Consider the following 72,089-nt stretch of genomic DNA (forward strand, 5'->3'; position numbering starts at 1 on the left):
TACACACCGCAAAGCCACTCTTTAAGCAAGGTTTTCTGCTACGTGTATCGAAGAAGTTAAAATACTATATAGTAACCATTTTTTTCTTCGCTAAAAAAGATATTTCAAATAATATAGTTTCTAAGTCGCTAGAATGATCAAATGTAAAAGGAGATGTGATGTGATGTGATTGACAATGAGACGACTATCCAACAGAGTCAAAATGAAGCGGATTAAAGCAGTTACAGGTCACAGTATATACGTCATTTACCAATGAGCAAAACCCATACCGTATAGTCACTTATAGATTTCACCGACATGACAAAATGTGAAACAATTCAAAAGACAGAAAACAACGGTCTGATTTAAAAAAAAACAATCAACGAAAAACGAAGAAACCAGACAGCAACCAAAGACAACCACTGAAATACTAGCAACTGACCTAGGACAGAAACACATAGAATGTGGCGGGGTTAAACATTTCTGTGAGCGCTCAACCATTCCACAAACGTTGAACAGTTGTACAGCAGCACAACATAAGAACAAACTGTAAAAATCAGTTGAAACTGATGAACTCATCAAATTGGCACGAAGTACAAAGCAACTAACATGATCTAACATATACAGACAGAAGACACAAATAACCAATCTAAGAGTACTCGTGGTTACTTAAAGCTCGTTCAAAGCCAATATAACAACTAATAGAGAAATCATGTTCTCCCTGACTAAAGTATCTATCGGTGCACATCCAACGGATTAAGTGTATAAGTTGCATGATATAAATAAATGGGGTAACAGCTGAAAAGAAGTCATCAGACTGTTCTTATATACTATTATTTGACGAAGTGGATCTTTAAAGATCACACAAGATATTCGGAATTGACAATATAGGCTGCGCCAGGATTGATATAAATGCGAGCAAGGAGTGGCTTAAATTCCCAATAACTTCGTTGTTTTTTGGAACATAACTTTGGATGCGTATACGTACACCAAAACCAAGCTGTGAATGAAAGTATGCGACTTTATTTCCATTAAGTAGCCCGCAAAAGAGACAATATATTATAATGATGTATGTGTAAATATCAATTTTCTAATATCTGTTATTGGAAACCCGTGTATCGATGTTAATATAATCGGGTCCTTAACGAAGTAATTATATGTAGTATTTAAAAATACTCGACCTGAACAAGCCTGAATGGAATTCTTGAATATTGAAGTTAAACATTTAAACAAACGTATGTAAAAATGTAATCTAAAATGTCTTGAGAATACGTATGACTCACAAAAGAATGAAATTAAGCCATTTAGTAAGATTTCATGCAGCTGTTGGGGCCGGACCGGTTGTTGGTGCTGATACTCGTAACAAATGGGTCGATCACATTAAGGGTTATAATGACCTATATGCTTAGAAATAACATGAATAATTAAATGAACTGACATAAAAAGTGCAGTAATATTATATAAGTTTATGATAATTTTATGTTATAAGTGTTTTAAATTGACAATATTGCGCATAATTTTGAGCTTAACCTTGGCTTATTCGTTGAAACATGATTGGGTGTCTGGACTAGGGGAGGGTACCTCAGTTTTGTGTTCTTTGACTGTTTAAGCCCTTATCAATTATTAATTCCTTATATTTTTTGTCCATTATTCTCTATTCTTCATGTTTCTTTTACCTTTATTCTATATTCTTTATATGAGCTGCGTCAAATAGAAATCGACCTTATGCAAGTGCACGTATATATATACATGTATAGACTTTGACTGATTTTGGAATAATCAAATACGAAATAAAAGATGAATTTTGGTCTGTTTTGTAGGGTTCTTATATCAAATCAATTTTCAAACAGTTAAAGATTTTGCATAGAGATGTTTTCAACCAAAAATAGCTTCAATAGATGTATTAATATTCATTTGCATAAGGTCGATTTCTATCCGACGCAGCTCATATTTTAACACCCTATTATTCTCTATTCATTATTGATTGGTCGGTTAATCTGTAGTATAGGTCCATTAATCTCTATTCTATAAACCCTATACAGACTACAGACCCTCATAATGTACAGTATACGTTTTGTAGCTCAAAAGAAAGTTTTTAAAAAGTAACACAAGGGCAACTACAAAAAAATAAGATGTACACAAAATGTATATAAAACAGCAAAATGTAGTATAATTATAGCGTCATGTCTATTAATGTATACAGGGGTGGATATAGGAATTTGTCAGGGGTTGTAATCAATACAAAATTTCAAAACTTATTTTCTAAAATTATGGTTAAGAGACTACAAATCAACTTGGTTAAACATGTTTTTCAAAATGCCAATTTCCGTATTTTTTAATTTGATGTCTTCGAGCGAAATTGTCTGCAAGATCTAAATATACACCATAGTGCACGTTCATAAGTGCCAATCCATTGAGTCGCAGTGGCGTAACTTGGTACTTATCTCTAATGAGGCAAAGGAAGTCAAGGACCCCGATGCTGCTTGGGGGGGGGGGATGTTTTATGGGCAAAGACAATGTCCAAAAAGAATTTTCAACATTATAGATGCAAAACGCTATACGATTTTTTTATATGTTTGCATTACGTTCGATGGCAAATATTTCATGCATATACGGTATTAGAACAAATCAACAATAAATCGGGCAGTAGGTAAGTCCTGAATAAAAAGGGCGAACTTGCTTGGATAAAGGGGTGTTCATTTGGACTGCTACTGAAAAGAGGATAATTATGTTTTTAAAGTGGCCGAAATACTGCCCTGCAACATACCACACAGGCACTACTCAATGAGCTTTTGCAAAGGTTCTTTGACGTGCAGATAGCGTAGCACACTCCCTACACGAGGCATTGGATTTAATGTCCCATTCTGATAAGAAATGTTTGCCAGGGGAGGTTCCAGCCATTTTTAAAAGGGGGTTCCCAACCCAGGATAAAGGGGGGGGGTCCAACCATATGTCCCCATTCAAAAGCATCGATCGTCAAAAAAAAGGCGGGGTTCAAACCCCCGGACCCCCGCCGGCTGGGTCCGCCACTGTTTGCATACGTAGAATAACATGCCAAATAGCCCTCGTCATGGTTTAGTGTCGGATGGGAGAATGTGAGGATTCAAGATTACCACATTCCTATACCCTATTTCATCCTTAGCGTGATTGTAATACTGGCTACAAAAAAAAAGTTAACATGTCATGTATGATGAAAGATTTCATTTTTTTCAGGGGTATCAAATTATCTATTTACAATACTTTAACACAAAGCATACATTTCACCTGTGTTAATACAGTTGGAATCGTGGTGTGCATCTTAAGAATTTGTGTGTCATGTTGTTTTCTCTCTATCTTTGTTTTAAATTGTTCTTTTGATTGGTCACACATTTGCAGTAAGTACTTCTTTTAACATTCTAGATTTAAGAATTTTTTATCATGAAATAATGTAATATTTTTCAATGCGAATTATGTTGCATTTATTAATGAATTGATTCTGACAAGTAGTTTCGGTAACGTTTCGATGTAGAAAATTTAATGCTATTAGTTTTGACAAAAGTTCAGTTATAATGAACGTATTTGTCGTTTTATTGAAGCTTCGCACATGTCTTTTAAAATAAGGATTTGAATTAGCTGTTTACTGAAGGTGAGTTATACAAGTCATGTAGACGTAGAGAGTTGTATTTTGTAAATATTGGTGGTACCAAGGAACAATAAAAACACTAATTGAAGAAAAACTGAGCCAACGCCAATGCCTAAAGATGCGGAACAGACACACAATTATCCAACAATTACTACAAAAAAATCAGCAACACGAAGTACACAAAAAAAAAAAAAAAACGGAACACAAGCCAATACATTGGTTGGGTATTCATGCAGTTCGTGTCCCGCTAGTGTAACCCATGTTCGATTAACATAGAAAGTAATGGAAATATATATGGGTACCCTTCATTAATCTTTCGTATTATTTTTATTTATCGTTTGAATTCTTATTTACTCATACGACCGTATTTTACATAGATTTACCTTTCTGTTGGTATAAAAAAAAACTCCAGTTTATTTGATTTCATTTTTAGGTCTCCGATTTTTTGAAAATTTCATTATCTGAATTCCCTTCCTCACATCATTAAATATCAATGAATTACCCCAAAAGAATTGAGACAGTAATAACTAAAAAAATTGAAGCACACTTCATATGCGGAGGAAATACTATTATTCATACTTTTGAATACTCCTGTTAATACGCATAGTAATATATTTTGATGTAAGAAATTTCAGTTTAAAATAAGAAATTCTTAGGTCTCGAATGTTTTGAAAAGTGGTCTTCGAAAAAAAATACCAACTCAATACGAAAACAGTAAGGCAGCAGCCGCGGTCATTGCCTCAATGGAAGCTCCGCTACTGATTCGTTTCAATGCATGTTTAAGAATAATCAATACAATTGGTAGGTCCTTCGATAGGATCGACTGGGACGAATGATAGGACATTTAAAATTTGGTTAATGGATAGGAACAGACATTTATACTATAATTCACATTTAAATGAGAATTTGGCATTTTCTTTAATGGTACGTTTGTATGTGCTTTATATAGAGTAGTCTAATGAATATTTGTTATACCAATAAAAAATGAATTCGAGTTACATCCCCTTAAATAACTCTTTCTACATGAATGGAATAAAATGAGCATAAATGTGCTTGGTGAAAGTTATTTACTAAATTTTGTGTAATATTATGCTATTATTCTTTATGTTCATCGACTTAATGCTCTTAAAATAATAAAACCATATGCAAACTGTCAATTTTCATCAAATCAAATCGCTTAGCAACAGCGCCATTTTCATGTTTACAATATGGCGGCGGATAAAGTTGAACAACATTTCTTGTAATATTTTGGAAATACGACAGATAAAGTTCCATACAATTATTCACGAAGACAAGTATGCTTTTGAATGTTACATTTCATCCAGTTTATAAATGAAAATGCACAAGACCGGTACACACCTTAGATATTCTAAGAAAACAGCCTTCTTTTACTTCTGACAGGGGTCCCTATAGTTTAGGGTTCATTTATGGTTAAGAACTAGTGTCAGGGTAAGGATTACAGTCAAAGATAGTTTAGCTAAACAGGTCATTGTCGTCCTTGGTGCCATTAGAAAATATGAATTGTGTCAATTTGTTCAAAATCATGTTTGCACCCTATGACAGGCTTTGTAAAGGTTTTGTGTTGAATAATTTTGTAATTGTGTTTAAGTTAATGTATTGCTGTTAAATTAAGATAAAACATTTATTTAATTGTTTCACATTCTAAAAGCATCAAACCAGTTTCCTATAGTGTTTGGTGAATTGAAATGAAATGAAGAATGAATAGACCTTATCGCTATTATAACAGCTAATCGCTATTTATTCCATTCCGGATAAGTTCTAAAATTACACAACTTTTTCATCCAGTTGAAGCTATCTGCGGCCCTGTTTAAACAATGCACCATGCATGATACTTTTTAATGAGATCTGTTTAAAACATCGTAAATACTTCAAACAAAATATTTTTTTACTATAATTTGAGTTTCGAAAAAGTGGATCATAATCTATCAAACTTTCGTATTGATTGCTTTCTTAATTTTTCCCACCCTCAGCTCGTTACTGATGACCTTTGTTGTTTACCTGTTCAAGGCCTGTTGACCCAAACAGGAAGTTGTCTAAATGACTGTTTTTTTCTGGATTGGACTAAATAGCGATAAGGTGTATTTGGAAATCTGTGCCACTTAACACAGGAATCTGCGCCGCTTGAACTATTGACGTCATACAACAATCACTTTTCCATTGTGGCGTCAGATATTTTCTACTGTGGCGTCAAAATTTTACGGGAACCTTTGTGATGTCCAGTAATGGTGGACAAATAGCGATAAGGTGTATATAGTCATGATATTCAAATTTAAAGCAGTATTTGCGCCCAACCACAGGCCCACCAGCCCAGACTAGTAAAAATGGTGTTGGGCCTGTAAAATTCATCTCTACAGGCCAAAACAAACTACCTAAATATTCATAAAATTCAGCTTTGGGCCTGTAGATTCTAAAGTTTATGGTGGAGACTGTTAAAGGCAAAGTTCATTTTTAAAATTACAGCAGACAGGTGGAAGGTACCAAAAGGCTATATCTAAATTGTCGCAATAACCTTGCCATGGAACAATGAATAGCACAAAGCATACGTTTATTGCCATAGAACAATGAATAGCACAAAGCACATGTTTATTAGGTGTTGTATTTCTGACAGCTATTTTTGAAAGTTCATACAGAGCATTTATTTCCATGAGTTTGTATTTATGAAAATATAAATATTTTGATATAGCTCTATAGTTTAGGACCCCTAAAGTAAAAGATGGGTTAGGGTCAGTTTTTGTGTTGATTTACATGTAGTATATATAGCCCTGTATGGGTTGGGTCCCCTCAAGTAAACGATGTCCATCCTATATATTTCATTAAAAACTACCTTTTTAACAAAATAATTTGTGAGGTTATTTCTGGTTGGATTTTAATGAACTAGGTACCAACAGAATCAGATTTGTCACAGGTTGATTTGTTTATTTTAGGTATTGTATGTTCAATCATTATGATGAAAAAAAAAGAAATGTGTGTCCTCTTCAAAGTATGGGCACGTGCACAATAAATGGGACCGTCTAGACATTTTGCCTACTCCAATTGTGGGAGGGTGGAAATGAGCAAATCCATATTAGCTGTAATTGGTTTGTTGATACTTGTTTTGGACAAATCCGTTTCTCTATATTAAGATATTTTTATGTATGTTAATGATTTATTTTGCAGGACAATAAGGCATCATGCCAGCAGTTTTAGAGATGACACAGGTGGCACCTATGCCAGGAGACCCTAGTAAACTTGAGCCATCAACAAGCCCACGACAAATTCAGATATTAAAGAATAATTACTATGGAATTGAGGTCATCAATAATGTGGTGTACCAAGGATGGGAACCTGGAAGAGAGTACACCAAAAATATTATACTGAAAAATGTCAACGTCAAAACACAAAAAATTAAATACAAGTATGTATACATCCACTTCGTTTGAGCTTTGTTGGATAGTTTTCTCATTGGCAATCATATCATAACTCCTTATTTTTATATGTAATTAAAAAAAATAATTAAAACAATACTTTATAAAGAGTCCAAAGCACTTTTCTGGATTTACCTTCATTAGGAACTCTCAAAGCCAAATATTTGAATGCAAAGGATGTAGAAGAAATGAAACAGTTGAAGAGTTATATGAAATATAAGGACCTACAAAAATGAATATGTTAAAGATTTGTAATTTCATAACTCATTATTATTTGAGTTTGTGAAAGAAACCAAAGTAATATAAACATATCATCAACTTCAGTGCACTTGTCAGAAAAGATTTGATATACTAATCTATAGAGAGAAAGATTTATAGCTTCACAAAAATTGTTTAATTAATTACAGTAAAAGGATAATCTGATATAGAATTCCATACACTTTTATCATAAAATTCTGTTATAAAAGAATCAAGTGCAAATATATTGATAAATGGAGATGCCAGGCACATATCAATAAGACAGCAACACAAGGACACTAAACAACCATGGCCAGGAGATGTCTATAAAGATACAACAGGTTCCCAAAATTGAGCTTCTAACAAAATCGAGCATTTATAACAGAAAAGAAAATATATAAAGCAGTGTGTATTGTATGTGCAATAGTGTTATACCAAAAGAATAATAAAAGAAATTTGAAAACAGAAACATGACAGGTTTAATTAATATTCCAAATTTCAGTTTCTTTTTATAGACATAATCAAAGTGTATTCAGTATTTCAAACAGAAACAGCTGCTTGTGTGTAATTTTAAGAATAGAAAAGAGCGATTCTCACAACAGATGATTATTCATTATAGAATTTCATTCAATCACCATAGCATATATATTATATGTTATTCAGGTGTCAGACAGGGTATATACTGTGACATTCCCGGCTTAGAGTTTATATCCCCTGAGCCGAAGGCGAAGGTGATATAAGGCCCTAAGCCGGGAATGTCACAGTATATACCCTGTCTGTGACCTCAATTACACATATATTACGGATTACCCCTGTCTTAATGTTTTTTCCAGTGCAGGTATTTGTTCGACATTCACCATGCAGCATGTATATATATTCCTTACATGTTTATTGTTTCTTAATATTTTGAGTTATCTTTTAAATGCACCTTTTTTTATCGTGTATGTAATAATTTATATAATACTTTAAACATTAAATTTTAGTATTTGAAGTGTAAATTGTGTGATTTTGTTTTAAAAATGCATTATTGACGGATGCACGTCATTATTTTCTCTCTGTGAGCCTCTGACATTCTTTAGTGTTCTGTATAGCTTTTGACTACGTCACATAGTAACAGGTGCTATGATGACGTTTTTGAGGTTCGAATTGCGGATAAAAACGTCGTATATACCCAAGCAGTTTCCTGAATATATACTGACATTTCTGTGTTGTTATCCAATCACAAAACTCGACACATTTGTAATCCGTAATATATAAATATATTGTTTTTTTTTTTATCAGGAATCCAAAGAGTAGATTTTACACAACACTGTTTCCAAAACCAGTTGTTTTAAGTGCAGGAACCAGTTTCTCATTGCCAATAACATTCCGTCCACTAGAGAAAGTTGTCTATGAAGACAGTATAGAATTCCATACTAAGGTTTGTCACATAGAAATGAAATTGTCTCTCTTTGTAGAAATTAGAACTTACAGATTTCATCAAGCAAATATTTTTGACATGTTTAATTAACAATACCATTTAAAGTTCAGTATTTACCAGGCCATGGAAAAATGAATGTCGGTTTCCCCTAACATGTGAAAATTATTAAGGCCCAGCAGGCAGGAAAAACTTTTTAATTTATTTTATTTTTTTGTGAAAAATCAGTTTCGCTATACAGAGAATGTTGTTGTTAACCTGACAGTAAATCTTGTTTTACATTCTATCTTGTTGTATAAGCTACAAATGTATGTAAACTAAAGGAATGATAATTGAGCAATATGTTGACACACTTTTAAGAGATAATTAGACAATTTTAAAAAGGAACATTGAAAATTGTCAAAAGAAATCAGTGCAACACTTTTTTTTTTAATGTGCAAAGCAAAAATGAAAAAAATAATTGACCTGGAGGGTAAAAACTGACCTGGCAGGGTTAGAGGAAACCAACAATCATTTTTGCAAGGTCTCATGTGTTTTATTAGTTATCTTGGTGTAATCAGGGGTGTACAGAATTTTACACCGTTGTTGAAAATTCTTACACCCTGAGGCGCAGTCGAATGGGTGTATGAATTTTCAACAACGGTGTAAAATTCCGTACACCCCTGATTACACCAAGATAACGAATTTATTTCTTATGAACAATTCCTTCACCCATTTTAAACAGGGATGTAAAATTGAAAAATGCTAATGAAAAATTTCCTGTGTAACATTTTTTCAACTTCGATGTTGCTGCGCATTGTTAAATACTTTTTTTCTTTATTTTGGGGAAATTCAGAATTTTTTTGTGTTCTTTCGAATTTTCGGGGAAAAAAATTTAATTTTTTTTTTTTTTTTTTTTTTTTTTAAGTTTTGTCCTCAAATTTTGTCATTATTTATTTTTTTATTTTTTTTTTTTACATTTAATTTTTTTCTTTATTTTGGCCTTCTTGGCAAAATTTTATTTATCCCGGGGTGAACAAGGGTGGGGTGTTATTTACACCAGGGTAATTAACCAATCAGATTGCAGTATTTATGATGCATAAGAAGTAATGCAACTTATTCCTTAAAAATAATCATGAACATGATTAAGATTTTAACACAATGTTGACTGCTGTATCCCTATTTTTGACATTTTTACCTATTATGTCTGTTCGTTTTGTTCACACATTGTTGTCAATATAATGTCATACAAGTGAGAGGTTTAGTTAGCTATAAAACCAGGTTTAATCCATTTTTTACATAAGGAAATGCCTGTACAAAGTCAGGAATATGACAGTTGTTTTCCATTCGTTTGAGATTTTGATTTTGCCATTTCATAAGGGAATTTCCGTTTTGAATTTTCCTTGGAGTTCGGTATGTTTGTTATTTTAACTTTTAGCTGTAATCATTTTACGGATAGGACAGTCAAAACTTAATCAATCATAACTTTAGAATGTGTAGCCAAGAATACATTATCATTATGAAGATTATCTTTAATGAGCAGATTAAGAACTTTCAATAATATTTTATTTTAGATGAATTATAGATGTTAAGTATGTGAAAAGTATAAATTATTGAAATGAAATGAAAATTGTATTCTGATAAGATATTGTTGGAAATCATGCACAGAAGAATATGTTACCGTAGAAAGGTACTATTGTATCTTATGTCATATACTTATGATGTTATCTTGGTCTTAAGTCATCAATACAATTAACGTCTTTATTTCTATACATGCAGTTTTAGTAAAACCACTTTATGCTAGATATGTTTTATATAAGTGGCCTGTAAGCTGATATATGGAACTATTGCAAATATAAGTGTTTCTTAAATTCCTTGAGTAATTCTCTTGATATATTATACAGGATGGATCATTTGAAGTACCAATTACAGCTGTTTTGCCTCAGGTGGACATCACTGTCCCAGAATTCCTAGATTTCAGTATGTGTGCTGCTAAAGATTCGGTGGAGACCATATTTGAAGTTAAAAACTCAGGGTAAGTCAAAGAAAAACCAATTGAGTTAAAATTAAATAAATTCATGTTTGCACTTAAGACTTAGTAATCGTGTTTGGTTCTGTGAACCACATGAAATGAATTTGTTGCTCTTCAGATTTTTTTTTGCTGATGAGAGTTATTTTGTTGGTTATAGTTATGGAATATACAAGCCTTAATTTATGCTGATGAATCAACATATTTGAATAATTTTTCTTAATATTTTGAATTGGTTTAGGCACTAAGAAGGTACGCTTCCAATAAAGAAAAAAACAAAGACTTTATAGAATAAATAAAAATTTAAGGTTTAAAGAGGAGATAAAGAAAATTAAGGAAAGAACCAAAACATGATTTCTTTGCCCCCAAATTATTGAGTATGAACAAGAATAAATCTAAAGCAAATCTTTCATTGTTTTGATCTTTTATATTTTTTCAGTGACCTTGAAACCAAAGTGGAATGGGAAGTTGGAGAACCTTTCACTATAGACCCACCAGCAGCAATATTAAAATCTCAGCAGATTAAAAAGTTTAAGGCAACATTCAAACCGGAGGTAAAAATTATCTGATTTTGTTAGACTCATCTTTCATACCATGTTTTAACATATTATTCAAAGTTTATTATCTGAATACAGATTATGTCCTTTGGTTATACTTTTCATCACATGTTCAAAAAACAAGTTTATTAAGCAAGTCTTAAGCGGGCTGTTTCTGTCCGCAGTGTAAGCAATTGTTTAAATTTGTGATAAGCCATCAGAAGGTCATACAGTCAAGTCATTTCTATGTCTTTAATGTTAATAGATTTAATATATTATAATACTGATTGGCAAAAGTCAGAAAAAAAATTCACCCTTTAAGATTGTAGTGAACTTAACTCTGAATTAAAATAAATTTATTTTTTATGATAATTGTTTGAAACATCACATGCAGTAAACTTTCATGTCTATTTTTTAGAATGCCAGTGTATTTGAAGCAGATGCTGTTTGCAAATATGGAAATGAATTGAATCTGGCGAAAGTTACAAAGTTAGAAGGCATAGGTGAGTTGAAAAAATAAATTATGAAAAAAGTTTTGAATAAAATTTCTGACAAGTAATTAATTTCTCAAGTAGTACTTATTAACTCTGAAATTTTAATAATTGGGTAAGGGCGGTTCCAGATTTAAAGGTATGATGGGGGGATTGGAAGGGTATTAATAAATTGTGGGTGATTGCAGAATTTTATGTACCGTAATCGGGCTTGTATAGTTTGCACTGGTACATAGTCCGCACCCCCTTCTCCCCACGAAATTTCAGGTAAAAAAACTTTTTGTAACTGTTAGAAAAGGTCTAATGAAACTCCGGTAATTTTAAATCGTGTGTGGTCGTTTGCGGTATTTTCTTGGAAAAACCTATTTTCCATCACCAAACAGAAGCTGAAACTGCTTGTAAATGGTTCTAAAACACTTCACGCTGGTTGAAATACGTCTAAACCACACAAAAAACAATTTAGAAACTTGTGTATGTTTAAACCGGAAGTTTGAAAAGCACGTGTAAAAGATGAAAAAACCCGGTGAGAGTCGAAATTCGTACACAATAGATATCACTATAATACGACTTTGAAAGTAAAACAGTTCCCTCCTTATCTAAAACAGTGTTTTAATTATATACTAGTATCTATCACATTAATGTTTGAAGGGTCTTAAGGTAATACAAAACAAATTTGTCAATAGGAAACACCAAAACGGAACGAATAATAACCGATTACGTTTTGTAGTTTACACATCGTAAGCTGGTTTACGGTTGTCTTTTTTTACTTTTTTTGTACGATTTCATTGAAGCAGATACCAGTTTATATTTAGAAATGCATTGAAAAGAAACGAGAATTTTGTAATGAAGCATTTAATTTTTAAATTTATCAGTATTAATTTGATATTGAATAAAAATAACTTATTAATATGGATTGGGTAAAATAATTGGTTTGAAAAATGATAAGAGCGCCCTCTACAATGTCAATAACAAACATGGCGGAACGTAAACAAACCACATCGCGAAATTGAAATTTTCTCTCTTATTTCTTGCTTATTGTACTCTATAGTCCGCACCCCTGCTGTCAGGGTCAATTTTGGAGAATAAAACCGCGGACTATACAAGCCTTTTAACGGTAACAATCATAAGTAAAATGAAAGTTGTATATTATGGGTGGTTTGAGTCTAAAAAAGTGCCTCCAATCCCCCATGCTTTTAAATCTGGAACAACTCAAATAAGAATCACACCAATGACAGCCCTTTGAAATATCAACATGTCAAATTATATTATTTTTAGAAATCATGATGATTGTGGAGTCTTTTAATTAAAGTATGTGGTCTTTCTTATATATATAACTGTCAATTCCAGATTATTGCATCAGAGGCTTATTTTGCCCAAAATGTAAATGTCCTTAAAAAAAATACCAATGCTCAAACATGTACCTTTGACTTTTGGCTGTAAATTTTGCTGTCTTTTTTTTGTATCTTTGTTTTGACAGATTGTGTTTGAGTTTTTTTTTATTTTGATTTAAGAATCAGAAAACAAACTACATCAATAACAGCAAAAAGACTCCAACATAATCATGAAGCTAAACTATTCTTTAAGTCCAACATGCACACTTTTCACTTTTTTATATATGCATTGACTGTGAAATTGCACTTTTGGTTCAAGAAAATGGCCTTGAATGAAAACTGTTCTTACAGTGATACAAATAAATTCGTACTAATTTTAACCATAGTTTGTTTAACATTTATTTATTTAATATTCTAGGTAAATATCCCCACATTTTGATATCATTGCCTGGAAGACCAGCTACAACACTGAACAAAGACAATTTGGAAGCCACAGTCCAATTTGGTGGTGCACCTGTTGGGACAACTTTACAGAAATACATAGAACTACACAATTTAGCTCCTGTAAGTAACTCATGATTCACAGTTTCAAATGAATTCTGGGTAATATTTTCAAAAGTGTATGTTAAAATTTTCCTATTTCTAAACATAGAAAATCCAGCGATAAAGTTATTTTGATATTTCTGAACTTTTGATGAAGTAATCAACCATCCCTGGTATTGGTTTACCCAATTTAATGAGTAGACTATTGATGATTTTGCAAATATAGCATGAACATATTATTTTTTGAAATTTCATGCATTGTGAGAAGTGCCTTCCAACATTTATTTCAAGAACAGTCCTTATAATAAAATTAGTTCACAGATATGACTGTCATAGTAATTTTTACAGATTTTAAATAAATTGATATACCAACTATGTTATGGATAGATAATATAACTTCTTAGATGAGATTTATTATTAAAGCTCTTTCTTGATAAAGGATTCCAAATTCTTTATTTTTCAGGTACGAGCTCCATTCAAAGTAGAACATCCAACGAGATTAAGCAGGATAGATACAGTATTTGACTGTCCACAGAAAGCAGGAATTGTTCCTCCAATGGGATCAATCAAATTACCTGTAAGTACTGTATAACTGTTAATTGTTTAACAAGAATTGTAAGAATATATCCAGTATTTGATTGTACACAAAATGTTCCGATTACATTGGATATATTTATCTTTATAATCTTGATTAGTATACATGAAATTTCTCCAACACTTAGAAGATCTGTACTGTATTTGATTAGTTCTGTCGAATTGAGAATGATTCATCAATAGAAATCATTAGAATTTATTGTAAATACTTTTTAATTGATATATACATGTTATGCACATCAAGAATAATTTTTAAAAATCTAATTGAGTATTTAATTTCCAAAATAATATTAATCGTCTCTATTGGTTTGAGTGAAATTGCTTGTTAATTTTTCCAAGATTGTCACATTTATCCAGAATCTACTCTGTTGTGGAAAACAACCTTGAGTACCTGACCTCATTAATATCTAAAGTTACTCAACGATTCAAACAGTCAAAATACTTTTCTTACATGAACATGATGAATCCAAAAATCATCATTTTTTAGCTCACCTGGCCCAAAGGGCCAAGTGAGCTTTTCTCATCACTTGGCGTCCGTCGTCCTGCGTCCGTTGTCCGTAAACTTTTACAAAAATCTTCTCCTCTGAAACTACTTGGCCAAATTTGACCAAACTTGGCCACAATCATCATTGGGGTATCTAGTTTAAAAAATGTGTCCGGTGACCCGGCCAACCAACCAAGATGGCCACCATGGCTAAAAATAGAACATAGGGGTAAAATGTAGATTTTGGCTTATATCTCTGAAACCAAAGCATTAAGAGCAAATCTGACATGGGGTAAAATTGTTTATCAGGTCAAGATCTATCTGCCCTGAAATTTTCAGATGAATCTGACCTGTTGTTGGGTTGCTGCCCCTGAATTGGTAATTTTAAAAAAAATTTGCAGCTTTTGGTTATTATCTTGAATATTATTATAGATAGAGATAAACTGTAAACAGCAATAATGTACAGCAAAGTAAGATCTACAAATAAGTCAATTTTTTACAATTTTCATAAATTTTGTAACTTTTTGTAAATTTTTACATAATATTTTCCACTGTAACTACTGGGCCAAGTTCATTATAGATAGAGATAATTGTAAGCAGCAAGAATGTTCAGTAAAGTAAGATCTACAAACACATCACCATCACCAAAACACAATTTTGTCATGAATCCATCTGTGTCCTTTGTTTAATATGCACATAGACCAAGGTGAGTGACACAGGCTCTTTAGAGCCTCTAGTTTATTTCCATATTCCCCAGCCCAACTAAAAACGTGAAAAAAAAGAGACTTTAATACAAAAATACAGTATATGCACACATGGGTAAAATATTCACACTTTCATGACTGACAAAAAGGAAAAGACAAGTGCTTGCTTACCTGACAGTACTTCCATTGAACTTTTTTTGAAATGTCACTAAGAGAAGTAGGAGCATCGTGGAGTGCAGTGCAAATTTGACTATTTTCACTCCCAAATATGTTGTATGATTATTTTCATTTGTCTTAGATTGAACTTGAAATAAATATCAAATTTTCATTTCAGTTGACCTATAACCCTCACACAGTTGACACAACAAGTATTGATTACTTTCATATTGTTGCTATTGGTAACATCAGTAAAAGTGTGGTCAAGTGCCAGGGAGTGTCAAAAGGTCAGTATGCAAATTAAAAAGGTTTCCAGATAATAAAGAATTTCGTGTTATGTTTCACAAAAAATATGACCAAAATGATTTGATTAAACATTAATTAGGCAGCAAGTCAACAGCAACAGAAACAAGAAATTCAGAGATGAACACAAAAAATGTCTTATTGAATACTGTAAACAGGGAAATTTTGCACCATCTGTTATTAATGATTTATAAACTGAATTTAAATTTCCAATGCTTTGAATTCACAATTTCCTAGTGATGTTAATTCATGTACAGTCTTGGTCCTATGAATCATTAGCATTGCTATGAAATATTTGTTTTTTTTATTTTCGCATAATGATATTAATTTTGACTGAAAAAAAAACTGCCTATAAAAAATTTATGGTTCTTGTTATATTAAGATTTGTGGTTCATTGTTGCTCTCGAAATCCATGAAAATTAATACCCACATGAATATATAATAATGAATTCACATTTGCATACAGATTAAAAAATTGTGATATACTCCATTCTTGTACAAATTATATATATTTATATGAAATGATCTACTTACCAAAATAGAAAACCAATGAAATTCTGAATTATGCCAGTAATGTAACCAGATGAATATTGCATTAACTGGAACTCACATTTTAATTTTTATTTATAGCATTCAACTACAACATTCACAGGGACTCACATTAATTAATATTACAATATTCAGTTGCTTGTTCATGATTTATTATAATGAATACTTGCGTTTAATTTCTTAAATTAACAATATTTTTTAGGCCCATTTGTTCAACTAAGTTCACAAACAATCAACTTTATGCAAATTGATTCAGGACGGATCGGAACAAAGACTATTGATATTGTTAACAACTCAGATGTAGATGCTCAGTTCCAGGTATAGTTAGATATAGATTAAGTTACAAATGCAGCCATTGGTCAAATATGCAGTGTTCTTTGTTACATAGGTTTTGATTGGATATTGGGAAAAAAAATTAGAAGGCGTAATCAATGATTTTATGTTGGAATTAATAAAAATGTCAAAAACTTTTCTAGTGTTGGATAAATTTAAGATTTAATTTGAAAAATATCTGATTTCAGAACTCAATTGCTCAGTCTTTAGTTTTCTATGTTTGCTTTGTCATGAGTTGGAATATTCCTTTGGAATCTTCCACCTCTCTTTTACTGCAGTATGATATCCATGTTTTAAGTCCTTAAATATACATTATAGTATCATTTTTATTGTTTGTTTGCTAACTCCACTGTTTATTATAGAATCCAGCCTTGTCGTTCAGAGAGTAAGATGCAAAAATGTATTCACCCTACTTTAATTGTATTTTTATTTTTTAGTTTATGCTTGATTGTGAAGAAAGTGTTTTCAAATTTGAGAAATTGACAGGATCAGTGCGTGCTAACAGCACTATAACAGTGATAATAAAATTCTTTCCAGTACATCCAATCAACTATTATAAACGTTTGGCATGTATAGTCCACAATCAGGCAAGTATTGGGTTTTATAAGTTGTAGAACTTGTCTGATCTATTTATAGAAGTTATTACATTGCGGTAATAAAATACATGTAGCATGATTTCCAAGTCAAATAAAAAATAATAATGCTCACACATAAAATAAAACAATATTTTCTTGCATTTTCTACTTTAATAATTTACTTTTAAAGTCAATGTAACTACAAAAATAACTAATCCAAGAATATTCAGCTTGTCTAGATCTTCAAAAAACATTGAAACGTACGGGTGACCTATACTTGCTAACTTATACGTCTGGTCTATGGTGGAAAGTTGTCTCATTGGCAATCAAAAACAATAAAAAGTAAAATAACAAAAATACCAAACTCCGAGGAAAATTAAAAAAAAAATCAAATGTCAAAATCAAAAGCTCAAACACATCAAACGAATGGATAACAACTGTCATATTCCTGACTTGGTACAGGCATTTTCTAATGTAGAAAATGGTGGATCAAACCACATCTTCTTGTTTTTATATAAGTCACTGATAGGCTATGTGCACTTATTAACTCATGTGTTGTTTGGTACATCCTTGGAACATTTTTTGATATTCTGATTCCTTTGTGAGTTACATACAGTAAATTTTGGTGTGTGCTTAACTTACGCTTTTTTTGTGTACCCTGAAATAGACCCTTTGCTATCATTTGACTGTTAATTAAAATGCATTGCACAAGGTAAAAAACACGAATAATGAATACAGTGAAAAATTAACTGTCCCATTTATTGCAAAAAACATTATGCCAAACTAATCCAAAATACATTATTATATAATTCAGGTACATTTCAAAATGCACTTTTACTTTTTACCTGTCATGACTCAATTATTTATTTGTTTCAGGGACCATTATTTTTAGACCTTTTAGGAACTTGTCATTCAGAAACAGTGAAACCAGCAGTATTGTTATCTAAACATTTAGACAGATATAGATGTCATGTGGAGAGAGGCCTGTCTACATATCCACCAGAGGTAAGAACAGTTCTCAAAATATTTGGAAAGAAACCTGTCTCTACATATTCACCGAAGGATAGATTTATTGAAAACTTAGTTTTTGTTTAAAAATCAATAATGTCTTCTTATGTTTGGATTGATAAAAATATTTATAAACATATTCTTGTATAAAATCACAAATTTTTAGTATCACCTTTTTGATATAGGTGTAATATGCTATTCCATATTGTTTCTCAATGTCAAGTATGGGGTAAAAACCTATATTTTTTAAATCACAAATTTTGAGAAACATCTTTTTGTGTTAGGATTTCAACAAAAAATAAAATATAGATAAAAAGTGTATTTCAAATTGTTTCCTTATGTCAAAATTGTGGTAGGTTTTGTTGAAAAATGATAAATTTTTAGAAACATCTGATATTACAAGGGTTTAAATAAAAATCTATACATCATGTACATGTAGGTATTTTTTAATTTTTTAAATGATTCTCCATGTAAAAAAATATTGGTTGCCCATCATTTACGAAAATGTCAATGACAAAAATTTAAAGTGCTTTGATTTTAGCAAAACTAATATTAATCAAAAACACATCCTGAATTAATTGCTGGTGTGAAAATTTATGAAAATTAGCAACCTATGAACATGAATTGCTTTGTATGCATCAATATCTTTGTATCACAAAGCATGTTTAAGCGGATCCTTTATTGAAATGTCAGTTTTTCTAGTTATGTTTTCTTTTTAACAGGAACTGAATGAGTTAATTAGGAACAACAAGCTGGAAATTGATGATGCAGGAGCAGTAATGATACCAGAGGTAAATTTTAATATTTGTTTATTATATAAGCCTCTTTCTTTGCATTTGTATAGTTTAGTTTAATTTTCAGAATCCAAAATGTCTCTCTCAAGTGATACAAAAAAGTAGAAATTGACAAACTGGAAACTTATATGGCAAGATTTTCAGCTAATTTTTCTAAGAATAGTCCCATATGACTGTAGAAAAGCAAGATAGCTCCACTAAAATCTATGGACAGGTTTTGAAGACTTTATCATTACTGTTGCTGACCAACAGACAAGAATGTCAGATTAATTATTGAAAATTCTGCATAATGCTGTTGAAATTTTAAATTTTAGTTTTTATTTTATGAAAACTATGATCAATATTCGTAATAATAGAAATATCGCAAAAATTCTGAATTTACAGTTTTTGTTTTACTTTTTTAGACTGAAGTAGAACATCCACACAATCCACAGTCAATACACTCTGTCCATCCAATGGATGAATATTTCAACGATGGATTCCATTGTGATGTTATTGTAAGTATATCAGAGAAAAAGAATGTGGGGTATACCTAAATGAGACGCAATTAAACCAGAAACATCATCTTTTTAAGAAATGACTGTAATATTTTTGCTGTCTATGAAGAAATAACATAAAAAATGTGGTGCACACTGAATAACATGCATAAAGGGTTATTTATAATTTGTGCACCACATTTTGAGGTTATTTCGAATAGACAGAAAAAATATAATGGTTAATCTCTACAATCTAATTCTAAATTCCATTTGTAAGGAGTAAATGATGAAATAATGTTGACGACGTCACAGTCAAATGACAAAATTATGTCTATTAGCTGATAGACAAAAAACTTTCAGCCAATCAAGCAAACGAGTTACATCCAAAATTAAATTATAGGTAAACACACAGTCTTCAATGATAAACAAGAATCCAACCCCAAAGGTCCCTAGAATTCATGAACAAACCTTATAATGCCATGCCAACTCTTCATCTGGATCATTGTAAAAATAAAGAGATGTTGAATGAATGCCAAGTTGACAACTTTCTATAATTGACCGAAGAATAATGATGTAAACAGGTCACTCTACAACTTTAACAATGAGCAAAACCCGTACCATATATTAAGCTGTAAAAGGGCCAGAGATGAAAGAAAATTGAAACAATTCTAAAGAAAAAACGAACAGCTTTATTTATGCTACAACAATGAATGAAAAAACAATTGGTGTAAAAACCAACCAACATAAACAAATGGGTTATATAGTTTCCTGGCTTGAGAAAGTCCTATAAAGAAGGTGGTAGGGTTAACAACACAAAAACAAAAACAAAGCTATCAAATTATACAAAAAACAAAAAAATATCAAAATGATAATTATAAATAAAAAAAAGCAAAAGAAAGAAAAAGCAAAACAGTCATACACAATTTCTTTTAAATATTTTTACTTTTAATATAGCATAAGTGTTCAAGAAAGAACCATTTTCTGTTTTTATCATTAAATTATTTTATAATTATATTTTTATATGTTTTTTGTATGTTTTTTTTCTAGCATTTAGATCGGTTATTTATTTTATAAAAAATATTTTTTTAAGAACTTTGTTCCTCATGTGAGTTTGGAGACCAACAACATTGATTTTGGTAACTGCCAGAATATTAGAACTATTGAAAATAAGGTAAGTTTGTTACCTAGGGTTAAAAACAGTTTATGCCAACATCTTTAATACTTACTACCGGGGTAAACCAAAAGCTTGTTTATGAATAAAAAATCTATATGTCTAACCAAAGAAGGAGACACGATAAGAGCCATTATTTGGCCCCCGAAATTGCAAAAATTGTAACGTTATTCAAACCATTGAAAATATATGTTAATTTTATTGATTAAAGAACATGTTATTACAGTCTGGTGCAGAAAGGTCACTTGTTGTTGTCATAAACATGTCTGCATCGACCTTAAATTGCCATTTTACACACAGTTTTTCAACAAAATAGATATGAGCCAAGGCATTTCCAAAAAATATTTATTGCACATATTAACTTATTTGTAAAACACACATTAATCCCTGCCAAATTTTCAATGGCTTATATTTCAAAAGCAAGGACACGGACCTATCATTTTTTTTGCTGTTTTAGTTCCGTTATTAATATTCTATCAATTTATAACAGTCTTTTGACTTGGATGGAGAGTTGTCTCGTTAGCACTCATACCACATCTTCTTATATCTATTTTGAAAAGATTGTTATTTTGGAACAGAGTAGCGAGCATCTTAACAGTTGGTTTCTGCTGTTGAAATACTAAAAACCTTGTCAATTTTTTTTTAATAATTATTATTAACAGGTGATCAACATAACCAATCACACCAAAGGAAAGATAACTGTGCAGTGGATGGGAGGTAACTCTTTTTATAATTTTTATTTTTTAGTTAACTCTTGTTATACTTTATTTTTAGTTTGAAAATGTATCTACAATCATTTGAGGATATTTATTCCTTTACCAATACCACCAACTCTTACACAAAATAAATGAAACTTACACATTTTATGTATTTTGTTTACCCTAAATCAGATGGTAAAAATCATACCCTTTCAAAAAACATTATAAAATCTTACACAGAAAAGGTACATCTTAGGTCTATTCCATTTATTTTTTAAATATAAAAAGATAACATATTTGTTTAGGGGCCAGCTGAAGGACGCCTCCGGGTGCGGGAGTTTCTCGCTGCATTGAAGACCCATTGGTGGCCTTCGGCTGTTGTCTGCTCTATGGTCGGGTTGTTGTCTCTTTGACACATTCCCCATTTCCATTCTCAATTTTAACTAAATAAAAAAGAACAGTGCTGTAATTCTGAATCTTTTAAGTCAAATTTATCTTATTTCAAAAAATACTAACCATGTTTGGCTCTTTGACATTTTGTAGGACATGAGAAAACTTTTTGTGTGATGCCATTGTCCATGGATATTCCACCACTAAAGTCATGTGCTTTCCAGGTCACATTTAAACCTGTAAGTATCGTTAAGTATTTTGTAAAGGTTAACATTTTCACTTACAACAATTCATTATGATAATTTTGAATGCAATAGACATGATAGAGGTATTATCAGTTTAACAGAAAAAGTCCCATAAAGAAGGTGGTAGGGTTAACAATACAAAAACAAAAACAAAGCAATATAATTATACAAAAAAACCAAAGAAATATCAAAACAATAATTATAAATAAAAAAGAAAGCAAAAGAAAGAAAAAGAAACGGCAAGGCAGTTGTACGCAATTTCAGGGCCTTTTACAGCTGACTATGCAGTATGGGTTTTACTCATTGTTGAAGGCTGTACAGTGACCTATAGAATTTAATTTCTGTGTCATTTGGTCTCTTGTGGAGAGTTGTCACATTGGCAATCATACCACATCTTTTTTTTTGTATTGTGGTTAAATACTTAACTTTGTAATCAAGAAAAAATTTACAATTAAAAATTTACAATTCAACTGAACAAATTTCACTTTTAAACTGTCACTAAAATCCTTAATACAAATCAAGTTGCTAAAACAGTAAATATCTGCTGTCAAGTTTAATCAGTATCAAAAAGTTGCTTAAACTTCACCATACTGTTAAAACGTTCTGTTAATTTAACAGGGACATCAATTATGCAGTTATGCCCCTCTAAATATTTTCTGTATTTCTTTCTATAGAATGCACCAAATCAATTTTATGGATCAGAATTGGAATGTTTTGCTTACTACAAGAGTTTGAGAGATTTCCGTCTGGTAGAGGATACAACACACTTTCCACCATGGTGTTTAAATCTAACTTGTTCAGGTTTGTTTGTTTTTGTCTGCTTTAAGGTGGTACCCAACACCTTGACTAAAATTAATTTGGCTCGTTTAATTTTCATAAAATTTTGACAAAATATCTACTTTGACCCTTTGAAAAAAATATAAAAATTTCAAAAAACTTGAACCAATCACTTTCTCGGAAAAATTTCATTGGATATATAGCAGTTTGACGAACACTAATTTTAATCATTGAGAGGCTTAATATTTCCTTAACAATACAACGTAATTAAAACGGTCAGCTGATTTTTACAGAGTTATCTCCCTGTAGTGTTATGTACCACCTTATAATAGAACAGGAAACGTAAGCACTATAAAAATCCTATAACAGCATCATTGTAAGGAAAACAAAGATTATTGACTTGGACTCTATTTGCTCTGTCAAGTTTGCTTTGTTATAACAGCTGTGTCATTGAATCCAACTTTTTTGCAACAAACTAGTTACTGTAAAAATTTGCATAGTAGGGACATTTATTATTCTGTGCTGTGATAGTCATGAGTGGTTGGTCTGAAGAGTGAAGCTGTAAATATAGAAATAAATATGATGGTTAGTGTGAAAAATGCAACTGAATGAATACTATGGATACATTAATTTTCGTGGGCACCAATTTAATTTGTACATTGTACTCACGAAAAATTATTTTTATGGGTATTTGCTTTTTCGTGGATTGAGAAAAGAATGTATTTTCATGATCATTTGAATTTTTGAATTTGCAAAGGTCTGAATGCAAGACTATAAAAAATTATACTTTGGTGAACATTTGAATTTATAGTTTATCTATACCTACTAATCCACTAAAGTTGGTAACCAACAAAAAAAATGAACCCACATTATCCTAAAAAGTAGATTTCACAATCTAACTTTCGCTAATAATATTCTACTATAACATGTAAAATAAATGCTTAAATGCAACACACGTTATTTCAATTATCAAGGACTTACATTAACAACTGCATGCATTTCATACTTAATTTACTGTAAACTAAAATCCCGATCATAATCCGTAACAATTATACTCTTTGTTGTTTCAGGTCAAACTTTCCTGCCAAACAATGAGACATTCTTACCCAGATTTACATTAGACACATCACGTTTGGTATTCCCAGCTGTAAACACCAAGGAATCAGCGTACAGAACGTTACAGATGAGAAACACAGGGACAACACCTATCTTCTTTGATGTACAGAAAGATCCCAACAAGTAAGTAAAAGCATGAAAGGTTTGTAAAAGATCAAAATATATTGAATGAAAATTTCTCAGAGATAATCTCATTTTAGGGGAAATAGCATGTTTTAAACAAGGCTTATCTGAAAATTAGTTTGAAAAGTTTTATGCAAAAATTAGATCATACAGCAGACGATTTCAGGGCCTATGGTCATAAAACTTTACTCCATACCCAAAGTACAAATTTTTTGTTTCGAACACCAAATCCAAGATTTTGATTGGTTGAATTCTGAGTCTTGAGTAGAATAATCTTACTCCAAATTTATTTGACGACTCCAAGCCAGGTTTCTTTTGATCATTGAAAATTTGATTTCTTATGAAATAAAATTCAGTAATTTCATTTACTTTTGAATTGAATTCATTCCCAACAAGTAAGTAAAAGCATTAACGGTTTGTAAAAGATCAAAATATATTGAATGAAAATTACTCAAAGATATCCTCATTTTAGGGGAAATAGCATGTTTTAAACAAGGCCTATCTGAAAATTAGTTTGAAAAGTTTTATGCAAAAATTAGATCATACAGCAGACGATTTCAGGGCCTGTGGTCATAAAACTTTACTCCATACAAAGTACAAATTTTTTGTTTCAAACACCAAATCCAAGATTTTGATTGGTTGAATTCTGAGTCTTGAGTAGAATAATTGTACTCCAAATTTTTTTGACGACTCCAATTCTCTATTTCTTTTTTTATTTGTAAAACACTTTTTACTTTAGAGTTCATCACATGAAGTCATTTTTTTCTGTAATTAAGTTATAATGTATTGTGTGTGTTCATTTTCAGTGTTTATTCTGTGAAGCCTGCCAAAGCTTTGATGAAAGGTGAAATGATGACCTTCATTGTGAAATGTACGCCAGCAGAAGTCAGAACATATAAACATAATTTGATGTTTCGGTTGAATGACAATGAAAAGTACAATAAGGTAAGAACCAATCAGAATACTAGAAATTAATGTTATGAGTGTAATACAGGTCAAAATGTACAACAAAGGAACCGATCAGAGATCTTTTCAAATAGAGTAATGAATAGTTTTAGAGTAAGGGTGCTGATTTTCAGTTTTCTAGTTAGTAGTATTAATTTGCACAGTTCATTCACTGTACATTAACAAAATGTAGACAGCTATAAAAGGTCCTGAAATGAACAAATTTCAAACAAGAAAACCAAAAGACCTGATTTATATACAAAACAATAAAAAAGAATATTATAGACATGGACCAAAAACAATGAATTACAGGCTCCTGATTGGGGACAGGTACAAACTGTGGAGTGGTTAACATTGAAGCCAATTATAAATTGGCATTCTAATTTTGTGAACCTTCAATGTTTGATCTTTTGCAGTTTATTATTTCCTAAGTAGAATTGTAACTTTTTTCTGAGTCATTTATATGTTTTTTTTCTTTGTCTTTCAGGAGCTTGAAGTATGGGGATCAGCTGAATCACCAGAAGTATTGTTAGATACATATGGATGTTTATATTTCAGAGAGACTTGTATTGGAACATTCTCAAAACAATGTTACACCATTAAAAATGTCTCTAGGATACCTTTAAGGTATGTTATATATGCTGTTTAATCATAAATTCTAGCCCAAAGCCTAAACTTTAACCCTTGACACATAACCTTATTCATAATCTCAAACCTTAACTTTCATCTACCTTTGAGTTCAAATGAATAAATAAGGATTGTATTTTAAGATTTTATTTACAAACTGTTTGATATATAGCCTGGCATCCTGACCCAATCTAATACTTCGTCGATAGGGCCAGGCGTAATACAATCCACGTGACCAACTATCAGCGCCGAACAGGACTGAAATACTGCGCATGTGCATGTGTTCTATAAACATGGAATATATCGATCAGATCGTTAATTAACAGTTGATTCACGATGTTAATCAATAACGTTTGAATTATATATGCTAAATTTTTCGAAACTTGCATTTCATATGAAATGAAAAAATAATTTTAAATAAATTTGTGACAATATAAATACTTCCTGCCATGTGTCAAGAAATGAAGCTATCCCACGATACATCATTCAAATATCCAATTGACGAAACCATGTCGTCGTATTCCGCCTGGCTCAACTGTTGAGTAGTGAGCCAGGATCCCAGGCTATTTGATATAAAGAAATCCTGATTTGTTTACGAATTTTCAAATGTTTAAACTGAAATCATTTATGCAAATATTTTCACAAAAAAATGAATCATAGATATTAAGACATTTCTTATATATTTCTATATATCATTTGTCTGTTAAAAATAATATTTCTCTTATCAATAAGATTGTAAAAAATGCAAACCCTGGAAAAGTATAATATACATAAAGATACTGATTGTAACAGAGAGATGAGTTTTGATTTATTTTGTTTTTAGATTTGAATGGAAGTTTAAATTTGCTGATAAGAAATTATTGTCTGTAACTCCAGACTGTGGCATCATTCAACCAAATGAAAATCAGGTATGTTTTAATTTTGGAGCACAATTACTTTATTTTATAACAGAATGTCAGAATTGAGATTTGTTGCTATAATTGCCCACATTTTTGGCAAGCATAAATAACCCTTTAAAATTGTTGTCCTAATATCAAACATTTTCTGATCCATTTGACAGTTGGAACAGGTCACATTACAGCCTTCAACAATGAGCAAAACCCATACCGCAGAGCAAGCTATATAAGGCCCTGAAATGATAAATGTAACAAGAAAACAAGTAGCCTGATTTATGTACAAACCAATAAACAAAAAATAAATGTGATCTACATAAAAAAAGACAACTACTGAATTACAGGCGCCTGACTTTGGACTGGAACATGCATAATGTGGCAGGGTTAGACATATTTGCTGGTGCAGAACCCTCCCTTAACCTTATGAGTCTGTTAAAAGTAATAAATTTGATAAACAATATTAGAAATGATTGATTGACACAGTGAATAATATTTGATTCAGCATTATTCATTGTTTTGTATTTTAGACACATGCCTGGTCATTTACACCAACGTCTAAGGAGAAATATGTAATGAAACCAAGCCTGATTGTTTGGGGACAAGGATTTAGCAGTACATCATCTGGTGGAAAGAAAAAGGAATTTAATGTTAGAGCCATTGGTGAAGGCACTATTGGTGATATTAAGGTAAGGCTAAAATATATAAATAATTGGGGGGAGGTATAAAGGAATAATTTTTTATTTAAAAAAATGATGCATAGACTTTATAGGAGTTTTATAGTGCTTAACCAAAAATGTCTATAAAATGTGCAAAGAGGCAAAACTTGAACTACATTTTTTTGCCTAAGGGAATTACTTTCATCTCTTGACGACAGTAAGGTAAAAATTGAAGGAATCTACTATCAATCCTTGTGGTTGTTTTTTCAAAGAATGTTTTCTGCTGATATTCAAAATATTGAAAATTCAAAATTTTGTTAGATGTTTTAAATTGTAACAGGAAGGGTGTAGCAAAAATCTTGAAGTTTAAATTTTTTGAAAGCATAATTTGTACAGAGCATTTCTAGAAATCGCAATGACTTATTTCACATTTTTGTAAATTATCGAACAATTGCATTAATAAATTCAAGCAAAACTTTTTAATTTAAAGTACATACATTTTCATAGATGAAGTCTTTGAAAATAGATAATGTATAATACAAAAAACAAAACAAAAAATGGAAAAAAGGGATCCAGGGGGGACCCCCCCCCTTTTGTGGGAAAAATTTGGTTGATTATATAGAGAATTACTGAAGCATGACTGGAGCCCCCCCCCCTCCCTTATGAAAAGTTCTGGAACCGCCACTGAAAGCTATCATTCTTTAAATTAATGTGAATTTTGAAATTTAGCAATCAATTCATATGTGGATCTTTATATTTCCCAAGAATTCAAGAAACTATATTTTATATTTTATTTTAGGCTGACCAGACATATATTGAATTTGGGGATGTTGTGGTTGGAAGTTCAGCTTGTAAGACCATTGTTATTTCTAATGAGAGTACATGCAGTCTTCATTACGAGCTATTTATAGAACAGACAATGACTGGTCCTTATCCAGAGGAACTAACTATAGATGACAGAATAGGTAAGAGATTCTTCTTCTAATCTTATTCAAAATTCTAAAACGTATTGTGGTTAAGCCTCAATTGAAATATGTAAAAAGAATTACTACAGCATTTTTTTTGGTTACAGAACCTTCTTTTATGTAAGAACTAAAAAATACCTGTTGTAATAACCTTACAACCTGTGTAAAAAAAAGGGGGATGACATACTGATATACTTTTTATTGTAAATTTTTAGAAGTGGATAAAAACTTTTATATTATATATTTTTATTATTGATTTTAGTTTAGTTTTGTGAACCTTTTAGAAATATTAAAAAAGACTTGATATACAAACAGTACAAATGGAGATTTAAGTAGAATTCTATGATAAAAAAATAGTTTTTGAAAAACTGTAAATTATGATTTGTGTTTGTTTTATTACGCAGCTCTTCAGTTAGAGAGAACAGAAGGTATCTTACCAGCTAGATCTAAGCATGTGATCATGGCAACTGTGAAACCAGTCAGACGGGTCCAGTACCAGTTTTCTGTTTCATATAAACTAGTGACACCAGAAGGTACCAGTCTTTAAACTTTATATATTTTTTTTACTTTAAAAATAATAGGTCACAGAAAAACATTGTTTATGTTGTCCTATAAAGTAATGAGGACAGATTCATTGATTTATTGAAAAAGAATTGAAAATTTTATATAATTGAATTGCTATTTAATAATAGAAAAATTATAATATCTTCAAACAAATTTCAATGAATTGCTATTTTGTAGTAACACGATTATAATATCTTTAAACAAATTTCAAGTAGAAATCACAATAAATTTTACATGCAAAATACTGATTTAGAATTTGGAAATATATACAAAATATAGTACATATGAAATTTCCAGCTTAGTTTTAAGCAGAATAGTTCCAATCAAGTCAAACAAAATGTTATGCTGTCCTTATAAGAAATAGTTTAAGAGAAATTTCAGAATTTTTTTTTACAAAAAAGACAAGTAATTATATCTTGATTTTGGAAAAATTCTTAAACAACATGACTTAATTTATTTTTAGCAACAACATCACATCCCACAGCAACAGAACCACAACATTTGTGTCATGTGTTGACAACTGGAGTGTTCCCTGTCATGGCTGTCACTGATGCACGTTGCTATGGTAGTGCCATTGGTATCAGTAAGAAACAGTTATGGAGTCTGTTTTCTCTAGACAAGTAAGTAGTGAAAGGTATTACATTATTTTCACAGAATATTTTTGGTGAAAAATATTTATCTCGTTCCTCTTAAAAGAAATGTTTACTCATAATGCTCTTTGAAAGATTTTTCTCCAGATTTTATTGAACAGATACCTAGTACAAAACAAAGTAATATGATATTTTTAGAAATATGTCATCTTAACTACATGTAAATGGGGAAAAACGATTCATTTATATATATTTATTAAAATGTATGTATTTTTTGTATATTTACAAGTGTATGTGTCAGATATTTTTTTTGATGGAAATAGATTTATTCTCAAATTCCTTTATTTGTTTCAGTATGAACGTTTGTTTGGATTCAGATCCGTCTGCTGAAGAACTAAGATACAGTGTAGCTACAAGGCACAGGTAAGGCTAAGCTACAAAACATCTGATTCCCTTAAGTGTTTCACATTCTGTTCAGAATGCGTACAAGGATAAAGTTTGTATCATCTTGTAGGAAATTTACATACATCATTTTTTATCTTTGTAATTTTCACAAAGTGAAAAAAAAAAGAATTATATCTATATGATCAAAACAATTTGAAAAAAATGATATGTGAACTTTCTCAATTAAAAAGCATTATTTGTTAAGACACTATTTGTATTCTTCATTACCGATTTTATGCAGATATTTTACTTACTGTGGATTCATTATTATTCGTGGAATAGGATTTAGTGAGTAAAGGTGAACCACGAATTGCATTGTTTGACGAAGTATGAATTTTCTGTAGACCTGTATGCAGACTTTGGCAAAACCATGAAATCAAATATCCACGAAAATACAATGTTTCCTTACTCCACGAAAATTGGTACCCAAGAATTAAATGAATCCACAGTACTATCAGACATACTGTTTATATTACAACTATTTTCCTAATGTGTCAGAATAATCACTAAAAGTAAAACCTTTAATAAAAATGTAAAAATACCAATATTTACTTCAGTCATCACAAAAGACTGCCAGTTTACATGAAAGCTATATTAGATTTATTTATGTTTTTAAAGATTTAAACAGAACTGTTTGTTGTTTTTTGTTCAGTCACCATAGACGACCACCAGTCTACACAAGAGCTATATTAGACTTTAACTTCAGTGCTGCACCAGTGGGTAGTGAGCCATGTATTGTGAATTTAATGTTTGAAAATACAGGAACTGTGGCCACTGATTGGTAGGTTTTATACACAAATTTATCTTGTATAGCAAAATAATATTTCTGTAGAATATGTAACTATAAGATAGCTGAAGATACCAAAGAGACATCAAAACTCATATAAGTGGGAGAGACACTGAAAACATCAGGACAAAAAAACAAAAAAGGTTGAAAAAGACTTTCAACAGCCTACAAAACCACTACATAAAACCACAGAATGGACAAACAAGTATCCCACCAAAAACTGGGGGTGATCACGTGCTCTTTACATGGTAAGCAGATCCTGGTCCACATGTAGCACCTGTTGTTTACCAAAAAATATTTACTGTGCTGCTAGCAATGGTTTCCTCTTCAAAATGATATGGTTTTCTTGCATATTTTGTTGCTCAATGAAAAGCTAGGACTATTCAATTAAATATTATGTGAATAGACTTTTCCACTACATTTTTTTTTTTTGAATTTTGCATGAGTTATATTTCCATAGCAAAGAAAAAAAGATATATATATGTTCTTCCTCTGTGTTAGAAAAGATATTTTTATATTTATATTCACTTGATACAGTTAAATTTTCGAAATTAAAGTGTGAGGCTACCTGTCTAATGAAGTACTAACAGCTATAACCATACATTGGTTATTAAAAAATAAACAACCAATTGGGGAAAGTATAAAATAGCTACCAATTAATTAGAGAAATTAAATTATTCTAATGCATGAGAAAGATGTGGAATAAAAAGTATTAAAGTTTTAATAGGACTAGCTAATTTAATGTAATGTTGTGAAATATTATTGCTCTCTGTTACAGGGCTTTCCTGTTCCCATCTGACTTACAGTTAGAATTAGAGTACTGGGCAGAGACTGGAGAATTTGATGAGGATGAACTACATGAGGTAATAGCTTTATTTTAACTCATCCTATCAAAAAAATATGAGGTGTGATGTTTCTACTACTGTTAATTCAGAAATTATGGGGATGTTAATGCGAAAACTGCAACAGAAACAAGACAGGTTCACAATAATAAAAAACTTCCATTCATAATTTTAGTTGTGATTTTCCTTTAAAAAATGTTTGTATTCACATGAATTAAATGTCACATTTTTACCAGTAATCAGTGATTCACATTAATAGATCTACATATTAATTCCTGCATTTACAATATTAAAGTTTTTTAACACAAATTATATAAATTTTGATGCCACACTGAGGTTAGAAAGAACACAAAACAATGAGACATCTGTTCATCATACAGCCTTTTGAAAAGAGTCGATGCAACCCCTAGAATTTTAATATTTATATTTATTAGATAAATGTGCTTGTAACATTTAGTTATTCAAAATATTAGAAAATCATTGAAAACTTTGTAATATTGGTATTCCCAATGTTATTTTGAGTTATTTCCCTTTATAACCAGTCTTTTAAAAAAAATATCAATTTCATTATCTTTTTATCTTTATATTTTCTATCTTTGAATATTCAAGTCTTCTTAAATACAAATTACACTTTAAAAAAGAATATGTGAATGCATATATGCCCTGAGTTCAAAAAAATGTAAACTCTAACATTATTTGATATTTTCATAGATGTACAATAATAATCTAATAGGTCAATAAATTTCATGGTTTGAGGCAATGTAAACAATTCAAATATACCGTATAGTGATTTGTGGAATAAATGCACCTTAAGTAGGTGTATTATACAAAGAAGAATATTAACAAGAGTGGATTTCTCAAATCTCAATAATAAATTAAAATGATCTGTCAAAGCAAAACCATAAAAATATAATGGTCTGAATAATGACTAAGTAAATGAATAATGCTGCAGCTATTTGTATGCTTTAAACTAAAAACATATAGATTAGACCGTTGGATTTCCCGTTTGAATGGTTTTACACTAGTAATTTTTGGGGCCCTTTATAGCTTACTGTTCGGTGTGAGCCAAGGCTCCGTGTTGAAGACCATACTGTGACCTATAATGGTTTACTTTTATAAATTTTGACTTGGATGGAGAGTTGTCTCATTGGCACTCATAACACATCTTCTTATATCTATATATCAGCATCCCTGTTACTTATGGATTTATTACAACATTAGTATTGTTTAAAATTGACAAAGATGGATATTTGTATATTATGCACATAAAATTGGATACAAATGTTCTTAAAATTGACTTGAAAGCATTAATTGTAATTGATAAATAGATTTTCCTTAAAATTCTTTGTATTTTTGTCACAGGGTGACCACCAAGTTTGGTAGATTTCGTGGATATAGGTAAACCTCAAATCTTAAATGTTCAGTGAAGTACATGTAGCTTAACATATGGTATAGACACCTGTCTTTTGTTGAAGCTTGTAGATGTCTTTCAGTTTATTTTGTCATTGACTTGCTGTATCACCTAACATCTTTTTATTCATATTTCATTTTTCAGATGAAGGTGATGGACAACAAATTGTTTTCAGTGGAACCACAAGAAGGAAAACTTCAACCAGGAGAGTGTCGAACTGTTACCTTTACCTATAGACACAACATGACTGGAACAGATAGACTTCCTGTCCTTCTCAAGTTAGCTCGTGGTAGAGAAGTTCTGGTAAGTAGGAAACCAGTTATTATCCAAAATTACAAGTTTCTAAAAAGTTATTTGATGCACTTCAAAAGCTTTTATTTCTCAGTAGTAATGCACTAAACAAAATATTGGAAACGTGGAAATTTTCAATGGTTATATTCACAATTTCAATGCTAAAACCTTTCACTCAGGGGTTAAATTTGAGCTCCCAAACATAATTGCTCCCTTAGCATAGACATTGTTGATTAGAACAAAAGTTTCACAGATGGAGGGATATTTTGAAACAATTTACATGTTCCCTAAATAATCGGGAAATAACCACAGCACAAAAGTTTCAATGTTAACAGTATTGGTTGAATTCATTTCATAAAAAGATATCCCTAAGTGTCTCGTCCGTTAGTCCATCCTTAACTTTGGGACATATTGCCAATCAAGTGCATTAAGGAATGATTTGATATTTAGTTTGGAACATTATAATGAAGTGTAAGTGATTTAAGCCTACCAGACCTCTTGTTTGATCTTTTGTAGTTGAATTTTATCGTAGGTTCATGTTTTTACAGTTGAATTTTATTCGAGTTCTATCATTTTTAGTTAAATTTTATTGCAGATTTGTGCTTAATCAAAGTTGAATTTAATTAGAGATGTATATTTTTCAGTTGAATTTTATTGGAGTGACTGTTGAAGCAGAAAGGAATTACATTCATTTCCCATCCAATAAACACCTGTTTACTCCAGTACCAGTAGGAGAGAAATCCAGTCCAAAACAAGTGTATGAACTTTACAATGGAGGTGCTAAAACTGTTAAATTCACCTTTGACCTTGCACCTCTTGAACTTTTACAACAGGTAGGTCCAATAATAAAACTTATGATAAATTCAAATGTGAATATTCACTTTTTATACGTGTAGGAATAGATCTTATCACTATTTGGGATTCATTGACACTTGACCCAAGACACTTTTACTATTGACGCCATATAACAATTACTTTTCTTTTGTGGCATTAGACATTTTTGCTTGTGACGTCGAAAGATATGTATGATATAAAGTCAATGATGTTCTAGAATAATCATTTCAAACGGTTTCTAATATCAATCTTTTATTTTCACAAGGAAAATTTTGATCAGCCAGTATTTGAGTGTTTGACACCTTTTGGAGAGATACCACCAGGACGATCACTTGCTGTAGAATGGAGATTCTCACCGATTGAGGCCAAAACTTACATGGTATGTTCTATAATGTTACAATTAGATTCAAATAGGAAAGTCTTGCATCAGTGGCATCAGTCCCGTGAGGGTATAATCAGTTCAGTAGTTAGTACTTTTGTACTGACATGATTATCATATATTTGTTTATGGATGTACTTAGGTTAGGTTTATGAATTTTCGGACTTCTTGGGTTTTTTCCTACAATACAGAGTAAAATAATTTGCCCCGTATAATCTTTTTTTTTCTATTCATAGAAGCCTTCAATAGCTCATAATAATGTCATTGCCAAAATTTAAGCCGATTCAAGTTTTTTTTTCTTACTATTTGAGACCCAAATAATGCCAATGCTAAATATAAGGTAAAAGTTTGAGTCAGCATTTTCCTGCCATTTTTTTAAAATCAAATATTGCAAAAAGGAGTTCCTTAACCTATCAATATTTTTAGCTTATTTTGTTCCTTTACTAATGCTCTTCTGATTTATAGTATCAATTTTTAACTCTAGATTTTTTTCAACTGCATCCTTAAAATTGTCCCTTTATAATTTTATGAATTTTAAAAAAAAACTAAGGTTTAAACTCCCTCAGTCAAAGTTGACCTTAGATGGATTTGGCTATTATTTTTAGGTCCTTTTTGGTCATATAGCTCTTCAACTGTTTCAGTTCTTAGACATCCTTGGCTTTCAGATATTCAGGCTTTGAGTGTTCCTGATGATGGTAAATCCAGAAAAGTGCTTCGGACGCAGGAAATCTATCAAGTGTTGTTTTCATTATTTTGTGCAGGAAATTTGAAGTCCTTTCCTTCCCTCCCACATCCATTGGTGGCCTTGATCTGTTTTCTGCTTTATGGTCGAGTTGTTGTCTCTTTGACACATTCCCGTTTCCATTCTCAATTTTAATTTTATTTATTGTGTTATCTTAGATATGTTTTACTTCTGTTGTTAGGTTGATGTTCCAGTGATCGTAGATAAAGGAGATACAGCTATAGTAACATTTACTGGTGTTGGATATGACAAGCGTATTATGGGTGAAACCATGCCAATGACTGACCAATCAGATTTAACGGGTGTTCCTGGAGTACAGAGCGCCATTGTTCCTGGACAGGTATAAAATAATTAGTTTGATGTCAGACATGTTTGAAAGACAAATTGAATACTTTTTAAAAAATGATTAGAAAGAATTTAGTTACAAGATGTCTGAATTAACATGTCTATTTACTATTTATTGATACTTTTAATACGAGATAACCAATTTTTTGGCAAATGCTCTTTTGACAAACATTATTTACTTAATGAAAAATCTGATAGCTGTTGAAATCAAAATTTGTCAAGATGAATCAAGCAGCTTCATTTAACAGAAGACATTGATTCTTAATCCAATATTCTTGCAACTGCTCTTTTGACTTTTTTGGCTTGTAACTTTTTTTTTACTTTGACTTATAACTTTAAGTTATTGTGATTTTTTGTTGTCAAACAATTGCTTGTAAAAAAACCTATTACCAATCTAAATTCAGTTGACAATTTGCATGAAATTCGGTGAACACAGAAATTGAATCTGCTGTAAAAATTATTATCTAACATTATCGACAAATTCATAAATGAGCAAATAAAACTAATGTTTTTTGTCTCTTTTACTTGCATAGCTTAAAAAGCTTCTTGAAAAGTGTGTGAGCTCATCACATAACTTTATCAAATTAAGGTGGTACATAACACTACAGGGAGATAACTCTGTAAAAATCAGCTAAACGTTTTAATCACTTTCTATTGTTAAGGAAATATTAAGCTTCTGAAAGATCAAAATTAGTGTTTGTCAAACTGCTATATATCCAATGAAATTTTTCCGATAAAGTGTGGTTCAAGTTTTTTGAAATTTTGAAATTTTTGTCTTAAGTGTCAAAGAAAATATTTTGTCAAAACTTTATGAAAATTAAACAAGCCAAATTAATTTTAGTCAAGGTGTTTGGTACTACCTTAAAATGCCTCTTTGATAATTGATACACCTGAGTATGCTACTGTGTTAACACAATTGGTATAAAAAAAAGGAGATGTGGTATGATTGCCAATGAGACAACTATTCACCAAAGTTCAAATAAAGTGGATGTAAGCAATTATAGGCAACTGTACAGCCTTCAACATTGAGAAAAACCCATACCATATAGTCGGCTGTAAAAGGCCCTGACATGAAAAATATGAAACAATTCAATTGAGAAAACTAACGGCTTAATTTATAAAACAATTTACGAAAAACAAATATGAGCCTGTTTGCCAATTTTGCTTTATAACAAAATACATTTAATTTTTTTTCAATATACATTCTCACCAAAAGATAGTACTAAATAATCACTGAATTAATATGTGGTTCAATTATTTGTAGCTTGTATACTTGTCACAAGAAAGGCTATCATTTGGAAACTTACCATTATTCAGCAGAGCTAGACGTATGGTGTTTGTGTCCAATCGTTCAAAGGAGAACGATGCTTCGTTTGAATGGCATGTTACCTCACAGTCAGATGCTCAGGTAATATGATTAGGAAAATCCAAAGTCATAATAAAAGTTGTATTAAATTCCTCTCGTTCAAAGGAGAACGATGCTTCGTTTGAATGGCATGTTACCTCACAGTCAGATGCTCAGGTAATATGATTAGGAAAATCCAAAGTCATAATAAAAGTTGTATTAAATTCCTCTCGTTCAAAGGAGAACGATGCTTCGTTTGAATGGCATGTTACCTCACAGTCAGATGCTCAGGTAATATGATTAGGAAAATCCAAAGTCATAATAAAAGTTGTATTAAATTCCTCTCGTTCAAAGGAGAACGATGCTTCGTTTGAATGGCATGTTACCTCACAGTCAGATGCTCAGGTAATATGATTAGGAAAATCCAAAGTCATAATAAAAGTTGTATTAAATTCCTCTCGTTCAAAGGAGAACGATGCTTCGTTTGAATGGCATGTTACCTCACAGTCAGATGCTCAGGTAATATGATTAGGAAAATCCAAAGTCATAATAAAAGTTGTATTAAATTCCTCTCGTTTAAAGGAGAACGATGCTTCGTTTGAATGGCATGTTACCTCACAGTCAGATGCTCAGGTAATATGATTAGGAAAATCCAAAGTCATAATAAAAGTTGTATTAAATTCCTCTCGTTCAAAGGAGAACGATGCTTCGTTTGAATGGCATGTTACCTCACAGTCAGATGCTCAGGTAATATGATTAGGAAAATCCAAAGTCATAATAAAAGTTGTATTAAATTCCTCTCGTTCAAAGGAGAACGAGGCTTCGTTTGAATGGCATGTTACCTCACAGTCAGATGCTCAGGTAATATGATTAGGAAAATCCAAAGTCATAATAAAAGTTGTATTAAATTCCTCTCGTTCAAAGGAGAACGATGCTTCGTTTGAATGGCATGTTACCTCACAGTCAGATGCTCAGGTAATATGATTAGGAAAATCCAAAGTCATAATAAAAGTTGTATTAAATTCCTCTCGTTCAAAGGAGAACGATGCTTCGTTTGAATGGCATGTTACCTCACAGTCAGATGCTCAGGTAATATGATTAGGAAAATCCAAAGTCATAATAAAAGTTGTATTAAATTCCTCTCGTTCAAAGGAGAACGATGCTTCGTTTGAATGGCATGTTACCTCACAGTCAGATGCTCAGGTAATATGATTAGGAAAATCCAAAGTCATAATAAAAGTTGTATATTAAATTCTTTTAATTCCAAGCCGATTTATACTTTTATACTAATTTACAATGATCGAGATGAAATAAGGAGAAATTATTTTTAGATGAAGTGTAAAATCAAGATATTTTTCTCGTTTATTGATGAGGGGGGGTCGGACCTTTATCGGGACTCCGGGATCGGGTGTTTTTAAGCTCGGGATTTCGGGATTAATCCTTTCGGGATCTGGGAATTCTTTTTTAGAATTTCGGGATGTCGGGATTTAAATTTCTTTAAATTCGGGACCTTGGGATTTCATGTTTTTAAGCCCAGGATTTCGGGATCAGGACCCCTCCGCCCCCCCCCCCCCCCCCCCCCCCCCCCCCCCCCCCCCCTTCATTGATTATTCCTAAGCTTGAATTCAAACATAAGTGGATAGACTTTATGTATATACAAAAAAATGTATGATAACCAATATTTACTACAAATTTTAGAATCTTGTAAAAGTGAGTTTACATTATGGATTGTGTCTGCTTTACAGAGTTTTTTGTTTTGAAATTAAAATTTTTATTTAATTTGTTTTCATTTTTGTGCTATATTGCATGCCATAGTGTTTACAATAGATTAAATATACAAAAAAAAAAAAATTTGTTTTAGTTTTATGATATTTTAATATCTATGAATAAATGGAGATGTTGGGTTTATATGATCATTGAAATGAAAGACCTGTATAATTAGTTTTAAAAAGATTTCATAGGATCATATGGGGAAGCCTAAATTAAAGTGATAAAAAGTAGGGGCACTACTTAGCAATCAAACTTTAAATAAAAATTCATGTTTTTTTCACTCATTAATCAATAATTGAATAATAGAAATATTTGCAGATCTTCTTACTTTATGTAAAATGAAAATTATGTGCTTCACATATTTTTTTGTGATTGAAAATTAAGCATTGTTTTCCTGTTTAATTTTACATTTCTGTATACTGTAAATTCAGATATTTTTGTGTGCATTTATTATTGCGATTTTTCAAAAATGGACAAGAATGCGAGTTCAATTATTGCGATTTTAGAAAAATCTACATACAGATCAATGGTTTAGCTATCTAAATGCGAGTTCTTATTATTGCGATACTAACAGAGTCGCATTATTCGCATTAATAAAAACCTCACAATAATTTCTGAATTTACAGTATTTGTAAGAAAGGGTCTATCTTTTCAATACCATGTGACTTTGTGAAATCAAAGTAAGATTGTATTCAATTTCTGTGAGTTTATTTATTATTGTTGGTACTTGTTTTCATGGTTTGAGAAAAAAACATAGAATTTTGGTTCATACTTGATTTTGTGGTTCTGGCAATTTTTTTTTAACAAGCCTATAGGAATGTTTACTGAAAATTATTGCTTACCTTTACACACAACATCCATGTAAATTAGTGCACCAAAAATAATAATATTATTAATAGAATAATAATTAATGTACAGTATTAATTTCAATTATCAAATAATTCTGCATGTGACATATTTTCTAATTTTTAAGGTTACTGTATTGCATGATACCTAACTGGTAACTAAAATGTTTGCTGGTTAACAACTTAATTCAAATCTCTTTATTATCATTTTTACTCATTTGACTGACCCTTTAGGAAAATTAAGACGTCCAAACACAGCACAAAGTCTTGCCTATGTCTCAACATTTCTTAGATGAATTTGCCAATTTAGTGTGTTATTTATTGTGTCGACCACTAGATTAAATAAATTAATACTTTTTTTATGGAATACCTTTATCCTAAAAACTGACAAAGATTTCATTTTCAAATTATGAAATTATGCTGCAGTGAACAGACAATAAAAAAGCGTCAAGGAGAAAAGTTTGAAAACTGGCCTAATATTATTTCAAAATTTGACATGTATATGTAATTAATACTTTCTATAATTTGATAAATATTGAATATTTTTGTTTTATGTTTACAGTATTTGTCTATATCACCTGTGAGAGGTTACCTGGCACCAGGAGAGAGCCGTATGTGTCGTGTGGTGTTTGTTGCCTGTGGTGTACCATCATTCTATGACCTGGATTTAGTTTGTGAGGTAAGATAGTTAAGATGTATCATTGTAAATTGTAAATTTTCCTTTTCCTGGAACTCTACACATCTAGTAAAATATTCTTATGAATAAAAACCACGCAATAGGTTCATGACAAAAGTGTTGCTTAGATGCAGTCTCTGGCTACTGGCCATGTATCAGATACTCTAATATTTAGTTTTGATGATAAGACACATCTCTTCACCATTGGATAATTTGATTTTTTGATAGGTAACTGATGAAGTAGAAAACAGAGCTTACAAACAGAGGCTACAGGATTGGGAAGAAGAAAAACGTCGCCAGACATACGAGTTTACAATCACGGAGAACGATCTAGAAGCTGATCAACGTTTACCTGATGTTGAAATCAAGGTAATGTATAAATTGTTTCAGCGTCTAAATCATTAAAAGTAGAAACGTCAGTAAGCTAAATGTCTTTTATTGTAGATGTATATGTCACCAATGGCATAATGAGATGTTAACTTTGATTAATAAAATATGAGATTACTCATACTGGCCATAGTCATTAATGATTTAGATTTCAAAATAACATATATACCCTTACCAAACAAGTTACACAGAAGATTCTCACATTAGATCTAACTTTGATAACTAATATTATTGCAAGTAAGTTTTTTAACATGCAAATAAGGTGAGTATTTTGTGAGTTGCTGAAATTGCAGTAATGAGACTAGTATAATTTGCATGTTAAAAACAATACTTGCAAATACTGAGGTGAGCTTTTTGTTTTAAAAATGCATTTCTGACTGTGCGATATGGGCTTTGCTCATTGTTGAAGGCCGTATGGTGACCTATAGTTGTTAATTTCAGTGTCATTTGGTCTCATGTGGAGAGTTGTCTCATTCGCAATCATACCACATCTTCTTTTTTATATTTCTGTCAGATTGCTCATATTTTGGACATATGAAAATCAGTTGACCCATTTGAATCTGTTATCTTATCAAATCAAAATGTTATACATTTCAAAATCTAAAAGAAGATCTTGAAAATGTTGAAAATGAAATAAATGCAATACTTTTAATTTCCATATCTTATTTATTCTAGGAGAGGTCAGCAAGTCGTCTTAGTTCATTAGAAACGAAACGTGAGAATTCAGAAGGAGAGCTGACCAAATATAGGGTAATATTTAACATTTTATATACATTTATCTTCATTATATGCCCCCGATATTAGTTTTTCTGGTCTACTTGTCCCTCTGTCTGTCTGTTTGTTTATTTGCTTGTTACTGGCTATCCAATTAAGTTTTTGGTCAAGTACCGAGATGTGATCACACCAAAATGAAACTAAGTACAAATGTTCATTATGATATGAATTTTTTATGATTATTTACCAAATAACAGTTTTCATCCATATTTTTATCCTCCTGTTTCATGGATCACTGAAAAATTGAAAAATTGTAATATTTAGTAAGAAATAAAATAAGTAAAAACTTCCAAGCAGAAAATAAATATCTAATTGAAGATGAAGAAAGAATTACACATTCTATTATTGTTTTTTTTATCATAGACCCTGCCACCAATCAAAGTGCTATCCCCAGATGAGGAGAAAGAAATAGCTGTCCAGAAAATGAAGAAAGATTCATTACTGTGGGAGAAACCAAATTCTCCCAAGCCATTCTTACTGCATCTTGGACTAACAGCCAGAACACATGATGTTAGAGAATTCCAAATTAATTTCCCTGAGGAATACAGAAACTTTTATATAGATCGGTGAGTATTTTATGTTTTGATGGTATTACAAGCCCAGAAGTCAGTTCTTTGTTGCTATTAAAAATATCCTAGATACGGTCAGTTTCTGTAAATTTACTGGTAAACCCAAGTTCAAATGAAGTGAATGTTAGAGTAAAAAAAAAAAGCCCTTTTGAATTAAACAAGACATCCATTTGAATCTGCTTCATGTATGTCTTCTTTTTTATTCAACAGAGGTTTTCATGGTATGTCTACACCACACCAAACAGGAAAATGGTATCATTAATGACGACATAGATTAATAACCTAAAAATCTAAAAATGTAAAAAAAAAAAAAAAAAAATGTTTTTAAATTGTAATTTTTGAATTTAATTAAAAGAATTTTCTAATTTGAAATTATATGCTATAATATGTAATTTTTTACAGTTCATTAAGCGAGAAAATGGCGCCAAAAATAGAAAAGAAACAAAAACAGACAGTGACGACACCTGATCTAATAACATGTTCTACTGCCGAGGCTGATGTTGTGTCTGGTGTTCTCAGTAATGTTCTGCGGTAAGTTTTTACTTAGAATTTAGAGATCATTGTATTTTATTTGAGTACTTGAGGATGTATATGATAGGTTTTACCGCTACAAACTGTGCTTATCAGCAACTCATGGGGAAAAGGATTATGGTGTAAATATCTTACATTTATATTTGTATATTTATAAAAAGTTCTTTTTAAAAATGAAAATATAAAGATTATTCATAAATATTACAGGGGTTTATTGGATGATACATATTTCCATGAAGCTGTCAGAAAGGTGACAAATGAATCAATTCCATACTATGCCCAGATCGGCCAGCGTCCAGTGACAGCACCGACTCCATCAAGAGAATCTACAAAGGTTACTGGAAGGTCATCCCCTCCCAAGGAAGATGATGGACGTGTCTCTTCTGTATCCCTGCCCATGTCAGAAGCTGGTTCTGTAGTCAGTGGTCAGCGACAAAGTCCTCCCTCCTCTGCAGGAAGTCAGACTAGTCAGAAAAAGGTTGGTACCATTTGTATTTTAGAAGAGTGGTTGTCTCTTTTCTGTATCCCTGGTTTGTCAGTAGACAGTAATTCTGGAACAAATAATGGGAGACATGGGGAAAGTAATTTGGTTGTGGCATTGACTATGTAAGCGATTTGCATGAAGCTTAGTATTTCAGAATAACTGGATAATTAATATCTTGTATACTGATGCCTAATGGCCTGAAGTTTTAATCTGGCATATGTCCATTATATTGGACCTCATCTTCATGAGAATAGAGACATTAACGTGTGTGCACTTTTGTTAATTTTTTATAACAGTAACACTTTTATCATGATTTGCTGACTAAATTGAAATAAGCTCCTCTTTGAATATGTGATTTCTGGGTGGTTATGAATCAAGTTTTCATTCAATATTTGAGGTAGTATTATTTTCGAATACCAACATGAACTAAAAAAATGGATAAAATAAAACTGCCATGAAAATTTTCCTGTTAACAGTACTGAAAAGTGATTATAGATGTGTTTTTATTGCATTCTCTACTCTATTTCAAAATAAAAAGCTTTTTTAAAAGACTGTTATAAATGAATAGCATATAAATAACGTAACTTAAACAGCAGAAAAAGTTATAGGTCCGTGTCCTTGTTATTGAGATATTAAAAAAACCATAGTATTCCGAATATCTGACACAAAGTCAAAAACAAGACAAATCTGTTATTTCAGGGAAAAGGGAAGAATGGAAGAAAAACAAAAACACCTCCTAGGTACTCTCGAGATGAAATCCAGAGAATTAAACTAGAAGAAAGAAGATTGAAAGAAAAACAGTTATTAAAAAAGTAAGTAAAATTGAGAATGGAAATGGGGAATGTGTTAAAAAAGTAAGTGCATACTTATGATAAGTAGTTCAGCATTTGTTAAGCTATTTATTTATAAAAATATTGTTATTATTTCCTTGTTTGTTAAAAAACTTTACAAGCTATTTTTTTTAAAATACAAATTGAAGTAATTTGACTTATAAAACAAAAAGAGGATATCAAATTATAAAAAAGGAAATGATGGTTTTATTGTAATTGAAAAGTGAATAAAAGTCTTATTAGGAAAGGAATGAATAAGATAACAAAGATCTGTAAGTTTACATCTCCATTTGAAAAATGTTAGCCAGTAGCAAAATAGAAAAAAAAAGAAGAAATAATAAAAAATAAAAAAAAACACAAAATAAGCAAAACAAAACATTAAGGTAGATTAAGACTATCCATGACCATGCAATTTTGATAGCAGCAGCTCACAATTTTTTAAAACACTGTTAGAAAAATCTTCAATAGATTTGACGACCACTAGTAAACCAATTTTTATCTGAAACGCTCTTAAAAGAATGAATAATAAATTATGAAGCCATTTTCAGTCTTTAAGTCTTCAATTTCTAGGCTTATCCACTGTGGTAAATTAAGTACTGTTTAGATGATTCGTTTGCAGTCAATTAAGATCTGTGAAATATTTGTTATTTACCTGTTCATATCAACATCATTCTGAATTTTCTGAAAAGTTAACAGTACTGAATCTTTTTACTCTTATTTATATTGTGTTCCATATAAAAACTTAAAGATTATTACATTATTACAGATGAATAACTGATTCTAAGAGTTATTTCCTTTAGACACCTTAAAATTTGGAATTTTTTATTTTGAAAGTTATAATAAATAATGCCATTGCTTTGTAGGAATCCAGAGTTTGGAAATATGGCTGAATCAGTAATGGAGAATGCCCTATTGAACATCATGACTGAAGCTTTGAATGAAGAATTCAATATCACTGCCAGGCCTAGATTTATAGCTCTTCCTAAACGAACAGCATCTGCCAAAAGTCAGAAATAAGAACTAGGATCTTAAACAATTCAGAAGCTCAAGACATTTATTGAGTTTGTGGCCTTTTTGGATTGACAACCAATTCAGTATTCAGAAGAACTGACCATGCTTAAAAATCATGACTATCTGTAATGTAGAAGAATGATATAAAGGGAGCTAACTTTTCATATAAGCAAATGGGAGACATCTTCAATGGGTTATGTCCCTTTACCATGCTAGGAAAGGGACATAACTGAATTTGAAGTAAATGTTTCTCTTTAGGCTATTTTGATCAACATTTCCCTAGAAAATATGATATAAGTGGTACCTGTGTTTTGATCTACAACATGAGCATAGCTGTGTAAAGCAAATTCAGAGTGTGCATCTTATGTTTCAGAATCTTCTGAATTATGGGTTAAAATTCAGAGTTTTTATGTAACAGGTGTTTTGGGTTTTAATGATGGATATATTACAAAAAGCATGAAAATCTTCTGTTCTTTTGCATGCACTTTGAATTTACCCTAAATGTTTGAGGTTTTGAAATAATTATTTTAAGGATGAGGTTTGTGTATCATTGTAAAGTTGATGGCTCAAATATGCATTTTCAAATGTTTGAACTATAATCGATTTATTTCCCTTAATCATTTCCTTAGAGCAAGCTTTTAATATTTTGTTCCTTTAATCCTTATAGTTAAAAGAAGATTATTTGTTTAAAGGGAGATAACTGACCTATGTGTATTTAAATCACAAAAAGGAATAAATTCAAGTTAGGACAGACAACTGGTTCTTTCCAAATGGAAATGAAAATGATGCTTTAATAGGAAACCAGTCATTATCAAATCTATTCTTTTGTTAACTTTTATTGGACTTTTTATTTCAAAATGAACCATACTGTATAAAAACAAATGTATATGTTCACTTGTATTGTATATAATTATTTATATGTTATTTGAAGACTGTCTGTGATATCTTGTTATATTTACATTTGAAGAGTTTTATTATGTGTGTAGCTCTCTAAACTGCTTTAAAAAAATCTGTATTTGTTAACATATGATAGTCAGAAAAAGTTCTTCACATTCTGTTCATATTTTGACCAATATGTATATGGTAGTTTGTTGGTCATACTGAATTATATAAATCCATTTAAAGATGTTTTTCTTTCTATCTTTAGGAGCATTAAAATGCATTTTATACACATATAGAAAATGTAGTTTTTACATTTTGGAATTGACTTTCTAGAGATTGTTTTAAATTAACTGACCTGTTTAAATATTTGCCATTAGCAAAATATAATTTTTTTGTATTTAATTAACGACAAAGGCCTGTTATGAGAACATGACAGAATGTGAAAAATGTATTATATTCCTGTAATATCAAACCCTCAGAAACATTCCGTCCTGAACTTTTACAATATTATTTTATTACAGATTTTGTATTACAGTTTGTACTCACCACATTAATGTTGGACCGTTTTGTCTGTATATTAAATTATATTTTTTATCTGTCAAATAAAATGTGAGAATATTATTTTGTTTTTTATTGATTTTGGATTAAAGGTCATAGTTTTGTTAGGGAATGTTTGTGAAAATATTAATCCATAATGCCCATCTGAAAGAATTTTCCGCTTATTGCTTCCTTAAATTTTGAGGAAATTAAGGTTGCAGATCCCTAAGGTAACTTTAACCATAATGCTTAAGTCCTTTTATGCCAAGTGACTTTGTATGGAGTTGTATAACAATACTTACAGGTTTGGGAAAGAGTGACCAGGAAAGCAATATGATGAAAATGCTTTTTATTTAGAAATTCCTTTACAATGATTATGATAATTCCTGATCTAGAGATGTGCATCAAACCAAGTAAAGAAAATTGAGTCCCTATTACTCGTGGGATAGGGTCTCACCATACATATTTGGGTACAGACATCCAGCTGGGGTTTAAAAAACACCCCCTTTTATATATTGATTGATGCGTAAATCCCTACCCATTGGTATATTACCTCTGTGAAATTGCATCCCATTGATATATTTGACATTCCAAAAAGTGACCCATACCAGCGACATGTCTGTGTATACCTTTATATAGGAAGAGACCCCCATGCCTTTACCTTACTTAAATTGCGAAAGTACTTTTAGATATACAGTGTGTCTGCTTCTGAAAATCAAGTAAAACAAAAAGTATTTGTACTTATATGTAAAAGATAGATTTTAAAGGTTTGCATATTTTTAGAATTGAAGCTACATTATTTATGAAGAATGTAATAAAATAAAGGATTTGAAAGTGTTTTGTGAGAAGTAAATTTCAAATTTCAATTTTTGATAATGATTAAACTTGTAAGAGTTACTAGGCAAATGTATTTAAGACAAAGGGGTTACAAATTTAACCATAAAGGTTGAAATATGAGTACTGAACATCTATAGAAATATAATCCTTGTAGTCTCAACGAGTTTGGTACCAAAAAAATCATGTTGCATTGGTATGTCTTACTTGAGTATGTAGGGGTTTTAGGAAATATAAAAATTACCAAACTTCTGTACAATAAAGTTCATGTTCGACTTAGTCAGGCTTAGTTAGAAGATGGTTTTCTTGTCCTTTAAAACACCTAAGCCAAGAAATTTAGCTTCAAGAGATTTTTTAGGCTCACAGGACACAAAATTTTCATTGACATTAAATATTTCTCATCCGTTAACAAGATGACAACTATCTAGAATTTTACTTTTTCTCCCAACAAAATGATATTTATATTCGTTATACAGAATGTCCATATGATAACATTAACGATACCAATGAACATAATAGCAATTGTTATAGAGATGGTGATTTGTAAATTTAAAAAATAAGATTTTCTAACTCGCAGTATTTTTTTTGGTTTGAAAAGCTTCCTTCTGTTATAAAATTGTTGCCTAATAAGTCTTTCATATGAGATAATAGATTTTAGAGGACTAAAAACTCATCAAAAAAAGGTTATTAAATGAATAAAAAAAGAAACACAGTATTTGTAAAGATGTTCAGTCTTATAATTAGCCTACCATATACTTTTGCATTAAAGGATTGGTTTTCATTTATTTCGCACTTTCTCATGTTTTAGGAAGATTTTGACTTTCATACAAACTGAATATTTTTAACCCCATTTTGACCTTGTCAGGAAATAATAAAGCCTTTGTCTTCCTCTTCATTGTTCGAGAAAGAATGTATATCTATGTAAACACTTGATTATAAAGTTAGTTTACAATGCAGAAGGCCACTCTATAAACATTTGTTGGTCTCTTCGACTGTTTTGAATTGTATAGTATTTTAATTATACCATTTTGCCGCTGCTATTTGTTTAAATTTTAAAAATGTTTTTTAATAGATATTCAACTATGAGATTTAGATTAAATGTGATAATTTACAGTAAATTAAAAGTGCAGTTTAACATAAATCATTCTGTGATATACCGACTACTGCTGTAAACAATCATTTAACAAAAAGTTCATTCTTAGTTTTGAAAAGCAATAGGACTAAAGGTAGATTTAGATTACTATTGAATATGTCAGTGTATGTGTGTGGGATACAATGGATAGGCCTATGTTTGTTAGAAAGATACCATGAGATCATAGGGTCTAATGTACTTAAACTATTGTTGTGACAATTTTGCGAAATTGTAGTTCTTTTCTTAATTAAATGGCCACCAGGAGTAGAAAACAGAAAAAAAAGATGTAGTTACTCTTTCCAAATGTGTTAATCCTTTAAATAAACTTTAAAAAAGGTTACCAATTCAACACTCTTCCTTTGAATATTGTTTTATTTGGTATTAATATTGATTTTGTTATCAGTAAATTGAAATTAAACTAATTAATTATTTTTATATACATATGCACATTCATGGCTCTACAATCTGTCGATACCTGTATTTTGGCATTGCACAAGGTCACAATTTTTCTCTGTCTATTTATGACGTCTTTGCACTAAATCCATTGGATGTTGGATGTGTACTGATTAATATTTTAGTCTTAGATACTTAATTTTCTATCAGTTGTTATTGGCTTTGAACTAGCTGTCAGTAACTGCGAGTACTCTCAGATCTGTACTTAGTGTCTTTTTATGTTGTGGGGATGTATAAGTTCCCTGCCAAGTCTGGTCTGTGTTTTTGTTAGATGTATTTCTGCTTTGTATCGATCTGATGAGTTGAATCCTTTTCAACTGAATTTTTATAGTTTGTTCTTATGTTGTACTGTTACACCACTGTTCTAGGTTAGGGGAGGGTTAGCGCTTTCAAACTAGTTTAATGCCGCCACATTCTATATGTGCCTGTCCCAAGTCAGGAGCCTGTGATTGAGTGGTTGTTGTTTGTTGTTGGCTATATCATATTTGTTTTTCGTTCATTTTTTTGTACATAAATCAGGCCGTTAGTTTTCTCGTTTGTATTGTTTTACATTTGTCATTTCAGGGCCTTTATAGCTGACTATGCGATATGGGTTTTGCTCATTGTTGAAGGCCGTACGGTGACCTATAGTTGTTAATTTCTATGTCATTTGGGCTTTTGTGGAGAGTTATCTCATTGGCTATCATACCACATCATCTCATTTTTAGCTCACCTGGCCCAAAGGGCCAAGTGAGCTTTTCTCATCACTTAGCGTCCATCGTCCGTCAACGTCGTCGTCCGTCGTCGTTAGCTTTTTACAAAAATCTTCTCCTCTGAAACCACTGGGCCAAATTTAACCAAACTTAGCCACAATCATTATTAGGGTATCTAGTTAAAAGAATGTGTCCGATGACCCCTCCAACCAACCAAGATGGCCGCCATGGCTAAAAATAGAACATAGGGGTAAAATGTAGATTTTGGCTTATATCTCTGAAACCAAAGCATTTAGAGTAAATCTGACAAAGAATAAAACTGATTATCAGGTCAAGATCTATCTGCTCTGATTTTTTCAGAAAAATCTGACAACCTGTTGTTGGGTTGCTGCCCCGGAATTGGTAATTTTAAGGAAATTTTGCAGTTTTTGGTTATTATCTTGAATATTATTATAGATAGAGATAAACTGTAAACAGCAAAGTAAGATCTACTAATGAGTCATCATAACCAAAATTGTCAGTCGACCCCTTTAGGAGTTATTGCCCTTTATAGTCAATTTTTAACAATTTTTCGTAAATTTTTGTAATCTTTTACAAAAATCTTCTTCTCTGAAACTACTGAGACAAATTTAACCATACTTGGCGATAATCATTATTAGGGTATCTAGTTTAAAAAATTTGTCCGATGACCCCGCCTTCCAACCATCATGGCCGACTTGGTTAAAAATAGAACATAGGGGTAAAATACAGTTTTTGGTTTATATCTCTGAAACTAAAGCATTTAGAGCAAATCTGACAGGTGGCAAAAATGTTCATCAGATTTAGATTTATCTGCCCTGAAATTTTCAGACGAATCCGACAACCCGTTGTTGGGTTGCTGCCCCTGAGTTAGTAATTTTACAAAAATTTTGCAGTTTTTTGTTATTATCTTAGATATCATTATAATATCTAATATCTAATACTATTAATTATGATTTTAACCTTATTTTACATGATTTCCAAAGCATCAGTAAATACAGGTGAGCGACACAGGCTCTTGAGAGCCTCTAGTTATATAAAGCTTTGTTGCGTTGTTTGTTAGAATACTAATGTAATATTGCTATCCAGTATAGTGAAGGAAGATCCAGGTCTTTAACTTTGGTTGCAATCTAAAGGGAATATAGAACAGACTTATGATTAAGGTTTATGATACCTTTGAAAAGTATCGTTGGAGATAAACAATGAGTTTCATAATACATATAATGCATTTTCAATACTTTATTCCTCTATGATGTAGTTGATATAATGGGATTAACAAACAAAAACGATGTTGTTGGTGGTTTTGTTTGCGGGGACAATGACGTGTTTGTCATGTAGGAAGGACATATGTCTAACAACATTTAGATCTTTGAAGACAGATGTGGCATGATTTTTCATAGACATGTTTGGCTGGTCTTAGATATTAAAAGATTGGAAAAATCCTCTTGTCTTTTATACCGATTGTGCCTTTTCCCTATCGTGACAATTCGCCGTTTCAGAATCTTATGCATTCTAGGTATAATTTTCGAAAGCGTACACCAAAACGTTTTGATTGACTTAAAACAATTGAAATTCAACCAATGACTTGACGTTATTTTCATTTTGGGGTACGAACAATGAAATATCCCATATTCCTTTAAATTCTGAAACGGCGAATTTTGATTCAGTTTTGATTCGCATGTTTAGCAGAATACGCTTGCCATATCGATACTGGTTAATCTCCTTTGCTTTATCTTGATTGTAGTTGAATTTACAGTGAATCTTGTTTCACGAGACCACGCAAGGGAAAGCAAAAAAGGGGTGTTATAAGACAGGTATTATTTTGATACAGGTATAATCTATATGAAATGCACTACAAAGGGATAAATTTATGGTCTTGTAAAACAGATTTTTGCTTAATACAGGTGGTCTCTCAAGCAGGTTTTTTTTTGAAGATCGTTAGACAACTGTGGCTACCGTTTGTTGTTAAATTTTTAATTCTAATATGACGTTCTTCTTTCGCTTTTGTAACAAAGCCATGTTCTCATTTCAATAGAACATGAGCTGCACGTGATTAATGTCACAATTGAAATTGTAACGTCAATTGTTTTTTTTTCTAACCACGATGGAGATCAAAATTGACAATTGTGTTGGTGTTGCTCGCTAGGAAATTAAATAAAATCATTCTTTAAGTAAATTTTCATGTACATGCTCATTTTTAGCTTTTCTCATCACTTAATTGGCATCCGTCGTCCGTCGTCATCCGTCGTCCGTTAACTTTTACAAAAATCTTCTCCTCTGAAACTACTGGGCCAAATTTAACCAAACTTGGCCACAATCATTATTGGAGTGTCTAGTTTAAAAAATGTGTCCGACGACCCCCGCCTGCCAACCAACATGGCCGCCATGGCTAAAAATAGAACATATGGGTAAATGCAGTTTTTGGCTTATATCTCTGAAACTGAAGTAAATTTTACATGGGGTAAAAATATTCATCAGGTTTAGATCTATCTGCCCTGAAATTTGCAGATGAATCAGACAACCCGTTGTTGGGTTGCTGCCCCTGAATTAGTAAGGAAATTTTGCAGTTTTTGGTTATTATCTTGAATATTATTATAGATAAAGATAAACTGTAAGCAGCAATTATGTTAAGCAAAATAAGATCTACAAATAAGTCAACATGACCAAAATTGTCAATTGACCCCTTAAGGAGTTATTGCCCTTTATAGTCAATTTTTAACAATTTTTCGTAAGTTTTTGTCATCTTTTACCGAAATCTTCTCCTCCGAAACTAAATAGACAAATTTAACCAAATTTGGCCACAATCATCATTAGGGTAATATAGTTTAAAAAATGTGTCCGATGACCCCGCCTGCCAACCAACATGGCCAACATGTCTAAAAATAGAACATAGGGATAAAAGAGGGACGAAAGATACCAGAGGGACAGTCAAAGTCATAGATCGAAAACAAACTGACAATGTCATGGCCAAAAATAAAAAGACAAACAGACAAATAATAGTACAGATGACACAACATAGAAAACTAAAGACTAAGCTACACGAATCCCACCAAAAACTGGGGGTGATCTCAGGTGCTCCGGAAGAGTAAGCAGATCCTGCTCCACATGTGGCACCCGTCGTGTTGCTTATGTTATTAGAAATCCGGTAAATAGTCTAATTCGGTAGGTCACATTCGTGAAAAGGGAAGGGTATTGTAGTACGACATAAGGAACATATCCGATATTATCTGTGAAACGGTTATCCCATAACGGTCAACCAACTCGTAATGGCGTCCGTAAAATTTACGAAGGGATGATTTCAACTTCACCATTTGGAACTCTTGGTTTAATAGCTTCCTGTGAGCAGCAATCCTCTATCAAGGAAATCATGATATGAAATACAAGCCCGGGAATATCGTAAATGCAGTTTTTGGCTGATGTCTTTAAAACTAAAGCACTTAGAGCAAATCTGACAACAGGCAAACATGTTCATCAGGTTAAGATCTATCTGCCCTGAAAATTTCAGACGAATCAGACATCCCATTGTTGGGTTGCTGTCCCTAAATTGGTAATTTTAAGGAAATTTTGCAGTTTTTAGCTCACCTGGCCTAAAAGGTCAAATGAGCTTTTCTCATCACTTGGCGTCCGTCGTCCGTCATCCGTCGTCCGTTGTCGTTAACTTTTACCAAAATCTTCTCCACTGAAACTACTGGACCAAATTTAACTAAAATTTAACTAAAATTGGCCACAATCATTATTGGGTATATAGTTTTTAAAATGTGTCCGACGATCCCGCCTGCCATCAAACATGGCCGTCATGGCTAAAAATAGAACATAGGGGTAAAATGCAGTTTTTTGCTTATATCTCTGAAACTAAAGCATTTGGAGTAGATCCGACATGTGGTAAAAATGTTCATCAGGTTGATATCTATCTGCCCTGAAATTCTCCGATAAATCAGACAACCCGTTGTTGGGTTGCTGTCCCTGAATTTGCAATTTTAAGGAAATGTTGCAGTTTTTGGTTATTATCTTGAATATTATTATAGATAGAGATAAACTGTAAACAGCAATAATGTTCATCAAAGTAAGATCCACAAATAAGTCAGAATGACCAAAATTGTCAATTGACCCCTTCAGGAATTATTGCCCTTTATAGTAAATTTTTACCAATTTTTCGTAAATTTTTGTAATCTTTTACAAAAATCTTCTTCTCTGAAACTACTTAGACAAATTTAACCAATCTTGGCCACAATCATCATTAGGGTATCTAGTTTAAAAATGTGTCCGCCTGCCAACCAACATGGCCGACATGTCTAAAAATAGAACATAGGGGTAAAATGCAGTTTTTGGCTTATATCTATGAAACTAAAGCATTTAGAGCAAATCTGAAAATAGGTAAAACATGTTCATCAGGTCAAGATCTAACTGCCCGAAAATTTTCAGACGCATCAGACAACCCGTTGTTGGGTTGCTGCCCATGAATTAATAATTTTAAGGAAATTTTGCAGTTTTTATCCGCCCGTAAAAATTTTGACGGGACATATTATGGTATACAAATGTCGTCTGTCCGTCAGTCCGTCTGTCCGTCTGTCTGTCCGTCGTAAACATGTTGCACCATAACTTGAGAACGACTTATCCAAATTTCATGAACAGAAGGAAATGTTTAACCAAAACCTAAATTTTGCATGTAAAGAGAGAAATTTATGTATTATTGAAATATTATTACACCAGGGTTTTCGATATCATAAACTAGTCAAAACATTTACTAAATTTTATCATCGGTACAAGGACATCATTCATGAATATAACTCAACATGCAGACATCTTATACGTTCGGGTATTTCACATCCAATCTTTTATGGTAATATTCTTTACAAAGCACAAAAATGTCAGTATTCACCTCAAAAGCTAACAAAACCTTTAAACAGACTTATTAAGAAGGGATATAGTTACGATACTGTTGTCAGATCATTAAAGATTGCATATTTTGGCTTTAATATTGATTCACTTATAGGGTCTTTGCATCGGAATTAAACATATTTATTCTAAAACCAGTTGTTGGCATTGCACGGGTTATGTTCTTCTCATATATTTTATGATGGTATAATACTAAACCCCTAACAGGAGGGATTGTGCCTGATATTCATATGATGAAGACATAATCTTTCAATCAGTTTAATTGAGGTCTGGAGCTGGCATGTCAGTTACTGATAGTAGTCTGTTGTTATTTATGTATTATTGTCATTTTGTTTATTTACTTTTGTTTCCTATTCTGACATCGGACTCGGACTTCTCTTTAACTGAGTTTTACTGTGCGTACTGTTGTGCGTTTGTTTTTTCTACATTGGCTAGAGGTATAGGGGGAGGGTTGAGATCTCAAAAAAGATGTCTAACCCCAACGCATTTTTGTGCCTGTCCCAAGTCAGGAGCCTCTGGCCTTTGTTAGTCTTGTTTCATTGTTAATTTTAGTTTCTTGTGTATAATTTGGAGTTTAGTATGACCGTCCATTATCACTGAACTAGTATACATATTTGTTTAGGGGCCAGCTGAAGGACGCCTCTGGGTGCGGGAGTTTCTCGCTGCATTGAAGACCCATTGGTGGCCTTCGGCTGTTGTCTGCTCTATGGTCGGATTGTTGTCTCTTTGACACATTCCCTATTTCCATTCTCAATTTTATAAGTACCGGTATGATATTGTATTGTCTTCTAAAAAAAAAGACAATATGTCCTGTTTTCGTATTGCACAGTAAATAAAGATAAAGGTTATAGTCAAAATCTTACTGTTAAAAAAAAGGGGGGTTCAGATATCAAAATGGAAATTGTAAAGGCGTCACAAGTTCATGTGCCATTCCTTCCTAGGTTGATTATGTTTATATCTGAATATTTTGATTTGACCTTTTGGGACTTTGCATTGATTGCAAATATATTTTACTCTTTTAAAACTTATTCGTAGCGTTTCTAGTGAGAGCGGACGATTTAAATTGATTTATACCAGCAAATTCAACTGTTTGGAAAATAAAGACGATTGAGCCAAATAATACAAATAAGCACACAATATGTTTATGGCATTAAATATATCCAATATAAAGTGAAGCAAATATATCAGGAACCTCGAATATTTACTTGAAATTATGTTGACGGCTTTTAAACACAGTTTATTCCTTCATTTTCTGATACATAAATATAGAACAATCGAGTTTAACATATTATTGTTTTGTTTTTCCATAAATAAAACTAATATACCTTAATTTTCAATGGATTATCATTACATAGATAAGCAAAGTTTATAAATCAAAAAAGTTTAAGTTTAATGTGTCATTTATATCACAAGAAACGCTGTCATAATAAGACGACATGTGGCATATCTTGAGTCAAAAAAACACAGATGAGTTAATATCCGGTTTTCGTGAGGGTCATGTTGCACATTCTTTAGTAGTTCCTATGTGGTATATTATGGACTGTTTTTAGTATTTTCGTCTTTTTGTGTCTTTTACCAAATGTTGTATTTGCTTTCTCCTCGACTTATAGTTAATGTTGTCCACTGTGTATCTTATTTTTAAAGCGGTTGTTTAATTTGAATAGTTTTGACAAGTGTCCGTCAAATTTGAAAATAATGCATACTATCTTGCTTTTTAATAACACCTATTTTCTATTTCAGATCAAACTGTTCTTCATTAATTTTGGTGTTCACATGTTTTTAGCAGCACACTCTAGTGATACTGCTAGACAGCCATTCCCTGGATATTTTCACTGGCATTAAGATACAGTTGCTAGTGAATACCTAATGTGTCCGAACTCATGTCAACAACAAATCACAAAAGGGCGTACTTTTGCAGGGAACAGTGTTACCACTTGCTGCGTGGAATATTCACGGCCGTACTGGATAATTTCTAAATCTGAGAATTTAATCGGGTTTTTACGTTTGGAACCAACAGGAGAAGACGGTTTTGTTATAGTTCCTGGTGGCGCTACTGACACATTGTTCTATAAGATTTTCTACCAGCAGGGCAATTTAGAAGTTATTCCAAGCAGTCTTTGTGAATTTAGAAAAATAGTGGATATAAATTTTTCTCAAAACCAGGTTGAAAATATCCCTGACATCGAATGTTTGCACATTCTAGACACATTAAACCTGTCTTTTAATAGAATTGAAAGATTGAATAATACAACGTTCAGAGTGTTAAAATATTTGAGAGTTTTGGATTTATCTGACAATAAGATACAATATATAGAGCCAAATACGTTTAACTACCGTCCAGGTTCTCTTATGAAGATTTCTTTATGTCGAAATTTTCTGAAAAGCATTGATTTTACAAACTTAATTCTCGATTATTCGTTTGATTTTATACAATTGAGCAGCAATCACATTTCGGAGTTTACAAATGAATTATATTTTAAATTCAATCTTTCAAAAAGTGGGGGAAATATATATTTAGTCTCTAACCAAATTTCTGAATCTCCAAAGTTTTCAAAATTAGGCCTTACCCTTCCAACTTTATTTAGTATTGCCTTCAGATATCCTGTAAATATCATTGACAATCCTATAAATTGTAATTGCAAGGTAGAACCTTTCTTAGAACAGTTTAAATTGGCTAGCAAAAACTTTGTTGAAATGCAGAACCATACTTGCGGACATCCACCGTTTCTTCGTGGTAGACGGATTTTTAATATTAGTGCAGACCTTTTCATATGTAATATCTCAATGAAAGACAAATGCCCTTTTAACTGCAGTTGTTTCGAACAGCCATCGAGGTCTAGAGTTGTGGTTAATTGTACAATGAGGGTAAAATATCGATTGCCGAGTGAATTTCCGCAACAAAATGGCTTATATATTGATTTAAGCCATAATTTGATAACAGTTTTCGTATACCGTACTTATTTAGATAGAACGTCTTCAATAGATTTGTCGTATAACCGAATACAAAGAGTAGACCCGTTCATTTATGGAATCCCGAAAATTAACAATATCAATCTCAAGCACAATACTATATCGCATATTCATAAAAATGTACAGCTATTTAAAAATGAACGAACGGTTCTGTTCGGAAATATAACGATCACGTATTCCTGTGAGATGAAGTGGATTCAAGTTTGGCTGGAAAATCAGAACAGAAGACGTAGAGGTAATAACTTTATTACATGTCGTTTTCCCAATAAAGATATTGAGGCGATTTCTATCTCTCAATTTTGTACCGTGGAAAAACCGGGGTCAACTGTGCAATATGCATTGCTCATTTTTTTGTTAATCGTATTTATATCACTTGTTCTTTACTTGACAATGAAGTACGAAATATATTTACTTTTAAGGATTTTCAAAATTCAGTGCATTAGCAGTTTCAATAATTACGTCAGTCCGCAACCGACCAGATTTGACGTGTACTTGTCATTCAATACAGAAAATTACAATATAATGAAATGGGTAAATACAGTTGTAGTTTACAATCTAGCAAAAATGGATTAAAAGTTTGTCTGCCTCCTAGAGATTTTACCCCAGGGTGTGCAAGTCCAACAGATTTTGACTGAAATTGCAAACTCAAATTCGTATTTAGTCATCTTAAGCATCGACTACTTGAAATCACAATTTCAAAAGACTGAATGGAATCAAATTTGGGCTCATTACAAGTCAAACAAGTGTCGACGAATTGCTGTAGTTAATTATGATATTTTGGATAGTAGTCATATCAAAGATAGGAGATTAAAAGCCTTTTTAAGACTTGGACATACCTTCGACTTTTGTAATTTCGACAACAAATTGCTGGATAACCTTGAAATAACACTACGAACCACGAACGTATAAATTACAACTTATAAGTATATCTTATTAATATAACATCATCGTTGTTAAACATTTAAAATGCTATATGATTAAGGTATGTTCAATTCAATAAAAGGTAATTTTTGAGTTGTTACACTCATGGCGTAAAACAGCCTTAACTCGACATGAGCTAATGACCCCGATTATCAGTTTCTTTTAATTGAATAGCCAGTTTCAGCCATATATTATTTGAAATATACTTGTATACATATGCAAATATAAGAAATTATAAATCATTACATTTTTTTAAACACGGTTTTTAAGTTTTATTATCTGGTTGAAGATGAACATATTTAGTGGCTTAATGTTAATATACCAATGTTACATAGAGCACATCTGAACATCTGTCAAACAATTCGAAGAGTTTAGAAACTAGTGCAAATACATTCTGGAAATAATTTAAGAACACTGAAACCAAATGCTGATCCAATATCATATAATGAATGTGCAATGGAATCTTCAAACGCGGTGTAGTTATTTAGATCTGATTCACGTCTGACTCAAAGTTTTGTGTACATCATCCGTACAATATTGAAACTATCTAGGACGTACGACGTCAAGATTTTCCTTTGTTGAATTCAAAATTATACCGTGTTGACATTGGGTAAACTACAGTTATCTTTTAAAAGGTTTAGGTAGGTAAGAAGTTTGAACTGTATGTAGAACGTTACCAGTACATAATACTACTGAAAAAGGGAGGTACTAAACACTGAGTTCTAAACTCGGATTATTTCTCTATTCATTTCAAAATAGTTTATCAGAAGAATTATTACCATTTGTATAAGCAATACTTAAAGAAAATAATCCAACTGAAGACGTAACCAATCAAGTAAAGGGTAAATGTGGAGAAAAGGAATGGGATATATATGTAGATTCTACCACTGCATCGAGTGTGATACGATATTATCTACTCGAGACAGTTAAATTTTCAAATTTAAAACGCGAGGCTTTTCGAGCGTATTAAATATTCAAAATTTAACTGTCGAGATATGATAAATATCGTTTTGAACGAGATGTGGTGGTATAATCTGTTTCTCTAATGATTTTTTGACGATATGCAGACAATCTTTATCCTTCTTTTCGAAATGATCTGCAAAAAGATGTGTTCTTTCAATGTGAAGTCATCAGGCATAGTCGCCTTTTGTCATGACGTCACAATAGGAAATTCAGAGGATAGCAAGAACATTTGACATCATAATCGAATTATGACCAATGAAGAATTGAGATCAAACGAACCACACGTTGATTAAATAAAAATAATCAACAGGTCAGGAAAAGTATAAATCGACTAAGAATTGGAGAAATTAATTTAGCTGGCTTTTTCATGATATCAAAATACTCATATTACAAAAGTTGACAGAGTTTAGAACACCGGAAATTTCACCTCTTTCTGTAACGGTTATTCCAATAGGAAATGACTTTTAGTCTAAAACGGTCATTATGATCTTAACATCATTTGAAAAGTCTAAACAATTAATCATTGTAATGTCCAGACTTTCAGTCAATTTTCAGACTTATCAACTGCGGGTTCAGTACTTTTCAAACCATTCGCTTGCATTCAAGTTAGAAGTGTTCAGAAGCGTTTTTGACAATTCAGTATGTTGATGATGTGTATATGTAAATATATGTATATGTAGAAACTACTGAGCAGTTTGAAAAAAATACTGGACAGATTTTATTCGACTGCAAGTGCATTGTCTGAGCCGTACTAAATTTTTCGCAGTGGATAAGTCTGAAAATTCATTGAAAGAATGGAGAAGACTTAATAATTCATTGTTCAGTCTTTTAAGAGCTGCTCAGATCAAAATGGCGGTTTAAGAATGAAATGGGTTTACTAGTGTTTTGTAGCCATCGCGGGTCCCTGACTAAATTCAAGTACCTTCGCCTTTTTTTTAGCTTGGATTTTTAGTATTGGTTTTGTCATCTGATAAAGTCATGCTGATTATAAGGTGCACAGTTTTCTCTGCTTTCAAAAATCTTTCTTTTTTTACCCGTTTTATTGCATTGTACTTATTGTTTTTGGGGAAGGTTAACTTTCTGGTGGTAAGACCCGTCACGGCCAGGCTGGGAAACTGGTTTAGGCAAATGCTCACATTAAATCTGTACTGTGTTAAATTTCCCTCTGTACACCATACCCTTGGTGATGTTCCTATTTAAAGAGGAAGATACAGAACATACATACAACCGGAAACTACATGTGACATATACTATTGGTATCGGTATCGGATTCGACCCGGAACTAGTTAATTATTGGTATTATTAATTATGTGGAAAACAAAAGGGCATGAAATGGTGTAATTTTTAATCAGCACCATTGTCCTGTATTAGTCATATATAAAGTTGAATTCTTTGATTCGTCGTTTTTACTGCATGCCGGCTAACAAATTGGACCTCGTTATATTAGTATTATAGATATATACATAACAAAATTGAGATTCGAAACGGGGAATGCGTCATAGAGACAACAACCCGACCAAAGAGCAGAAAACAGCCCAAGGCCACCAATGGGTCTTCAACGCAGCGAGAAAATCCCGCACCCGGAGTCGGTCTTCAGTTGGCCCCTTAACAATAAAGTACACTAGTTCAGCGAAAATGGATGTCTCATTAAGCTATTTAGTTTTGTGTCATTTGGTCTATAGCGGAGTGTATTGTCATTAACAATTATACCGCATCTTCTTATTAATTTAATCACCAACAGGACTTAGTGTCACCCTTGTGAGACAAATTGAATACCAGTTTTAAATCATTCCTCTGCAAGTGATTAACATAAGATTTTACTGATTTTAGGGAACGCAAAAGAAATTAAAAGAAATAAAAAATGACAAGAAAATTAATAGAATCTAGAGGTAGTAAATGTACTGCAAGCAAAGCTTACAAACTGACACATCCGCCAAAACATAAAAGAATGGTAAAGTTCATGATTTTGAAAGGGAACCCCTTAAACAAATTTAAACAGGAACACAAGATAGGAGTTACATAATGGGATTATATGTGGTTCAGATTCTGACAGCGTTTTTATAAATTATAATAACATGAATAAGGCGTTTTGAAATAGTTGAGGATACAAAACTGGGACCCCATCCCCCGATAGAGCAATGGCAAATCCATGATATGCTCAGGAAGATCCCCAAAATAATTAAAATCGAAAACTGAATAGGGGTGCACAATAGCATTATATAGTGAAGATTATAAAAAAAAAAACAGTTTCGTTAACTTATGATAAGGGTTTAGGAGGATTTGCAAACAATAAAATGATGTGCTAAGGAAAAACCCCAAAATAATTCAGATTAAAAAAAAAAACAATTAAAAAAGTGCGCAATCGCATAATATGGGTAAGATTACGAGAATGTATATATTAGTTTCAAGAAATTCTAATAAGGGGTTTAGGAGGATTTTCGGAAACAAAGGGTGCCATAAAATAAAGCTATTGGAAAGTCCATGATGCCAAGGGAAACTCCAAAAATCACTTAATAGATAAAAAATATTAAGAGTTGCAAAATGGCATTATCGTTTTAAAATTCTCGGAAAGTGTCACTTAATTCTGAATAAGATTGAGAAGAGGAAAAGAATAAAAGTCTGAATTGTAGCGTGTGGATAGGAAACCCCCAAAATTACTTCGATCAAAAGAAAAATATGAGTTCCACAATGGAATTTTCGTGTAAAAATTGTCGGAAAGTTTCACCTTAATTTTGAATAGGGGTTAAATAGAGGAAATGGTTACAAAGACTGCGGTTAGGACAAAGTCCATGCGATGCCAAATAAACCCTTTGTTGGTATTGTTACAATAGATCCTGGAATTGGAAATTGGAATTGCAAAATTAAGTCATGTGATTAAGATTCCGTGATTTCAGAAAATTTTGTCACGTGATTCAAGAGCAGTTGCAGATAAGTTGGACAGACGGACGCACAAACAAAAAATAAACGATCAGAAGGACGAACAGACTGACTAAAAATCACTATATAACGTCCGTTGCATAAATCCAGAGGGCATTGCACCATTTGATATGTAAATATATACATTATTAAGTCGCTAAAACGGAGTTTTGGTGGACTTTATGTTTTTGTCCCGTTTCTTATTATTACTATTATGTCACCCTGAACGGAGTGCGGGTGACATATTGTTATTGTACGATTCTTTTTTCTTTTTTTTTTATTATTCCACACTTTTTGTCCGGACTATTTCTCGGAATTGCGCATTTGTATGGACCAATTATACTGGAACTTATGAAAATGTTAACCACCATGTGCAGATGTCCATCGGGGTTGGCATTTCCAAAATGGCCGCTATTACCATGGAAACTGCAATAGTGTAAAAAAAATAAAAAAATCTTTTTATTGAATAATTTGAGTATGCCTGAACATAAAATCATCTATATTTTATACAATGTAGTTGGCCTCTGTTCACATGTTCTGATGATTTTGAGTTTCATTGGAACTACGATGTTGCCATGGAAGCTAATCAAATATTTCAAAAATTTCAAAATTCTCTAAACTTTATGAAACTTTACAGAAATGTTAACTGTCATAGGTGGATATGGTATTTGAATTTCGAAAATGGCTGCCGTTACTATGGAAACAATGCAAAAAAATAATAAAAATGTTCCAAACTTTATGAAACTTTACAAAAATATTAACTGGCATATGTTAATGTGGTATTTGACTTCTGAATTTCCAAAATGGCCGCCGATGTCATGGAAACAGCACTATTGTGAAAAATTGAAAAAAACACTCTAAATGTTCTGAAAATTAACAGAATGATCTGTTGCCATGCATTTATCTTCATTTATTGTTTGAAAACTTCGAAATTGCTGCTGTTTAGTGGCAATTATAGGGCCAGGGTGACATCCGCTATTGCTTGCAATGGCAATTCTAGTTGTGTTTGTGCCTCGTACCGTTGCTTTGGATTAATCCAATTGTTACTGATTTTTACAGTTTGTTTTGATGATGTCCAAAGTCAGGAGTCTGTAGTTTAGTGGTTGTCGTTGGTTCATGTGCGTAGAATTTTTTGTTCGTAAGCTGTTTTATTATAAATTAGGCCGTTAATTTTCTCGTTTGAATTGTGTCATTATTTTTCATCCGAGCCTTGTATAGCCGACTATACGTTATGTATTTTACTCGCTGTTGAAGGTTGTACGGTTGGCTATAATTGCTTACATTCATTTCATTTGAACTCCTGTGGATAGTTGCCTTACTGGCAATCATACCACATTTCCTTATTTTTATATTCCAAAAATACAGAGCATGGCTCTTTCCATTCCTGAGCCTCCGGATTTAAGATAATTATACGATATTTCAAAAAAAAATTTATTTTGATAAGTTGACTTTTTTCTTTACGAACACTTCAATTAAGTGGGTATTATGACATGTATCCGTCCTCAAATAGGAAAGTGGAAGACAGCAGCTGCATTTGATTATATTTTCCTGATGGGATCAAGTACATGCAATATGCGGCAAGGATAAACTTTGACCTTAGCATGGATAAATGATTAACCAATATAAATAAATACCGGTACTTAAATGCATGGTGTCAACTGATGTTATCAAATAAACACAGATGGTTAGCTGGTCAAGCTTATTTAATTTCAATATCACCTACACTAAATACATTATATATTCTTATCTACAAAATATTCTCTTAGACAAGGTGCTTTTATTTTTTCTTCTTCTCATTTTTGCAATGTTTTCATAAAAAATTCAATTAAAAAATATATAAATTTAATGTTTCTTTGAATATTGATGGATTTCTGCTGCTAATTTGGAAATGCTATGATAAAAATTTTAGATTTGCTCATTTAGCAAATTCTATATCTTTTAATAAAACGTGTCAATGTAATTATACTAAAATCAATCGGGTCCAGGACCAATCCAGTGTATCTTATTATAACCCTTTGTATTTAATTCCATTTTTTGATGTGCATATATTTAGAGCTAGCATTTTTGGTGTAGGATAAATATTTATTGTTATGGAATACATTTTTTAGTATTTATCTTAATTTTTTTTTTAGAATTTCCGACTTGCATGCTTGTAGTATAATTATTGTATGTGTATTTTTAGACTAGAAATCCAAATCTGGTCTGTATTTCGGTCAAGTAGAATTGGAACTATCCTTATCAGGTATCCCTAGCCTATATGTTTCCTTTCTTGTTATATTTAGAATAGTTAGAATTTGATTTCACTTATGGGGATACTCGAATAACTATATTAAAATCAATTGGGTCCCGGACCAAATCATATATAAACTGTATATATATTCAGCATTTTTTCAGTATATAAGGTTCAAATATTACCTACTTCTATTCATATGCAAATGAGGAGTGGGCCCTCCCCCTTATTTTCCACTGAATATAGGGGCAATATGTATATAAAACACTTTTTTGTTATATCGCATTGAAAAGAGTGAGATCAAATGCTTAGAATAAGAGACAATAAGTTGAAATATGAAATGAAAATTAAACACAAAAATAATAAACAGCTGCGCCATTTCACCAAAGTTTCTTGCAAATTGGTGAAAGCATTTTTGAGTTACTGTCCAAAAATAGGAAAAATCACCTTTTTTTATGAATAAAACCCCATAAGACGGAAACGTAAAATATAAAATTTATAAAAAAGACAAAATGGAGCTCACGTCAATAGATATAAACAATTTACCAAAGTTTCATGCAAATTGGTTAAAGCGTTTTTGAGTTCATATTCAACATGTTGATTTGATTTTGATTTTTGGTGATTTAACGCCACTTTTAAGCACCGCTTTTGGGCTATTACGTGGCGGCCAGTTTTTATTGGTGGAGGAAGCCGGAGTGCCCGGAGAAAACCACCGATCTTCAATAGGAAAACTGACAGTCCTAGTCAATTAAGATTGGAGTCGAGTGCACCCGCACGAGCGGGGTTCGAACTCACAACCTCAGTGTTGACTGGCTATTGATTACAGTAGTAACTACTTAGACCACTCGGCCACCGAGGCCCCTTTCAACATGTTGACGACAGACGGACAGACAGACGGACGGATGGACAACGGTATACCATGACACCTCTCGTAAACGGGCGTATAAAAAGGAGGGTTCTTTTTCCAAATTGGCTTTGCCTAATGAATATTCTATAAAGAATTTCTTTTCAATATTTAGGAAATTTCCTTTTATCATTAAATGACATTTTATCAAAAAAAATTTAGAAAATTACAAAGAATATTCATTTCTAATGAAAATTAATCTTCAAAATGACAACAGATTATGGATCTATTCTAAATTTTAAAAAAATGGAAAATTAATAAAAAAAAATCATAACTTTATATTACAGTCCTTTAACTGTATCTGAACATGATTAATAAAAAAAAAACACTGACTAGTTTGTCAAAATCTTATGAAGAATATTTATATTTACATTTCAAGTAAAGACAGAAAATGACAAAATGTTGACTTTCTTATCAGATAACCTATGTGTAACATCTGTGGTCAGTTTATTGGGAAGAGTGATATATAAATTACAAGGACTTCAAACTGTGAAGCTAATCAGTTGTGAAATTTGATATTCCCTCAAATCGGAGGGCATTCTTCGGGCTGTACTATAAAGTATTTAAACTGGTACGAGTTGTCTTTAGATGTGCTCCAAGTTGTTTTAAAATTGGTCCGAATTGACTTGGTCCGACTATTATTTAGTTTGAATTGTCATATCAGAATAAGAAGATGTGGTAAGATAGCCAATAAGACAACTCTCCACAGAGACCAACTGACATAGATGTTATCAAATTACGGTCACCGTACGGCCTTCAACAATAAGCAACACCTATATCGCATAGTCAGCTATAAAAGGTTACGAAATCACAAAATGTAAAACTATTCAAACGATAAACCTAATGGCCTGATTTAGGTACAAAACAAAGAACGAAAAATTAAATATGATATACAGCAACAAATGACAACCAGTGCATAACAGACTTCTAAGTTATGACAGGCACATAGAAAATGTGGTGGTGTTAAACATATTTGAAATCGCCAACCCACCCCCTAACCATGGCATAACAGAATTTCTTTTAAGTTTCGTTTTCTTTTTTTTTTCTTTTTGTTTGTGCGCTCTTAATTTAGTATCTTTTTATTTTCAAAACTTGCATATGAATGATTCGATATTGGTATTAGTTTTGTTAATTTCTAATCCACGTATGAGTTTTGAAATTTCCTTATGAATCTTCAGCCTCATTTTTACCAACTGAGAAATACGCACATCTGAAAAAGGACCCAACAGGACATCCCCATTAACATGAATAGGATAAAGATTCACTAATAAACGTTTAAAGATAATCAGAAGAAATTATAATATTAAGATTATAACACAATGTTGACTGCTGTACCCCTTTTTTGACATTTTTACCTATTATGTCTGTTTGTTTTGTTCACACATCGTTGTTAATATAATGGAATTTTATGCGACTGTCATACAAGTGAGAGGTTTCGCTAGCTATAAAACCAGGTTAAATCCACCATTTTCTACTTAAAAAATGCCTGTACCAAGTCAGGAATATGACAGTTATTATCCATTCGTTTAATGTGTTTGGGCTTTTGATTTTGCGATTTGATTAGGGACTTTCCGTTTTGAATTTTAATCGGAGTTCAGTATTTTTGTGATTTTCCTTTTTAAAGCACGACGCATATTGTAAACATAAGACTTTTAAAAAGACAATAATCACCGGTAATGTTGGATCTAGTCAGAGTAAGTTGACATAAGAATAACATAAAATTGAGAATGGTAATGGGGAATGTGTCAAAGAGACAACAATCCGACCAAAGAGCAGAAAACAGCTCAAGGCCGCCAATGGGTCTTCAATACAGCGAGAAAACCCCGAACCCGGAAACTGGCTTCAGCTGGCCCCTAAGCAAAAATATGTACTTGTTCATAAAAATCTATTCAAATGCACAGTTATACACCAATGGGGTTGATTGCATACATAAAATTGATAAAATAACACGGTACATAAAGCACTACGAGAATGATAAAAGTACAAGACATAATATACATAAGCACATAACAATTAGTTATACATAGAAATTTTTTAACAGCAAACAAAAATAAATGTGTGTTTTCCTAGTGTTAAACTTAAGTAAATTATATCTTCCTGATTGTGTTTAAAAAGGCCAAACTTTCCCTTCTGTAGTATGTGTCTTTCGGAATGTGTAATGTCGAGTGACATTTTCCCTTACAAACACTACATACAATTGCCTACTACAATTTGTATCCGTCTAACCATTATAAAGAGAAAGAAGACAACACCCAAATGTGACGACATCTTCTAATGAGGTCAGGTACTGGAAGTATGTGATATGATCAAACAATTCTACAAACATGGAAAAGTGAGATACTAACAAAAACAGATATTTATGTAAATGATAATAATTTATAATAGTAATAACCAAGAATTGCCGTTCTCATTCTTTTTAAAATTTATTTTGTGCTGTCTGAGAGTGATTGAGAGATCTAAAAAAAATACAGAAAAATTGGTCAAAAATAAAGAAGGAAAAAAAAAACCAGAATAGTGGGATGTAAGAATATATATATAATAGAGAAGAATCCCCATTCAGACCCTCCTTTATACGAAAGGAAAGTATAAGTATTGTGAAAAGTCCGGACGTCACTATATCGGTATAATTATTACATTTCAACTTTACAGTTTTTTTATTCCAAGAAAAGGTATCATAAATCAGTTATTAAAACGTGAATTTAGTTTGATTAAAGGCTGTGTTGTCTTTTTGGTTGACCATACCAGATAAAATGTTCATTGTTATATTGGGAATTTCTTAAACGTTGTTGATATTTAAAGACATGTGGAACGTGCTAAGTAAAAGAGAGTATGCGGACGGAACATGCGGAAGGAATGTAAGAATTGCCTGAGATAAATCACGATGAGGCAAAGATGGGTTGACGATAATCTCGAAAACTAGATATTTGACAGTAATGGTCTCAACCTAAAGTACTTATATTGATTGATTGGTTATTGATTGCTTAACGTCCAACTAGTGTTAAGAAAGAACGATAACATGTAATAAATACGTAGCGTCTGGTGCGGTTTTAATTGTTAAATTATTATCATCATTATATTTTCTTTCTTTTTGTAGTTCATATCTTTCGAAAGGTGTTGTTTTGAGTGACGTTTCCCCCTAAAAACCCTATATATTGTTTCATACTATGCACTGTATCCGGCTTTCCGTTATAAAGAGGAGTACTACACCTAAATGGGATTACACCTTCTGAAGTGTTCATGTACTGGTATTGAGTGATAAGCTTATACTATTCCACTAACATGGGAACGAGACATCTTAACAAAAACAAACTCTTATATTTACTTGTTTTTGTGTATTGTCTTTTTGATCGAGTTAAGCCATTTCAATTGATATATTGTAATGTTACACCAATGTTTCAGGTTAGGGTGAAGGTTGGCGCCTGTTAAAACGTTTAAACCCGCTGCATTTTTATGCACCTGTTCTAAGTCAGTAGCCTGTTGTTCAGTGGTTGTCGTTTGTTGGTGTGGTTCATAAGTGTTTCTCGTTTCTTGTTTTTATATAGATTAGACCGTTGTTTTTCCTGTTTGAATTGTTTTACACTAGTCTTTTTTTGGGCCATTTATAGCTTGTTGTGCGATGTGAGCCAAAGCTCCGTGTTGAAGGCCGTTCTTTGACCTATAATTGTTTACTTTTTACACATTTTGACTTGGATGGATAGATGTCTCATTGGCACTCATACCACATCTTCTTATTTATACTTAGACATCAAATAATTTTGTAAATGATGAGAATTCATAAATATTAAATACTGTTTCTGTTCTGTTTGGTTTGTGATTTGTGTTATGCACTCCGGAATTAGTATAATTTCATGACACTATTTTGTGGAATAACGTCTTCAGTCAAAACACATTATATTTACACAAACTCATGAATAATATATAAAATATTTGACAATATTAAGTTATGCGAGAATGTACATATTTAGGAAGTGTCTTTTGTTTTGCTTTAGGATGAGAGTGATTGAGATCGAAATACGTATTCTTGCGTATCTTAAAGAGAAAGGGAAATGCTATGGGTTTTTTAAGGGAAAGGAAAAGAAATAAAACCCAGAAAAATATTATTTTTAAACCAATGCGCATAAAATTTGTTTGCAAGGTCGACTTTAATCAGAAACACATTATTTGGGGTTCCATTAATACATCCTTTAGAACTAAGAATTAAGGAAACAACAGACACGGCTTCCTCCGCCTCATTTTTAGACTTATACTTAAATTTGACAAAAGTGGTCATCTCAGTACCAGAATCGATGACAAACGAGACGATTTTAATTATCAATGTTCCCCAACTCGGTAGCAATATACCAACTTCACCTGCATATGGGATACACATTCCCCAACTCAATCGGTATTCAAGAGCTTGTAGCTGCTACTCAGACTTTATAAAACTTCACCAGTTTCTGAGCAGAAAGTTGATGAACCAGGGTTATATCAAAGAACGTCTCGTCCTTTTTATAAAACGTTCATCGAAAGATACCAAGACCTGGTTAATAAATATTCCGTATCAATTTCAGAAATAATACATGTAGTCTTGAAGTATAGATTCTAGGTACTGACGTTGTTTATCTTCTTAATTACGTGTTTTAGTATAACATAAAAATGATGAGATGTTGTATGGTTTCCAATGAGACAACTATCCACAAAAGTTCAAAACACATACCGTATAGTTGGCTATAAAAGGCCCCGACATGAAAAATATGAAATAATTCAATTGAGAAAATTAACGGCCTTATAGATAACAAATCAATTTTAGAAAACCAAATATGACAGACATGAACCAACGACAACAACTGAACTACATGCTCCTGACTTGGGACAGACACATAAAGAATGTGGCGGGGTTAAACATGTTTGTAAGCCCTCAACCCTCCCCTAACCTGAAACACTGTTGATGACCGTAAGGTGACCTATGATTACTTTAATCTTGTCATTTGAACTCTGGTGGATAGTTGTCGCATTGGTAATCATGCCATATCTCCATATTTTTATTTTGGTAGATGATGAATGTACCCCTACCCTTTCAATGTTGTAAAAATTAAATTGATAAATGGGGACAATAACCGAGTTACCCCCATAATATTCCTCAGTTTTTGGGTTTTGAGCATTCTTCAATACAATAAATCATGAAAAGTGCTTCAGATGCGTTAATTTATAAATGGTCAATGTTATTGGTTTGAGTTAAAACCGCTGCTTATTAACTATATGTCTTCGTTGATATAATTAACCCAGATTTCAGTTCTTTGATTTGAAATAAACACTCTTAAACTCACTGAGTAGTATCCCCGAAGTCATGGAAAACATTTGAAGTCAGGTAAGTTAAAATTCTTCTTATTTGCATTATATTCTACGTTTTAGTAACAAGTAAATTTTTGTGAAAGTGATTCCAAGTAATGTTGCTACTATTCATGGCTGATAATGACCCTTATTTAGTTTTCTCTCTCATCAAATCGCCAAAATCAGATAGGTTTGTACCTGTTCAACGAAACATGTGACGAGTTCAAACTTGTTAAAACACATTTATCCTGCAACTATTCATTTGACGTTTTCGTATAACAAAGGTATATTATATTTAAGCTTGAACAACACTGTACTTTGAAATAAACTATTGTTTACACAGATATTTTTGTAAATAAAGCAGATAAATTGTACGGCGAAAAACGGCGAATAGTTGTCTACTGCACGGGGATTAGAATATATACTTTTTGCTTTCTTTGCTTATATCCGGTGGTGATGATACACATTGAAACTGTCAGTTGGTCAATTTACAAATTATAAAAAAACAAGTTTACAACTTTTCAGCAAAAGAAAACCTTATACGGATTAGCTATTTTATTATGGTCCTTGTTTGTCATAAAGATCCTAGCATACGTATACAGCTAGGGCTTTACAATTGGTGTTTCTTTGGTGTTCCTTATGCAGATAAATAAAAAAAAACACGATTCAGAAACTAAACATTTATTTAAGTTATGTATCTATAGTCACACATACATACTACTTTCGCTTATCTGATAATTTTCAAAACATTTAAGCTTTTTTTCAGTTTTCTTTTGTTTTAATTTTCTTGTGTGTTTTTTCGCTTTTTGTTAGGTGTTGTCTGCTTTTATCATTATTATTTGCTTCATTATTTATGATATTTGCCTATATTAAACAACACGTGCAGCGTAAAAAAAACAACTTGTGAAGTTACCACAATTTTATAATCCATTCCATTTCCTTCCATACTGTATGTCAATCTTTGTCTTTGTACAACTATTATAGTTTGTGAGCAAAATTAATTTGATCTAACTTATTTATTTTATCTGATTCCTTATCTGGGTTTGGCTAACATTTTTTGTTTTGTTTTTCTTTTGTTTTATAAGCTCTTCAAAGTTTAACAAATTAAGCTAAGCTAATAATGTTCGTAGTTAATCTCTTTGTACTTATTCAATATACAATGAAACAGTGGAAAATTGGGAGTTTCTTATATATTAACAATTAATCATCCATCCAAATCAAATGTATCACAATGTGATTTGATAATCATATGACATATAATTGAAACATTTTAATTCAATGTTATAAAGTTACTCAAAACACATACTGAACTACACCGCAAAGGCCTTTAGCTTACTATTTTCCCACTTACAATTGTAATCATTCGAAACGCTTAGGTCTTTATACCAAAATTCTTAGGTTGTCTCAGCAGTATAATGCACAACTTTTAAAAATTCCAGGTTTTAATTATTGTCAACTGTTTTTATTTGGCCTTCCAACTGTTAAGATTCCTGTGCCACTGATGAGTCTAATGTACACAAAACCGGTGTCTTTTGTACCAATTTAAGGCTCGATTTGAAGTTCCCACGCACCCCCGGCAAATATGATATAGTTCGTCGTGTAAAAAAATATAGCATGCCATTATACATAATTTCAAAAGCTTGAAATGCTTTATATAATCTAAAACGCTTAATATGACAAACTCATAATACGTTACGCATCTGCAACTATAGTATAACATTGGTCTACATAACTCGAGATATAACTGGATGTCCTGAATTTAGCTGACAACGTGTAGTTACAAGTTTTCACGTTTCTATGTTTCTTATC

At 31.8% G+C, this 72,089-nt stretch overlaps 2 protein-coding genes across 2 annotated transcripts; both read left to right on the forward strand.

The window, feature by feature from the left end:
- Positions 1–4,782: 4,782 nt before the first annotated feature.
- LOC127718333 (cilia- and flagella-associated protein 65-like) lies at positions 4,783–46,125 on the forward strand. The gene is made up of 42 exons (XM_052224329.1): positions 4,783–4,896; positions 6,779–7,016; positions 8,545–8,683; positions 10,564–10,694; positions 11,128–11,242; positions 11,643–11,727; positions 13,465–13,610; positions 14,053–14,166; positions 15,706–15,814; positions 16,582–16,697; positions 17,150–17,299; positions 18,164–18,292; positions 19,018–19,086; positions 19,494–19,586; positions 20,656–20,736; positions 21,399–21,453; positions 21,978–22,063; positions 22,744–22,870; positions 23,917–24,085; positions 24,892–25,030; positions 25,518–25,657; positions 26,481–26,565; positions 27,078–27,236; positions 28,006–28,171; positions 28,576–28,704; positions 29,199–29,355; positions 29,680–29,748; positions 30,422–30,550; positions 31,335–31,419; positions 32,954–33,112; positions 33,745–33,933; positions 34,200–34,313; positions 35,237–35,395; positions 36,665–36,808; positions 39,923–40,039; positions 40,265–40,405; positions 41,099–41,173; positions 41,561–41,763; positions 42,169–42,297; positions 42,505–42,775; positions 43,481–43,593; positions 44,475–46,125. Exons 2-42 carry the CDS (start codon positions 6,793–6,795, stop codon positions 44,626–44,628), a joined length of 5,364 nt encoding a protein of 1,787 aa, XP_052080289.1. The 5' UTR covers positions 4,783–4,896; positions 6,779–6,792; the 3' UTR covers positions 44,629–46,125.
- Positions 46,126–55,811: 9,686 nt separating this feature from the next.
- Positions 55,812–58,210, forward strand: LOC127718332 (slit homolog 3 protein-like). The gene has a single exon (XM_052224328.1). The coding sequence runs from the start codon at positions 55,933–55,935 to the stop codon at positions 57,607–57,609; it is 1,677 nt and encodes a 558-aa protein (XP_052080288.1). The 5' UTR covers positions 55,812–55,932; the 3' UTR covers positions 57,610–58,210.
- Positions 58,211–72,089: the final 13,879 nt, after the last annotated feature.

Source organism: Mytilus californianus, unplaced genomic scaffold (genome assembly GCF_021869535.1).
Source record: "Mytilus californianus isolate M0D057914Y unplaced genomic scaffold, xbMytCali1.0.p SCAF_10, whole genome shotgun sequence".
NCBI classification, from domain to species: Eukaryota; Metazoa; Mollusca; class Bivalvia; order Mytilida; family Mytilidae; genus Mytilus; species Mytilus californianus.

What these genes read in the sequence shown, in the direction of transcription:
- LOC127718333 (XM_052224329.1), top strand. Translation starts at nt 6,793, where the DNA reads ATGCCAGCAGTTTTAGAGATGACACAGGTGGCACCTATGCCAGGAGAC. An exon ending in TGGGATCAATCAAATTACCT is followed by an intron (nt 14,167 to 15,705) that starts GTAAGTACTGTA and finishes TTTTCATTTCAG; the next exon opens with TTGACCTATAACCCTCACAC. An exon ending in ATGAGGATGAACTACATGAG is followed by an intron (nt 31,420 to 32,953) that starts GTAATAGCTTTA and finishes TTCATTTTTCAG; the next exon opens with ATGAAGGTGATGGACAACAA.
- LOC127718332 (XM_052224328.1), top strand. Translation starts at nt 55,933, where the DNA reads ATGTGTCCGAACTCATGTCAACAACAAATCACAAAAGGGCGTACTTTT.